At 34.4% G+C, this 72,089-nt stretch overlaps 3 protein-coding genes and 1 non-coding gene across 4 annotated transcripts in view; 2 read left to right on the top strand and 2 right to left on the bottom strand.

Annotated features, from left to right (window-relative positions):
• LOC144373295 (axin interactor, dorsalization-associated protein-like) overlaps positions 1-29,419 on the top strand; it is a 40,025-nt gene extending 10,606 nt beyond the window's left edge. The window contains exons 3-10 of the mRNA XM_078036390.1: positions 567-636; positions 3,292-3,343; positions 3,700-3,756; positions 10,990-11,053; positions 11,312-11,418; positions 26,603-26,725; positions 28,352-28,474; positions 29,283-29,419. Coding sequence (XP_077892516.1) covers positions 567-636; positions 3,292-3,343; positions 3,700-3,756; positions 10,990-11,053; positions 11,312-11,418; positions 26,603-26,725; positions 28,352-28,474; positions 29,283-29,404 — 718 coding nt within the window. The 3' untranslated portion in view covers positions 29,405-29,419. The remainder of the gene's footprint in view (positions 1-566; positions 637-3,291; positions 3,344-3,699; positions 3,757-10,989; positions 11,054-11,311; positions 11,419-26,602; positions 26,726-28,351; positions 28,475-29,282) is intronic.
• Positions 29,420-33,911: 4,492 nt separating this feature from the next.
• On the bottom strand, positions 33,912-35,884 carry LOC144373298 (transport and Golgi organization protein 1 homolog). Its single transcript, XM_078036392.1, has 2 exons — positions 35,725-35,884; positions 33,912-34,716 (listed from the first exon to the last, which is right to left on the bottom strand). Exons 1-2 carry the CDS (start codon positions 35,867-35,869, stop codon positions 34,439-34,441), a joined length of 423 nt encoding a protein of 140 aa, XP_077892518.1. The 5' UTR covers positions 35,870-35,884; the 3' UTR covers positions 33,912-34,438.
• Positions 35,885-39,332: 3,448 nt separating this feature from the next.
• LOC144373294 (transport and Golgi organization protein 1 homolog) lies at positions 39,333-71,579 on the bottom strand. Its single transcript, XM_078036389.1, has 13 exons — positions 71,477-71,579; positions 49,493-49,569; positions 49,175-49,252; positions 48,976-49,086; positions 47,832-47,903; positions 47,548-47,652; positions 46,782-46,904; positions 46,578-46,683; positions 45,523-45,578; positions 45,344-45,434; positions 45,034-45,172; positions 40,245-40,346; positions 39,333-39,370 (listed from the first exon to the last, which is right to left on the bottom strand). The coding sequence occupies exons 1-11, from the start codon at positions 71,577-71,579 to the stop codon at positions 45,048-45,050; spliced, it is 1,047 nt and encodes a 348-aa protein (XP_077892515.1). The 3' UTR covers positions 39,333-39,370; positions 40,245-40,346; positions 45,034-45,047.
• LOC144373309 (U6 spliceosomal RNA) lies at positions 66,026-66,132 on the top strand. Its single transcript, XR_013433036.1, has one exon. It is a non-coding gene; the product is annotated as a U6 spliceosomal RNA (small nuclear RNA).
• Positions 71,580-72,089: the final 510 nt, after the last annotated feature.

Here is a 72,089-nt window from a genome sequence, read left to right as displayed (position 1 = left end):
GATATGATGATAACTTGGCAAGCAGTATTTTCTGTTTTTGATTGGTGGATGGCTTTTCTTTATTTTCCATTAAAAATGTTTGAAAAGCATATTTTGATGGAGTTATTGTCATGGCTGTAATTTGGATTTGGGCAAATCTTATTGGGAAATTAATTATGACAGAATGATAACGTATCTATAGTTGATACTCTTATTGGTGCTCACTGGAAGTGTTAAAGTAGAATCTAGAAAAATATTTATTGGTTGTTTATAGAAGAAATTAGTGCATAATAAAGAAAGTTGAATTATGTGCTTTTTGAGATTCTTTGCAGCTTTAAGATTCTGAAATTTGTCCCAGTGAAATGGTATGAAAAGTATCTTATTGCATCATTATTTTGTACAAACTTTTTTTTTGTAAAAAGTTTGATTCTCAGGATAATGTAGATTTGCCTTGAAAATGTGGAATTACTTCAAAAACAGAACGAAGTATTATGTACTTTATTGTTTTTAAGAGATTTAATTTGTTTTACTTTGTTGCAGTTGAGATAGTTTGCTTTCAGTTCTTAAAAAAAAATGTTTTCTTACAGATTAGCAAGACATCTACAAAAAAAGGCCCAAGCTCAACACAACAATTCTGAATTCACAGAAGAGCAAAAGGTACCATCAAATAATATCTAGATATATTCAATTCCAAATGAAATTGCTCGAGTCCATTAAGCAGAAAAATAAACAAAAAACTGTTATATTTAAGTAAAAAAAATCAGATTGATCATGCTTTGCCTAACATTAAGTGAATATTTATACAGATATATAACTTATCACTTAATGAATTTCTTTTCTTAACTATTTAGGCCTTATTTAACTCTAACGGAAGTCATCCACACTTTAGTTGAAAAGCATGGGTAACCCAAAGACTGGAGTTTGTTCCGAGACACTTGGAAAAACAGAAGGATTGGGAATAAGTGCATTCCACCTCAATGCTTAACTCTGAATTTTCATAACTCTTTATGTATCACCTCTCAAAGCAAAAAAGAAAACACACAAAAAACCCCCCAAACCAAAAAACAAATGGAAAAAAAATTAGGTCAAGTCAAGAACTTGGCATACAGACCTGTCAGCTAAATAAACATATAAGATTGCAAAATGTTTCACTACTGTTCTTTCTTCCTTGAATTAAAATTTTTGTATGTCAAGTTGATTCCCTGATAGAGATTATGTAAAAGGGGATACTTTAAAGTAACTTATTCTAAAAGAAGAGAAGAAATGGGAGGAAACAACACCCATTTTCTCCTGGCTCAGAGTAAGTAGTGTTAAGTCAATTTTTAATCTTGTAGATAGTGAAAAATATGGGTTAGTCTTCATCTCTTTTTTTTGAATAAATTTTATTTTATTTTTATTTATTTATTTATTTATTATTGGTTGTTCAAAACATTACAAAGCTCTTGACATTTCATATTTCATACATTAGATTCAAGTGGGTTATGAACTCCCATTTTTACCCCAAATACAGATTGCAGAATCACATTGGTTACACAGCCACAATTTTACATAATGCCCTATTAGTAACTGTTGTATTCTGCTACCTTTCCTATCCTCTACTATCCCCCTTTTCCTCATCTCTTAAGAAAAGGCAGTGTGAAAACCCTGGTGACCTAATTTAGTCTTATTAATACTTTTCTTTTTTTGCACAAGGGGAAATGGGAGTAATTTTTTGCATAACTTTTTAATTAAACTTAAGCAAGTTTTTAATCCATAGGCCTGTGTTTATTGATTCTTAGTTACAGGAGTTTGGGGAGAAAAAGCCCCCAGAGGGTTAGCCGTATTTCTTGCCCAAATATATTTGTATTTTTAAAATATTTAAAATCTACTTAAAAAAATTATGTTACTACAATTTGAAAGGGTGTTTTTCGTTTTTCCTTAGTAAGTGCTAATATCCACAATAGATTTAAGAGACTTAGGATGTTAGTCCTGGAAAATAATTATCACAAAGGACATAGCTGATATGCTTAAGGAAAGGAACAAAGACTATACACTATCCCACTTCTGTAAGATTTGTGAAATCTATCTAGGAACTGATTAGGAAGTGATCAGCTGGCATCATTGAATTAAGACTTAAAATATCTAAATCTTGATGAATAGAATCTTAGATATCCAGGTACATAAATTAATAGTTAATGAAGTATGTTATGAATATGAAGACAATAAAAAATGTAAAAAAGTTTTAATGATCCCATATTTTAGTCACCTATTTGCCTTCAATTAGTTAGATTTCTCCAGCATTTGTTGCTCAGGAGTAGAACCTGTGAGCCACATGGCCTGAGATTAAAGTCTTTTGACCTCCTAAAACATTTTAAAATTACAAAACAAACAGGTTAATATCAAAAAATGAACCTTGTTAAGTGATGAGGAAAAAATTAACTTTTTCTTCATTTTCTTTATTATTCTGAGACTAGAGTTGTTGTTGATAATGCTATTGATTCTTTAATTTATAGCTGTCCAGCTTGTCTTTGGTTATAAAGACCCCCAGATCTTGTACTCCAAAAGATCCAGGAGGCTGCAGGACCTAGGGGAGAGAGCTGAGACCTAGAGTCAGAAGACTTAAGTCTTGCATCCTGGCTTTGGCTCTGGGCCTGGTTTTCCTTATATAAGAAATGAGAGATTAGAGAACTCTTAAGTGACTTTAAAAGGTCTTTCCTTCCTAAAACTCCAGTGACCTCTACCTGTGAAGTGGTCTGTACCTCCTCCTTTGCTGGAAGCCTGATTTCTGAGGAACATATTATTTATAATACCTGCCCAGGAGGCATTTCTGGCTGCCAGGTGTAACTGCAGACCATATCTAATTAAATTATATATAATTAAATTATATATAATTAAAATAATGTATAATTAAATTATATATAATTAAATCATATCTAGACCTATCACGAAACCAAACTTGATTTAGAATTGGTTGTGGCATATTAGTTTAGAAGAGAATATATACTCATCTCTCTCCCACTTCTCAGCCCTTTGTCTTCTGATTCTCTTCTCTAAAATCTGCAAGGTGCTAGAAAAGGAATAATAATTTATTTAAAGAAGTATAGATCTCTTTTGTAAATTTTTTAAATTGCAGATGGACACTATATCTTTGTTTTATTTATTTTTTTTATGTGGTACTGAGGATCGAGCCCAGTGCCTCACACATGTGAGGCAAGTGTTCAACCACTGAGCTAAAATCCCAGTCCCTATAGATCTCTTATAAATAAAAATTCTTGATTTTAGTAACTGACAGTTAAAATTATCTTGGGATTTATAGCATTTTTTTTCCTACAGAAAACCATAGGCAAAATTGCAACATGCTTGGAATTGCGAGGTGCAGCTTTACAGATAAATGGATTTTTTTAAAGGAATTATTCTAAATTGTTCTGATAAGATATTAGACATTCATGCCCAAAGCAATATTATCTCAGAAGGGTTTTATAACAATTGGAATTGATCAGTTGAACTCACACTTAAATGATTTAGTTCATACTTTGTAAACGGTAGAAATAAAAGATATGATTCTAATTTGTTCTGTTTCTATTAGCTTGAATATTCCAAAAATCAGTTTGGAACTTTTCATTTTCTACCTTTAAAACAAGAAATATATTTATTTTAAATATTTTATTCTTGCCATTTAAAAGACATAGGGTGCAGTGAAATCTTTGTAATGAAAAGATATAATATGCATATTTTAAATTTAGTCCACACAGTCCCAGGAAGAATTTAAACTGGAGGACCTGAAGAAGCTAGAACCAAGTAAGTTTTGTTTTATATTTTTTAGTGATATTCCTTTAGGAAGAGAGTTTTATCTGTTGTGAATATTAAGATTGTTTAGCAAAGAAAGTGATTGGATTTATTTCTCTTATTTTTTGGTGCTTTTAAAATTCCTACAATATTTGTATTTTTAATTACCATTTGGATTTAATCTTTATTATAGAATATATATGTTGTACTTCATCTAAATATCCAAATTAACCTTTAATTTGTCTTAATGGCTTTAATAAGATTATAATTATTTTGATAAACATTTTCAGTAGGGTCCAGTAGAGAATATAAGGTTACAGTCATTAATGCCCATTCACATTACATGTTATTGAAAACTACAGTCTGAATGTTGGGAATGCATTACAAAGTGTTTTTTTGTTGTCTTCATTTTTTTCCCTTCTTCAAAATTTTAAAAAGTAAACAATTCCTTCAGTTATCTTGTTGGTTAGGATATTTCCAAATAAAGCCTTTCTGCTGTTTCAAATGATTGCTCTCTTAGTCTGCAGTATGGGCAAAGGCACAGTGTGAATAACTGAATGAATGTAAGTTAATGTAGCCTTTTTAAAAAAACTTTTTTAGTTGTAGACAGATACAATACCTTTATTTTATTTATTTGTTTTTATGTGGTGTTGAGGATCGAATCCAGTACCTCACACATGCAAGGCAAATGCTCTGCCAACTGAACTATAACCCAGCTCCTGTACTCTTTTTTTATTGAGATAAGATTGCACATCTCAGTGCATTTATGTGACTAGGGAATAGTAGATTTTATTTATCCAACTAAGTAATATTTTTAAGTAGGGAATCATAAAATCAAAGCATTTTCAAACAGAAAGGAGTCTCAGACTTGTGATCACATTCTCTATTGAGGAAAGAAATGAAATGATTTGTTTGTCCTGTTTCACTTCAATCTCCAGTAACTGAGCAGGGCCTAAATCTCAGAACATTTGTCAGTGTATCTCAGTTCACACTAGTGCAATCCTTTTAATGTAAACATGCTTTGAGTAAGAGATAAAATATTAATTTAAGAACTAAAGAGAGCCTTGCACAGTGGCGCATGCCTGTAATCACAGCCGCTCGGGAGGCTGAGGCAGAAGGATATCAAATTCAAAGCCAACCCTAGCAAAGCAAGGCACTAAGCAACTTAGTGAGACCCTGTCTCTAAATAAAATACAAAATAGGGCTGGGGATGTGGCTCAGTGGTCAAGTGCCCCTGAGTTTAATCCCAGTACCCCCTGCCAAAAAAGAACTAAATAGAATGTTCCTATAAATTCCACAAACTGCCAATATCTAATTCATTATAGCAATTCTAACAAAGACATATATTATTGAGATAGCTGAAATGTGATTGTATTGCAGATCCAGGATAGAAAAAGGATTCTCAGAGTATACTGAAGGGGATCTGATTTTCTGTTGTTTGGGTTGGAAAAGAGAAGTTAACAACAACAACAGACAACAACAAAGGAATGCATAGCAGATTTGTTGTGATTCTGGTGGCTTTTCCACAGTTTTAGATGATCATATTTCATTTCTTCAGAACACCATTCTTCTGAATATGGCAATAATTCTGTCATTTTAATAGTTTTGGTTTCTTTATTTAATCCAGATCATAAAGTTTTGTTTTCTTTGTGGTTCTGGGGATCAAACCCATGACCTCACACATGCTAGGCAAGTATTTCACCACTGAGCTACATCTCCAGCCCTAGATCATAAGAGTTGGAGATGTTATAAGAGACACAACTTATATTCAGAAATAGTTCTTATGCCTATATCCAATGTATATAAGGATACTAATAAATGTAATATTTCTCACAAATTTTGGGTTTTTTTGTACCTAAAACTTTATTTCTCAAAAGCATTAATAAATACTTTGTATAAGATTGAGATATAATTTATATAAAGCACAATTCACCAATTTAACGTATCATTCAATTTTTTTAGTAAATTGGAAGAGTTATGCAGACATCACCACAATCAATTTTAGGACATTTTCATCACCACAAGATGAAACCCTATTCCCATGAGCAGTCATTCACTTCTTGCCATCCCCCTAAAATCCCTTCCAATTCCCAGCCCTATGAAACCATTAGTTTGATTTCTGTCTATAAATTGTCCTACTGTAGACATTTTATTTAAATGGACTCATATGATATATGATCTTTTATGACTGACTACATATAAGATTATTTTGAGAAAAACACATTGATGGCTTTAACTAAAAGATTGCAACAGTTGTTTATATGGTGGTTCTACTGAAAATTATGTTTGTGTGTGAGTGTGTGTGTGTGTGTGTGTGTGTGTGTGTGTGAGAGAGAGAGAGAGAGAGAGAGAGAGAGAGAGAGAGAGAGAGAGAGAGAGAGAGAGATGATGCAGGGGATTGAACTAAGGGCTTTGGGCATGTTAGACAAGTGCTTTACCATAAACTATGTCACCAGCCCTCAGTTTTTTATGATAAAAATTATTAGGATTTTGGCTTCTTATTCAGTCACTATTTCCTATTAGTTGTTTGTTTCCAAACAAAATTTAAGAATCTTATAGATACACAGAGTGGCCGTAAAGACTGTGGATGTTTATTTCATATATTTATTATCTCTTCTCTTCCTCTGAGCATACTCAAGTACTTCTATTGCCTCACAAGATCTTTCATTAATTGCCTTTTTTTTTAGAATAGCATCTATATGCTAAGCACTCGAATCCTCTCAGTAACATTCTGCTAAGGACAACACCGACACTAGCTTGTAAATCCCAGGAATGAGTTTTAGGGTCACCTGGATCGGTTCTTTCACTATGCTGTTAGTAATACCTGTAGTGGTGCTGTACTACATTATTCCTAAGTACAGCTCTCCAGTTCAAATTCCTAAGAAATTATTGACCCGTGTATTAGTCGAAGATCAGGTTAAAATCTATTACTTTTTTGGCTTTTTAAAAAAGATTTGAAATAGAAATGGAAAGAGCATTTTGGAGATTCACTTTATTATACTTTATATAATGTTTTTCATTTGTACTTTTCCCTTCTTGATAGTTATCTTTTTAGATGATTTTAATTTGCTGTTGCTTCTCAAAGAAACATAAGTGAGTATTCTGTATTTCAGTAGGGTAGACTCTGTAATTTGGAATTTATCCAAGCAGGGCACTTGTTGTGAGTAAATTATTGAGTTGGAATTAAATATTTTCTACAAATTGGTATTTAGTAATATTTCAGATTAAGTATACTTATTCAAGCTTTCTTTTTAAAACGTTAAGCCTCTTCTAAGGAAAATAGTGAATTCTAACTTTTAATATGTTGAACTTAACTGGTTTCCTTTCTTTTAAAAAAAGGTTTTTTTTTAAATTTAATGCGTGTGTGTTGTGCTGGGGATCGAACCCAGGGCATTTCCCATATAAAGCAAATCCTCTACCACTGAGCTACATCACTAGCTCTTGGCTGGTTTATTAGGCTGATGTATTCTTTACTTGAACACTTTGAAATCTTTTAAATTCTGCTGAAAATACTAAAACTATGATTGTGAAAGTCTGAGCCATTTTTTCTTATGTTAATTGCAGTAATGTACTGCTGCTTACTCAAGCATATCTCCCCACCACCACCCTGCAAAATTCCCTTCTGTTAAGCCACCCTTCAAGGCTTCACAGAAATCCCACCTCTCCCTGAAAGCTTTCTCTGCTTTCTCTATAGAGGCATAATTAAACTCTGCCTCCTCTCCTGTATAGAATCATTTTAACTATCCATTGTCAGATTCTCACATGTGTTATTTTCACTTGTATTTGTTTTAGTCCTCAAAGAGATTTGAATGAACTCTTCCCCCACCCCAGAGCCTATTGAATGCTTTAAGTGTAGTATGAACTTGGCAAGATTGTGTTGAGTTAAATAGATTTGAATGTTTTGAAGGAATCTTTTCCTATAATTTAAAAAATAACCTTTCAAAATTGAGGCAGCTGCCCATTTTCCTACCACAAAAATGAAACACGTCAGTCACCAAAAGCAAAATGCATTTTGATATTTGCCTGTGTGTCATCTTTTGAGGGTTAGCTTCAGGAGGTTGGTAGATCTGTGCTCCAAGAGAAAGGCTGGGAGTGCTGAATTTTCCATGGTGGAGTAGCATCAGATGTCTGCCATGTAGTGATCCAAAGTGTGTAAGTCCTACCAAATCAGCCAATGAATCTCCAACCCATGACATGCTTCATACTTATGATAATGTCTTTTGTAAAATTCAAGCTCCTCTTCAATTCCTCCTAAGACATCATTGCTAGTATTGGTAGAAAGAAAACTCTATGTAAAGTTTAAGCTATTTTAAAAGAAAAATAGAATCTGTTATTCCACAGTTGTTGAAAATGTAAACCTATAATACAGTTATAGAAAGTAAAACAGAATTTGTTTTAAAGCTATTTAAATTTGTTCTAAAGCTATTCACATAAATTAAATGTTTCATAGTACTTTAACTTGTAAAAATAATATAACAAAGCTATTATTCTAAAGCAAATACTTCCTCTTCAGAGCTTTGATACCAAAGAAATGAAAATACTATTTAATTATTCTGTTACAATACAAATGCAAGATAACCACTGAGCCACATCCCCAGCCCTATTTTGTATTTTATTTAGAGACAGGGTCTCACTGAGTTGCTTATGCCTCACTTTTGCTGAGGCTGGCTTTGAATTCTTAATCCTCCTAAGCCTCTGGGATTACAGGTGTGCACTACCACACTCAGCCAAGATATTCTTAATAACCAAGATATTTTTCAACTTTTTTGTTTGTTTTTGACATACTGGGGATTGAACCCAGGGGTGCTCTACCACTGAGCTATATTTCCAGTCCTTTTTATTTTTATTTTTAAAAACATTTTTAGTTGTAGATGGACACAATACCTTTATTTTATTTATTCATTTCATGTAGTGCTAAGGATTGAACCCATTGCCACATGTGCAAGGCAAGCACTCTACCACTGAACTACAACCCCAGCCCTTTTATTGTTTTATTTTTATTTTGAGACAGGGTCTCCCTACGTTGCTTAGGCAGATGAACTTCTAGTCCTCCTGACTCAGGCTTTTGGTACCTGGGATTACAGACACATGCCACCATAACAGGATCAGCTTTTAAAAATTATTGTTATATACATTTTAATGGTTGATTTTTTTGCTCATTTCATTAAACTCTTATTACAATATGATCATTTCTGTGTGTTTGTTTCTGGTATGAGTGAGACATGATCTTTTTGTTACCTGCTCCCCATTCTTGGTATCTATTCCATTGTTGTGTAAGTGATCAATATTTATTAATATTACTTATTAATATTGAGTTGATTTAATAGTTTAGTAACAATGATCATGCAGAAGTATAGAAAAGATGTTCTTGTATTAAAAAATAAACAGTACTTCTTAGTGAGATAAGAAATATTAGGATTCTAGTCAACTAGATCAAAAAGGTCATGGAGAGAGTGAATGTCCATTTTAGATTTTCCCTTGCCATTTTGTATAAATTTATTTAGGCTGTAATTCTCTCAATAGCCTGTAAAGGAAGTAGCATTCTCATTTTAGAACTGGGGAGATTAGAGTATTTATGTAAATGTTCAAGTTATTGTTGTAATTGTAGGGCTAGGTTTTGGTTTAAACCTTCTACTTTGATCTCCTGCTGCTTCCCCTTTGCTTGTCAGACTTAAGTTCCCACAGTCCTTTCTGTGCCTTGAATAAGGCAAACTGTTTCCTACTTGGAACCTTTGTTGTTGCTCCAGCCTGTTCTTTAATACCTGGGAAGCCTTATGCTAGAGCCACTTATGGATGATTCCTCTCATCTCAGGTCTTGGCTCAAATGTCTTATTACAGTTTAGTTTTGAAAGGCATCCTGTCTACCTTAGCTACTCTACCAGGTTCTCTCTGCTTTTACACAGCATCCTGCTTGTATCCTTCATACCACTAATCACATCTTACATTATCTTGTTTATTTGTTGGCATATTTATTGTCTGCTTTTCCTTAGTAAGGTCTAAGGTCCAAATATGAGTTCTTGATTACTGTGTATCTTTAGCACCTAAAACAGTGATTGGAACATTGTGAGTACTCGGTATGCATTTGTTGAGAAGAAGAAAGAGATAAAAGATGAAGAAGAGCTAAAGGGAGAGAGAATAAGAGTGAGTAATGAGAATCTGGGTACAAGTTTCCAACTTCTTTCTCACTGTATGATTGACTCCTATTGGAATAAGTTATGTAATTACAACCTGTTCTTTTTGAATTTCCTTATTTAGGAACCCAATATGCCATACTCCTTTTAACTGAAATCTGCAAGACTCCAAAATTAAAGTCTGAGTAATTAGAGTAAAAAACATGGGTTGCCCAATTAATAATGCTAAATATTCACCTTGAAATAATTGCAGGTAGTCACTAGGAACCCATAAATTGGGAAATGAAACAATAAATTTCATAAAATACTTTTCCAGATACAGATAGAATTGTAGAACATCTGTCTGTAGGCTTACATGCCAGAAAGTAATCAACCAGGACACAAGAGGTGATAGCATTATGTTGTTTGATGACTTCCCTGAGGAGAAAGTCTGCTGTGTGTATGTGTGTGTATGTGTATGTATGTGTACACACGTGTAAATATATATATATATGTATATATATACACAAACACACACACATATATATATATATATATGCATGTATATATGTGTGCACACATATACAATAAATTTCATCATAAAAGGAATATTGGAATTATAACCTTGCTGCTACAAACCTTACCAGTGTGATAAGTATTGAGGGAAATCTATTTAGGATAAAGAATAAGATGTGATTATCTATTTCTCTTTAATTAGTCATCTTCAGTATCAATCTTTTAATTAAAATACTTCAGGAGAAGAGGTATTCTCTTTCACTGGTACCCCATATCACCTAGGACCTTGTACATTGGAGAACTATTTTATGGTTCATTTTCTATGAGGGCTCTGAGACTTTCCTTGGAGATCTTACAGTACTCTGAAAATACTGGTACCTGCAGTCCACTATGGACATTTTTATTTTGCTAAGACACTCAGTAGTCAATTGCAGAGTCTTAAAATGATAGTGAAGCTCGGAATTTAAAATACATATATTAATGTGTGCTTAATACACTATAAAATATGATTAAAAGTATCAATTTAAGATATAACATATAAGACTAACTAATATATAAGACTTACATAACATGTAAGACTAAGATATAAGACTAATGTTTGTCTATGTCTTTATTCTAGTCCTAAAAAATATTCTCACATATAATAAAGAATTTCCATTTGATGTTCAGCCTAGCCCATTAAGGTAAATAAATAAGCATCCATATTTTGTCTTCTGATTTTATTATCTATTTTATGCCTGTTTTTCAAATATTTCTGTATTTTTTTCCCTATAAAATTTGGTATTGGTGATATGACTGGTAGCAATGAGATGATTGACATTGACATTTATATCAACATCAACCTAATAATCAGCATCTTATCTGGGAAGTTAGTGGCTATGAGGGTTAGCTGGTGTATTAAGTGGAGTAGCTCACTAATTTTTCTGTCCTTTTTTATATAGGAGAATTTTAGCCCCTGGTGAGGAAGAGCATTTGGAATTTGAAGAAGATGAAGAAGAAGGTGGTGCTGGAGCAGGGTCTCCTAATTCTTTTCCTGCTAGAGTGCCTGGTGGGTACAAAAAATGTACATTATATAATTCAAGGTCAGGTGTTTGGAACTTACTTTTGTACTTGTTAGTGGCGGGTAAAACATCTCCAGGTTTGCCAATCTTAAGCAAATTATCATGGCCATTCTGTTAGCGGTAGCTATCGGTTTATTGTGAAAGTATCTTACTATTTGTGTCAGGGATCCTCAAAACATCCCATGTTTAGTGATTGGCTAGGAATACCCACAGGACTCAGCATATAGCTGTACTCACAGTTGTATTCTGAGTCATTACAACAAGAAAACACAAGAACAAAATCAGCAAATGGTAAAGGCACACAGGCAAATTCCAGAGGAAACCAAACTTCTAAGAGTCCTCTCCCAGCAGAGTCAAATATGTACTTGATTCTCTCAACATTCTTTCACACCTGTGAAATGAAAAAATATTGTCTATTGGGGAAGCACTGTAGAGATTCAGTGCACAAGACACTTATTGGGGTTAGGATGAACCAAAACTACAGACTCCAGGAAGAAAGCAAGTGTTCAGCACAAACCATATTGTTTGCCTGGACGGTTTAGGCACAGTGATCTTCTTAACAGGGAATCATGGGAATCCTGCTGAAATCCAGGTTCCCAGATGCTAGCCATAGACCAACATTGTAAGTAGGCTTTCTAGAGTAACTGTTTGCTATGTTAATTCTTTTCTTTATATATCTAGCTGTTCTTTAAATAATCATATATGATTGTGAAACCTGGACCTGGAGGAATAGATATTAAACAGTTGCCCTTAACAGGGAAATAAAGAATACATAGCAAGTCCTTTTTATTTTTGGAAGATCTTGACAAGGTTGTAAAATACCCTAGTCAAGCACCCTGAGTAAATTATTTGCCTCTTCTACTTCTATACATTCTTCTGTTCTTATACAGTGCACAGTTTTTACTTCTGATGAATTAGTTCATTTTTGGAAGTGTAGAAATAGCACTGTACTATTGTGATGCATTTTTTTAAAAGACTCTATGCTTTATGGTATAATTAAATATAATATACATATCATCCAGAAAACTTCATAATTAAAGTCATATTCCAGTAATTTAAATACTCTTTGGTAGAAGACGTTTGAAATATAAACAGTATAGGCTTAGACCAATAAGATACCTGCGCTTTTGAGTCTAACATCTGCCAATCAGTAGTTAAGTGACTGTACTTAATTCTTTATAAAAGGAGATGTTGACAATGTCTAATTCATAGGGTTACAATGAAAATTAGGCACCACATACAAATCATTTGGCATTATACTTTTCATTTGCTGGGGTAGTGGTGGCTACTGTATTTTCATTATCACCTATAAATGATGCTAACAGTCCTACACCATAGGATTATTAGAAAAATTACAATCACTATAAAATGTTATTGTTAGTGTTTCTTTAGTACAAGGTAATTATTTCCAATCTGCTTGTCTTTATGAATAAAGAGCTATATTTTACTTGTTATATTTGTAGGAAATTCAAGATTGCTGAGATAATGAGGTAAATAAATTTGCTAAAATTTTTCTGCATTTTTTATTTCCTTTTCAAACCACATGCTGTAATTGAAATAGATTCCAGTTCTATAAATTTCTGGGTTTGGTTATTTGTTCACTAATTATACTTCTGTAGCAAACAAGATCCTTAAAGCAGATGATGTAAGTCATGAAATGGACAGGTCTTTATGGGGTTCAGGTTGCTGAGTTGAAAAGAAACTCTGTAAATTAAGTCTATTTGCTATGAAAGATTAAGCCCAAAGTAATTAGATTTTTTTATTCTGATATAGCATTTTGGTATTTTATTTCAGAGATACAGAAAGCTCACTAAACCTTTCTATTCCATGAATTATTTTCCTCAAAGTAAGAAAGAGTACATATAGTTCAATTGGCTATATTTGATTTTTGATCATATTTTCCAGGGCCTGTGTCATTATAAAATTGAAAATGTCATTGAAGGACAATTTGAACTTTAACTTAATTGTAGAATGGGAAAAAAATTGTTATACTGTGGACATCCAAGATTTCATTCGTGATAAGGCTGTTGTGTCTACATTATCATGGCAGGGTGCTTCTAAGAATTATAACATTTTTATTACCTTTATTTTATGTAATTTATATAATTGTAAGTTTGTTGTACTTTTTTTTTGGTACTGAGGATTTAACACAGGGGTACTTTACCAGTGAGCCACATCCTCAGCCCTTTTTATTTTTTATTTTGAGACAGGATTTCACTTAGTTGCTTAGGGCCTCACTTAGTTGCTGAGATTAGTCTTAAACTTGGGATCCTCCTGCCTCAGCCTCCCAAGTCACCTGGATTCCAGGCTTGTGCTATAGCATCTAGCTTATTGTGATCTTTTTAAAAAAAGATTTATTAAGGTGTCCCTTACATATATAAAAGGCATCTTTTTTAATGTACAGCTTTATAAGTTTTGACAAACACACATGGTAAACACTACTACTGTTAAGCTAATGAGATAAAGTATAATATATGAATATGGTATGATCAAGAGTAGTTTATTCCCATTTAAAATCAAAAATGGATTTTTATCCAACCTTTCTTGAAAAGAATAAAAAATTGTTGAACCTTTCTTTGACATTATTATCATTTTCAAAGCCTTCAATTCTCATAAGACAGTAACTTTTTTGTACTGCTTTAAACACTAACTGGCTTAAGTCCAAATAGTAGTTTAATTTTCTTAAGGTAATCTCAGTAGATTTCATTTAAATAGAGGATAAAAATTTATAACCTATTATTTATTACCTGAAAATTTATTTATCATGTTGAATATTAAAGCTTCTAAATGATAAACCAAAGTAATACAAATTTAAAAAAAATAGCTGGCCAGGATTATATGCTTATAATCCTAGCTACTTGAGAAATTGAGGCAGGAGGATTGCAAGTTTGAGGCCAGTGGGGGCAACTTAGAGAGACTTTGTCTCAAAATAGAAAGAACTAGGGATGTAGCTCAGTGGTAGGGTGCTTGCCTCACCTGTGTGAAGCCCTACATTCATTTCCCAGTACCACGTGCACAAATAGCCATGTCACAATTTTAGACAAAATTTAAAAAAAACGTTTCTGAGTGACCTAAACATAAGCCTAGCAATCTCAACATTATTCTAGATTTGTATTGGTTATTCATCTTTTATATAGTCTTAGATATGTACAAAAAATGTTTTTTTGAAACTCAAAATGAAGAGTGAATCTTACTTCTTTAATATCAAACCTGTACTTGTTTCTTTCCTGCATAAATATTCAATTCTGAGTTGAACTTGAGAGTTAAGCAAATATGTATTTCATTTTCAGCTAAAGTGCAGTTTTTTTCTTACCCATGCATATAGGAAGTTGAAAACTGCAACAAAATATTCATTGCTGTTCCATGAATATTAGGGCATCCTTATTTCACAGAATTTCAGAATATATTTAGGGTTAAACAGTAAATACCACCAAAGTGTGCAGATAGACTCTGGCTCTCCGAGCACATCCTTTCTCTCAAAGTCTCAAATTCTCAGACTGAGCCAAACAGTCAGAGCCAGAGTCCCTCATCCAGTCATGTACTTATATTGAAAGGAAAGGAAAATACCATTCAATGTTATCTGGTAGTTCTCCTAGCTGTTTTTCAATAGTTTTAAGGCTTGTTAATATTCTATTACTCTCAAGCAGTTTTGAAAGATTTCTTTTTTATAATTTGTTTCTACGTTTGTTTGTAGTACTGGGGATTGAAGTCAGGGATGCTCTACCACCTACCTACATCCCCAGCTCTTTGATTTATTTTTTTATTTTGAAACAGGGTTTTGCTAAGTTGCCCACGCTGGCCTCTCTTGCCTTAACTTGCCAAGTTGTTGGGATTACAGGCATGCAGCACTATGTCTGGCTCAGTTTGTTTTGTTTTGTTTGTTTTGTTTTTTAATCCATGAATCTTGTCACTTGAAGTCAAAAGGTTTTCTCCAGAGCTTTGCAGAAATTGGTTCATAGGAAATGTCTATTGAGTAGGCTCTTCATCAAGGCTCTAAGCAACATCTGGCCTGCTTTTTCTTTCTTTTTTTTAAAGAGAGAGTGAGAGAGGAGAGAGAGAGAATTTTAATATTTATTTTTCAGTTATTGGCGGACACAACATCTTTGTTTGTATGTGGTGCTGAGGATCGAACCCGGGCCGCAGGCATGCCAGGCGAGCGCGCTACCGCTTGAGCCACATCCCCAGCCCCAGGCCTGCTTTTTCTTGAAAGTCCTCTGGCCACTCAAATTTTTAACCCAAAACCAGTAGTAACTCTTCCTTGCATGCTAAATGGCATCTATGTATGAAGCATATACCCACTGATTCATCTTAGGTTTTGTGAGAGTATTTATTATTTTTTTCCAGATATGATGGTGACACTTAAGAATTCAGCCATTATCCAAATCACATATTTCTGAACACAGAAAAATACATATTTCTAGTAGCAGTCAATAAAGAAAATAAAAACAAGAATATACTCATATAACCTATATACAAACAACTTTAATAAAGTATAATTTTTGACAGACCTAGAAATATTATTGTTTGAATGCTAATGACCCCTAAGATTTTTATCAAACTTTTAATATAATTTCAAAGTGAATAAACTTCTTATGATTTTACTCTTTATCTTGAAAGGTTGGAGCAGTTCCTCAACTACTAATCAGTTACCAACCAAAAGAAATTGTGCATGTGTTTTCATATTTTCACACAATTTGTATGTGTGTACAAATTGCAGATGTGCAGTACAAATTGCAAAATTTTTCTCTTGCTAGATTTTTAAGACCCATTTCATGTTTTGTGCCATTTACAAAATGTTATGACCAAATAATGATTTGACAATACCATTATTTTAAATTATGTTAAAATTATCCCAAAATAATAGAAAATATTATTTTATATATATCCTTTTTATTGGATTTTAAAATTACAAAGAAATGTGCACTTAAAAATGTGTGTGACAGACTTTGAATTGGTAGTATCAAACATCTGAATTTAATTGCAAGTATGATAAATCTAAAACAAAGAAGACATAAATATATAATCACACACATATGATAATGCTTAGTTTACATTTTAGATATCAAGTCCATCTCTGTCCTAAAAGTATGGACAACAAATTTTGTACTCCTTATTCATGACATTTAATTCACCAAGCACCAAGGCAAAATGAAGACTGACTCACCTCTTATTGAAGTAAATGCCTGTGACAAACATTTGTACAATATCATGTAAAAAGCAAATTCAAATCAGTGTTTTAAAAAAAATATAATCTTTGGTAATTTTCCTCTTTTAATGTTCTTACCTAGACAATAATGTACTATTTTGGAACAAAGACTGTCATGCCATTTTTAATTTTGGACTAGAAATTGTCCTTATGGTATGATATGAGATATAAACAATAGAAAATTTTAAAAAGCAAAAATAAAAAGTTGAAAGAAAAGAATGACTTCCTCTTCTGCATGTGAGGACAGGGCCTTAAGGATCCCACTGACCTTCATATCCATGTCACTCCAGACTCATCCTCGGGTTGGTGGTCCTTTTATTGTCTGATTCTCCATGATCTCTATGGCTACACAGAGACTATTGAATGTGAGGCCATCCTACTTGATACTTAGACCTTCATTTTTCTCAGCACCCTCTTGGAACAAAGAAGTTATGGGCGGGGGGGGGGTGAGGGGCTTCAGATGTTCTCCCATTGTTTTTCTGTACCTGTTGCAGGTACAGTGGTGTTTCATTGCTCGGTCTGTGTCAGTGCTGTTGGGTGCCCAGCAGAGGCAGAGGCCTTACTTGCACAATTCCCTTTCCTCTCCACAGTGGCAGTTGCTGTAACATTCTTGGCTAGGTCAGATGCTTTTACACAGTTTTTAAAACATTCTTAAGCAAACTTGTCTATGTTTAACAAACAGCCATTTGGGGGATCCATAGCTACCTTCATAAATTGTTTTCCACAGATGAAGCACAATGAAATAGAGCAACTTAAGTTTTTACCCAAGTACCACCTGTTAATAAACAGTTTCCATCAACAAGATGGACTTTTTGGTATCCCCTATTACAGTAGTGTGGTAAAATGGTTCCAAAACTTCCAATTCATTGTCATTATTTTATCAGAGTTGTCTTTAGGTTTAGGCTTAGAATCTTCCTCTCACAGAAAATCACACTAAATTCAGTAATTCCTTCCAACTCTTTTTGACACCAGTGAGAGCATGCTTGCTCTGGTTGGTGCATAAGAGGTGGTTGGGGGCAGATAAGTCAGAAAAAGACGTGCTTTCTGTGTTCAGTACAACTTGGGGCTCACCAGCTACCAATGGCTTCCTTTGTCTTGCAGTAAAAACTGAAAGTGGAATTAAGCAAATGAACACAGTCCTGCTGCTCACTGCTATATGAGTGTTAAAGACCTATCATATTGCTCTCTGGGCTTCTCAGTCTCTGTCCATTCCTGTGAATGTGCACTGCTCAGTGTACAAAGTTCAAATGTTACTATTTTTTAATCAATCCCTTACTTGGGAGTTCTTAGTGACAGCTCAATAACATCCCTGGGATGTTATTGAAAACTTGGTTTGGACAGCTGTAGCCATTTAGAGTTTTCCATATTTAAAAGTATGAGGCACAAATAGTGGCCTCACAAAAATGTCTATATTCTAATCCTGGGAACCTGTGACTGTTATGTTTACATGGCAAAAGGAACTTTGCAGAAGCTTGAGATGGGGAGGTTCTCCTGCAGTTCCTTTTAAGGCTTTAGGGACAATTAAAATAAAAATGTTAAAATGAGACATGATGGTTAAAAGCATGGACTCTGTAGCCAAACTGCTGTGTGATTATGGATAATTTGTTTTTCTATGCCTCACTTTTCACCTCTGAAAAATAGAACTAAACTATTGTTGTGAGGATTAGATGAGAGGAGTAGGATAGTATGTGGCACAACACAAATACTCACAAGTGTTAGCTATTTCTTATTTACATAGCAGTTCCATGTGGAAGAACATTTCTTCTGATCTTTGCTCTAGATCTGAGAGCAGATGATCTAGCTGGAATAGCACAGTTTACACTGGATTGTGTGTAGTGATTTCTTTCTTATCCTTGTTAGTCTTAGAATTTTATGAATGTAGTTGACTTGTTCTCATATTACACTATGTAATTGGATATGTTAATTCTTCACTTAGAAATCTTCCTTTTAATGCATTGGCTCAATTTACAACTATCATGGTTCTATATTTGATGCAAAAACATGCACCCTTTTTCATCTACCTGGGAGCTATAGATGGTATGGTATTATTCTAGTATTTGATCTTCTTTTATGTTTATTATTTCTTCACTCATTGATATAGATTCTCTAGCCATTTGTTTACTAGAGCATGATAACCTCTAGAACTGGAAATTCATTCATTCATTCAATAAAATATTTCTTCAACAAAGATCTGTTTATTCCTTGTGCATACCACAAAAGGAACAGTTCCCACACCTTTCAGGATGCTTATTGTGTAGTCAGCAAGACAGAGCCAAAAGCACATGATTATGATTAGAGATGTGCACCAATGTCGTAGGTTGGCATAAAAGAAGGGCTGAGGGAGTTCAATAAATCTGGCCAGATTTAGGACTCACTGAGTATGTAGGAGTTGACCATGTAGAGAGAGCACATCATAGAGCATTCTGAAACACCTTAAATAGGCACCTTTCTATGTAATCTATGATCTTAATTACAGTCAGCTTCCTTCATTATGGAACACAATGTTTGACATTCTACCTTGAATTAAACAAGAAATTCAGACTTGAAATCACTGCCTCCATATTAAATTATCTGAAGCATAATGATTACATTAAACCTTACTGTGTAGTCTCAGGCAAAAAGATTGTTGGTAAGGAATGTAGCATCAGCCCTACCATTTCAACTGAAAGATCTAGATAATGACAGCTTATAAAATTGACTCACCCCAAAGTAACAACAAGTTTAATATCAACTTGGCAAAAAATAATCTTAACATCAAAAAGACTTTTTGAAAGTTGTAAAGCAATCATCTTTTGAATGTCAAAACAGGTAGTAAAGAGGTAATACATAAAAGAGGTAACATTCTTGGGGGTTTTTGGGGGTGGGGTGGGGTGGGTTCTTTTTTGTCTTTTTTAGAACTGGGGTTCGATTCCAGGATTTTGCAAATGCAAGGCAGACACTTTGCCACTGAGCTACATCCCAACCCAACATTCTTAATGTATAAAGAAAAATTTTAATTGTAATAACCAAAGCAGAATACATGAGAGGAACAGACAATATGAGCAAGCGCGTGAGCGTGCACACACACACACACACACACATACACACACACACACACATTTTAAAAATACCCGTTAAACATATAAAAAGATACTCAACTTTATTTTTAATAAAAACATAAATTAAAGCTACTGTTGGAGAGTCTTAGGGGAAATAGATACTTATTAATCACTGGTGGGAATAGAAAAATGGTACAGTTCCTTTGGAGGGGAATTGAGCATTCTCTAACAACATATAAGTACATATTTTTTCCTTAGCAATCCCATTCCTGAGAATTTACTCTGAAGATGCACCCCCAAAATACAGGAAAAAGAGGGGAAAACATATGCATATACACAAGATTCTCTGTTTAGGTGTTTTTTATAATGATAAAAAAATAGAAATAATGTAACTGCCAAATGAAGATTGACTGAATAAACATAGGATGCTGTGGAAAATAATTCAGAAAATCTCCCTGAACTAATGAGTGATTTTTCAAATTATTGTTAGCAGAATTTATCAAGGTAGTTCACATTAGCAGATTAAGGGGAAAGATTTCATAAAGTTGTCAACAATGCAGAAAAAGTTTTCAGTTAAATTTGAAATACAGCCTTGATTTTAAACAATTCTTGGCAAAGAACAGAAAAACATCCTTAACTTGATAAAACATGGCTACATGACATTTACAGCCCAAAATCATTTAATGATGAATTTGAACAAAACAAGATTATCTATTACTTCTTTTCATCAGCATTGTTTTGGAAGCCCTAGCTACTGCACTAGGACAAGAAAATGAAATATAAAAGAGGGGATGTTCTTTATTTGCATATTTATGAATATATAGAGAATATATGCAAAAACCTATTCATAACTCATTAATAAGATAATGCGGTTCCTGGATATAAAATCTGTACAGACAAATCAATTCTATCTCAAACAAGTAATAGTTGCTTAGAAAATGAACTATTATAATATTTATAGTAGCATTAAATAATATCAAGGACCTTATTATAAATTCAACAAAAGAAATATAAGAATTTTATGTAGAAAATAAACCTTTGTTGAAAAAATAAAAGAATATCAAAAGAAAATGAAACTGGAGCCATCTTGAAATTAGAGAAAAAGATGGAAGAGTGACTTAATAATTGTTATGGTTTGTGAGATGTTGAATTATATATTCTCTTTTACTTTTTTCATTTCTCTCAATTGAATTGTTTATGAGAATGCATTTTATAAAAACAGTGAAGTCATTATTCTTTTTTTCATTTGTTCATAATAGTTATTCTTGACATTAGATTCATTTGGACTAATTATAAATGCATGGAATATAATTTGCTCCAGTTCAGTCTCTTCACCCTCCTCATCCTCCCTCCCACTGTTCCCTTTCATTCACTTTACTGATCTATTTATTTACATTTTTTAAAATTAGTATCTTATAGATATTCAAAATGATGAGTTTCATTATAGTGTATTCACATATGTGCATTGGAAAGTTAGTTTGGGTTCATTCCACAGTTTTTCCCTACCCACTCCCCATTCCCTTCTTTTCCTTTTATTGATTTTATTTTTTTTAATACACGACAATGGACAATTCTTATTACACATATAGAGCACAATTTTTTTATCTTTGTATAAAGTATGTTCACGCCAATTCACGTTATTCATGTACTTGGTTTTTTTTGCATTACAATTCTTATTACACATATATACCACAATTTTTCGTATCTCTCTATATAAAGTAGGTTGACACCCAATTTGTGTCTTCAGACATGTTCTTTGGATAATGATGTCCATCACATTCATTAGGAGGCTAATCCCCTGCCTCCTTGCTTTCCCTCACTCCCCTCTTCCCTATCTAGAATCCATCTATTCATCCCATGCTCCTCCTCCCTACCCTATTATGAGTCAGCCTCCTTATATCAGAGAAAACATTTGGCATTTGTTTTTGGGGGATTGACTAACTTCACTTAGCATTATCTTCTCCAATGCCATCCATTTACCTGCAAATGCCATGATTTTATTCTCTTTTAAAAACGTTCATAGTGTATATATGCCACATTTTTTAAAATCCATTCATCCACTTAAGGGCATGTAGGTTGGCTCCACAGTTTAGCTATTGTGAATTGTGCTGCTATAAACATTGATGTGGCTGTGTCCCTGTAGTATGTTGTTTTTAAGTCCTTTGGGTATAGTCCAAGGAGAGGAATAGCTTGGTCAAATGGTGGTTCCATTCCCAGATTTTCAAAGAATCTCCATACTGCTTTCCAGATTGGCTGCACCAATTTGCAGTCCCACCAGCAATGTATGAGTGTGCCTTTTTCCCCACATCCTCTCCAATACTTATTGTTGTTTGTCTTCATAATAGCTGCCATTCTGACTGGAGTTGTATCTTAGTTTTGATTTGCATTTCTCTGATTGCTAGAGATGTTGAAAATTTTTTCATATATTTGTTGACTGATTGTATATCCTCTTCTGAGAAGTGTTTGTTCAAGTCCTTGGCCCATTTTTTGATTGGGTTACTTGTTTTTTCAGTGCTTAGCTTTTGAGTTCTTTATATACCCTAGAGATTAGTGCTCTATCTGATGTGTGAGGGGTAAAAATTTTCTCCCAGGATGTAGGCTCTCTGTTCACCTCACGGATTGTTTTCTTTTGCTGACAAAAAAACTTTTTAGTTTGAATCCATCCCATTTATTGATTCCTGGTTTTAATTCTTGTGCCATAGGGGTCTTATTAAGGAAGTTGTGGTCTAACCCACATGATGAAGTTTAGGGCCTACTTTTTTCTTCTATTAGACGAAGAGTCTCTGGCTTAATTCCTAGGTCCTTGATCCATTTTGAGTTAAGTTTTGTGTATGGTGAGAGTTATGAGTTTAATTTCATTTTATTGCATATGGATTTCCAGTTTTCCCAGCACCATTTGTTGAAAATGCTATCTTTTCTCCAGTGCATGTTTTTGGCACCTTTGTCTAAAATAAGATGATTGTAATTTTGTGGGTTAGTCTCTGTGTCCTCTATTCTGTACCATTGGCCTACCAGTCTTTTTTAGTGCTGAAACCATGCTGTTTTTGTTACTATTTCTGTGTAGTATAGTTTAAGGTCTCATATAGCAATACTCCCTGCTTCACTCTTCCTGCTAAGGATTTCTTTAGCTATTCTTGGTCTCTTATTTTTCCAGATGAATTTCATGATTGCTTTTTCTATTTCTATGGGGAATGCCATTGAGATTTTGATTGGAATTGCATTAAATCTATATAGCACTTTTGGTAGTATGGTAATTTTGATAATATTAATTCTGCCTATCCAAGAGCAAGGTCGATCTTTCCAGAAATAGTAAATGAATTCAGCAAAGGAGCAGGATATAAATCAATACCCATAAATCAAAGGCATTTCTGTATATCAGTGACAAAGCCTCTGAGAAGGAAATGAGGAAAACTACTCCATTCACAATAACCTCAAAAAAATGATACTTGAGAATCAATGAAAGAAGTCAAAGATCTATACAATGAAAACTACAGAACCCTAAAGAGAGAAATCAAAGAAGATCTTAGAAGATGGAAAGATCTACACATTCCCTTCTTAAAAGGAGAAAGGGAGGAGGAGGGAGAGAGAGAGGGGGAAGGTGGGCAGGGTCAGATCAGAATATGATAGCCCAAAGGGTGAGGTTTTGGCCTGCTGAGAACTTCTAACTGAAGGAGATTGGAATCCCAAAAGCAACCTCAGCAGCAAAGCCTCTGCTCTCCTCCTGCCCTCCTGTCCATTCATTCTTCTCTCCCAAAGCCAGAGATAAAACCTAGAAAGCACTCTCTCTCTCTTTCTCTTTCCTTCCCTCCCTGCTATTCCCTTACTGTCCCCCTACCCTCCCTTACCCCTCCCTTACAAACCCTCATTCCAGACAGGACCTGCCTTAGGTCCAGTAGGAAAGAAAGCTATACAGAGAGGCCAAGAAGAATCTGACCAGACAGGGCTTGCTGGGACCCTGGCAGCCTTTTACCATTAGCTCACACCCCCTTTTCCAGTCATTTCTACATGGCCATACATTCTTCATGGAACATAAACAAAAAAACAGGAGTTTTCCCTGGATCTGTAGGTCTTTATTTCTGAAGGCTTTTAGGTCAAATAAAATTCTATTAAATAATTGTTATGATTTTTAAAATGTAAAGATATATACTAGTTCATAAATTAGAAGAAGCAGTTTATAAAGATAGACTCTTTCTGAAACTCATCTGAATTTTTATTGCAGTTCCTGGACCTTTTATACAGCTGTAGAATTAAGATACTGTATTAGTGGTAAGAGGATAAACAGTCCGGTAAGACAGAATAGAAAACTCAGAAAGTGATTGCCACATGATTTATGATTGAGGTGGGACTGCAGATCAGTGGTGGAAAATGTCAGTCTTTTTAATGAGTAGTGCTGAGACAATTGAGTATTTATGTGAAATTGAATAAAATTAAAGCTCCTACTATACACCGTAGTCAATAATTCTATGTGACATATAGAATTAAGTGTGAATGGCAAAACTATGCTTTCAAGATAATACCTTTATGATTTTGGAGTGGGGTAAGTTTTCTTAAATATGACATAAAAAGCACTGATTGTAAAGGAAGATATTAAGAAATTTGAATATTACTAGCAGTAAGTATTTATCATAATCAGAAGACACCATGGCAGAGAAAAGTCATTCTTAACATTCAAAACTAACACTTGGTGTTAGAAGTTAGCAATGGTTGCTATCTTTTGGAAGAGTGAATTGGATAGGGTGGGGGGAAGGACACTCCCAGGAGGCTGATCATATCTTTCCTAGATCTGATACTAGTTATACAGGTGTATTCACTTTGTGGAAGTTCAGCAAACTGTACTAACAATTTGTGCATTTTAAAATGTATATGCTCTACTTCAACAAAAAGTCTTTATAAAGGAAAACTACTAAGAAGCTATTTGTAAAACATTTGTCCAGCAAAATAATAGAGACCTCCTACAGCTCAATAAGATAGACATCTCAATAGAAAATCGAGCAAAATAATTGAACACACTTCAGAAAAGAGGAAATCATACATTTGATTTATTCTAAAAGGTGCTCAACCTTATTAATCTTCAGAGGAATGCAAATTAAAATGATTGATCTCTTTATACCAAAATTGGCTAACATGAAGAATCTGAGAAAACAGTACCTAGTGAGGATGTGGAGCAATGGGAACACTACTGCACTTGGGCTAGGAATAAAAGTTGGCACAACCACCTTGGGAAATGGATTGTCATTACATAATAGGTATGGAGGTAACATGCCAGGTGACTTAGTGATTCCCCTGTTTCAGAAATGGGTACTTATGGGCACTAGAAGATGTTAGAAGAGTATTTATAATAGCCTGTTAACTATATCCAAACACTTGAAGTAATTCAAATGTCTATCAACACAAGAATGTGTACATAAACTGTAGCATATTTATACAGCCATGTACTACATAATAGAATGAACTTTTCTGCAGAAAAATTCATATATGATATACATACATATGAATATGTATGTATATATATAAATATAAATGTATACATATTCACATTTTTCATAAAATTTCAGAAGTGTTTCTTAACTTTCTGAAGTTCATCCCAGATGTCCAGGTACAAGCACCTCTTCTAAAAGTACCCTCATTTGTCAATCAAAGAAGATGCATAAAAGGTATTATGTATATATTTAATGATATCAGCCTGAGCCCATTTAGGTTTGTTAATGCAACAGTGGAATGCAGCCTCCAGGCCTTCCTATTATTGCATTTGTCTGTATTGTCTTCATATTTGTTTAAATTAGAAAGTAATACATTTTTAACAGCACTGTTGAGGTACAATTTGCATTTCATAACTATTTCCCTTCTGTAAGTATAAAATTCATCGATTTTTGACACCTCTATAGAGTTTTGCATCTGCCATCACTATACAAGTTCAGAACATTCCCATCACCTCCCAAAATTTCCTCAAGCCACATTTGCCATCAATCAAATGTGTATTTTCAAATGTAGTGTGTTGATTACTTCATGTATTTCAAATAACTCATCATTAAAAGTAGCATAACAAATTGTTGAATAGAAACTTGAAAAACATCAACCAAAATCTTTTGTTAAGTGTATTTTGAGGTTCTGTATACATACTTGATTAAAATCAGCTTATTTGCATCTGTTCTCTATTGGTAGTTTCAAAAAAGGGAACATACTGAACAGTTGATTTCTTCCTTCATATGTTCTTGGTGGGTGAATGTTGTCATGTTGTTCTGGGTGGGTTTTAGTTTTAAAAATTTTAGTTGGTTTTGGAAAAAATGTTCAGTTATACAAATGGCCATTTTATATGTCAGTCTGTATAGTACTAATTTCTGAGGGAATAAATCATACAAAATAGAATGAAGAATAGAAGTTAGACTATATAGTTAAATTAAAACATAAATATCAAATTGTAAATTATTTTCTTTATTAGGAGTAACTAAAGAGAAGAATGTATTGATCAACTGTGATATTAAATGTCTCAGACTTTAGAACAGTATAACAAGTATTTTAAAAGCTTTTCTTGTCTTTGTTCTACCACTTCATATTAAGATGCTGAATATAATATAGAAGTACATATTGAATATAAATATTATGTGAGCATATTATACTATTAGGTATCATTGGGCTTCCTCAAGTGATGTTTTTAACATACTTTTATTATACATACTATATACTATTATTATAGAAATTATTATTTCTGCTTAAAGGTGATTGTATGGTTGGGAAATGCAGATATATTATGTGTAAATTTAAATATTTTTCTAAAAATGTATAACATCAGATGTTCATGAATTTTGGAAATAAAAATACATAATGCCTAGCTAGTTCCTAAGAGGTAGGCTATATCTTCTGTTTGTCAAAGTATTTACTCTGCATTATTGGTGGAGCTAACTTTTATTGAGGTTTCTCTGTTGCCAGGTACTTTATTACCAAGGTTGCCATCAGAACCGGGAATGACATTACTCACTATCAGGATTGAGAAAATTGGTCTGAAAGACGCTGGACAGTGCATCGATCCCTATATTACAGTTAGTGTAAAGGGTAAATAACTGGCAAATTGCATTATGTTTTTTCTCATATGGGACAAAGTTTTTGACAGGGGATGATCTTGTATATGTGACAACTTACTTTAATGCATTCTATAATGAGGCAAAATCCTAGAAGAGATCATAACAGAACATAGTTCGAAAGACTTACAAAAAATATTTCCTACTTATACACTCACTTTTGCTTTTGAGTTTGTATAGATTTTTGCTCTTCAGATTCCATCTAACGTGCAGACTAAACATACACATTGTCCTTAAAAGCAGCTACAGCCTTCAGGATGTAGATTAACAATAGCACCCCTCACCTTCTCCTACCCAGTCTATATTCATTTCTCTCCACAAAGCCCAATGTCCTGTTTTCCCATCTCTCCTGCTTCAACCCCTTCTTCTTCCTGTGCTACTGAGGTATCTACTTAGGTGAGTCCTACAGAGGCAGATGAAAATAAGGGGACAGGGAAGTAGGGTGCGTCCATAACATCCATGCCCTGAAAGCAATCCCGTGGGATGATGATGTGATTAAGGAATAAATTATACCATTTTACAGAAATAACTATAGTTAGTACAAACGGCTTATTTTAATCTATAGTTTTGCACCAAAGGAACAGATTGGTGCTGAAATTAAATGGAGGAACTTTTATCAATTGACCACAAAGAAAAACATTTATTTAAAGAACAGAATCCACAGCACTAATACTGGTACACTTTTAAATTCCGATGTTACCTGTTATCAAATATATAGTATACTGGAAAATATTTACATTGTTTGATAGGCCATTTGTAAAACTGCATACTCATTCAGAAAGTATACTTAAAACACAAAAATATTTAATGATGTTGTAAATGTTAAATTACCTTTGCATATGTTAAACTGAAATATTTTTATGTAAATATTTTTTAATTATTAAATGTACTAAATTGTTTTTGAGCTTTTTGAGACACATAAATGAATAACACATAAACACTGAGGAGTTATTAAATGAGTCCATGTTGCATTTGACTAAACTGAGATTTTAAAAACCAGAAAATTAAAACTATATATAACGTACCATCTGGTTGTTGTAAATTCAGGGTATGTTGTAAACAGTATAACCAGAATTTAGATAATATATATGAAAAATTATTCATTAACAAAAGGGTTTTTGTTGGCTGTTCTCATCCATTTTTGGTTCTTAACAGGGAAATTATGATAATGTTAGGTTTAAAGGCTTTTCTAAATAAGTCATACTTGATCAAAGTTAGAAATTGGTGGCAGAGCTCCATTGTGGCAAATTAAATACTCCAGATTTTTTTTTGCATAGAAAAATATAGTGGGCTATTCCCTAAGAAAAACATGTTTGTTCTTTTTACCACTTCACTATGAAGATCAAGTTTTGTCCACTTGGCCATGTAAAGGCTTCCTTGTCCCCTTCATGAGGTCTCTTATCCAGTCTATATTCATTTCTCTCCACATACCCCATGAACTTCAACAACTGTCACATACTTGCTCACACCAAATAGGAATCTCTTAACCTGAGAATCTCCTCTCAGCTCTTTCCATGCCTCTTTAGGAACTGTAACATTTGCAGTTTCTATATATTCCGTCTGTATATGTGAATGCTCATAAGCAGAAAATTTTCTCCAGATCTGAATGGCATAGATTTAACTCCTGTGCAAGATACTCCTGTGGCTTCAAGAAAAGAAGATACATATGTTCATTTTAATGTGGACATTGAGCTCCAGAAGTATATTGAAAAATTAACCAAAGGTTTGTAATTATCAGTTACTGACTTCTTAAGGACACAGTACTTATCTGGGTTTGTGTTCATAGTGTACTTAACACAAGATCTTATGTCACATAGTTATGAATATTGACTTAAAGTCAAATCAATTTTTTTAAAATATGAGAATTAGCAGTTGCATTATCTAGTTGTGTAATAATGTGGTTAAATATTATTTGATAGGGAAGTTTTTCTCATAATACAGAGTTAAGGAAGCAGGTTCCCTAATAATTACCTTAAGACCTTTTAGGAACCTAATGATTACTTTCTAACAGTTAAATTATTTTTTTTCTTTCAATAAGATGCATTGGGTAAAAAGATAGTATAACTGGCAGTTAGTTTGTAAGAATATGGAAAGGACAATCTGGGCGTGGTTGTTTCAGGAGGGAGAGAAATGATATAAGGTAGAATTTTTTTTAAAGGAACTCTTAAATTTCTATTCTATCTAATATAGGTGCTTATTGAAACCATTTTTATAGGTACTGCTGATACTTAAGTAACTTCTGTTTTTCTTGTGGTATTTAATATTTTATATTCTTTGGTAGTTTATGATTCTACCTGTGTACATAACTTACATTCTTGCTATACAATTTTGTTGTACTTTGTAGAAATAAATGATATGGAGAAATGTCACTCAGACATGCTAGTACCAGAGCTTGGAGTGACAGCCACAGTGAGTTATCAACAGTTGTGTCATCAGACTGTTTGACACGTTACTTTGTAAAATCATAGGCTTCTGGTGACACATAAGAAATGTGTGGTCTCTGGCTTATGTTGTTTGTTTTAATTCCTTAGGTGCAGCTATCTTCTTTGAATTCAAACACTACAAGCTTACAAAAAGGTTTACCAGCACCAAATGTTTTGCTTTCATGGAGATGGATGAGATTAAACCTGGGCCAACTGTAATAGAACTGTAAGTGATATACATATAGGATTCATACTGTTCTAATGGTTACTAGTTCATGTTTCTTCTTAGTCCCTCTTATCGAGAATGTAACATTGGAGTAGATCAATCATCAAAGTATTTTAAATCTATTGTGGTTACAGATACAAGAAACCCACTGACTTTAAAAGAAATTGCAGTTATTGACCAAGAAACCACTTTATCTTCATCTACATCAAACTTTGCACAAGGAATGATTCTGACATGAGTAATGTCTAATTTCTGTGATTTTACCACTCAGTAGAAACCATCATAGCTCTGTGTAGCATATTCATCCTTCAGGAGGCAGGAAGTGAGCCGTACCTATAGGCCAGTGAGTCCATTGCAAAGCTGTACCACAGAACTAAAGTCCAGCACCTCATTGTTATGACTCCTTTGGATACAGGTTTATTGTAGATTTTGAAACTTGTTTTTACTTTCCTATTAATTGTGCAATTAATAGTCTATTTCCTAATTTACCACTGTTCCTACCCTGCTTCCTGGAACAATACTGCTGTGGTAGGTATGCTCATCTTCAAACTTAATACAGCAATAAGAATGTTCTAGGATTTACACATTTGCTCACTTTTGCTCCAATATGGTCTTTTGATTTGAATTAACTTCAAACTTTTGAATTGAAGTGGGTAGGATAGTACCAGATTGCTTTGAAAGGAAATTGGATTAGTTATGGTCTGTCTTATAGGCTGTCCTTAGAGCTGGCCTAAATTCACCCTCATCTGATAGTTCTACTTAGAAATAGTGTGCCTTGATCAGATCAATATCCTATATGGGAGTGTTCCCCAGATTGTAGCTGTGATTTTTTTTCCAGATGACCAGATTGTTTTTCTGAAAGTGAGCACATTTTTAGTCATGTTGATTAGTTGTTCTACATCACATTGCTATTGTTTCTAGGGTTAACATTAATGATTCTAGGGTTAACATTAAAACCATCTCTCTCAGAATAATTACAAATTTTGGGGTGGGTTTACGTCTTCTAAATCATGTCATCTAAAAAATTGAGTCAGATGCTAATGAGATACTTTAGGAACAACTGCTGTTTTTCTGACAACTGATTGTGAAACCTTAAAACCTGCATACCTTGTCTTTATAAAGTGATGAGTATGTGTTGAGAGCCACAGCCAAAGGGGCCCCAGCAAACTTCCAGCTGCCAGCAAGCTTCAGACTGCCAGCTGATGATTGGCTCACAGTGGCCCCAGCAACATCTAGCTGATTGGCTCCTCTGCGGTGATGGTGATGTTCATTGGGCTGTTTCCCTGCCCTTCAGACTGCCAGCTGATGATTGGCTCACAGCGGCCCCAGCAACATCTAGCTTATTGGCTCCTCCACGGAGCTGCTCATTGGGTGACTTCTTTGGCTCTGCCCATGCAACCTAGCCAATCGGCCTCAAGAGCAGGAGGATTGTGGGAGGCTGAGAGGCTGGTGTGGGGGTGAGAGGCTTGTGGAAGCCGGTGGTGGCAGTTGGGCTCTGAGGGTTTTTTCCCTGAGGAGCTGTTTTGTTTGGCGTTTGTAGTTCTAAAAATAAAGTTAGTTTCTTTTTGACAAGTGGCTCCTGATTTGTGCCAAGCCAGACTTCGGCAAGTATGAAAAATCTGGAAAGATATTTTATTTTTTTTAATATAGGTAGATATGACTGCCATTTATTTCCTATTTAGATATATTGACATTCATATAAAAATATGCAGGTCATTAGCCTATTATAATTTCACTATTTACATTACTTTTAACTTGATGAGACATAAATAAAACTTTCATAGTACACAAGGTGCATATTTGATACACAGAACATAAAAGATTTGTGAGGAGCTTTTTTGTGGGTTACATGTAGAACCCACATATTTTAATATTCACTATTTTAAATGAACAATGCATGAAGGGAATGCAATACTTGGCCTATTTTTAAACTAGTGTAAACCCTAATCATACCATCCATTTGCTTTTTAAAACAAATAACAGTTGTTTTAGCCCTTGTACTTCAAGAGATCTAGTCTTTAATTCTTCAGTTGTCTGTTAGGTCAGTTTTGTTTACTAGACTCATAAAACTATATGAGCCTGAAAGAATTATCAACCAAATTTAATCTTTTCTTTCATCTGGATTGGGTTAATTTCACAAGTGCAAACATAGTTCAGTCTACAGTAGTTCTAGGAAATGAAGAATTTGCCTTAATAAAATGTTCACTCAACTGAAACTCTGAGAAGTCAAAATTTCCAGACTGTAAACTTCTCAAGAGAAGGGCCTCATCTTCTCCATGTCATGTAAACTTTCCAAGGTGCTTGGCAGCAGTCTGTACCCTGTGGAGTACTCAGTACCTTTTTGTTTGATGTTACTGATGTTTGATGTTGCTCCCTTAAAATCTGCTATTAAAATGTAGCAAAACGGATACATTGTTCTTTCTGTTCTCTCATACTATAAAACATGTATATCAAAGTGATAATTTAAAAAAAACAAACCTTTTTTTTTTTTTTGGTTGTAGATGGACACAGTACCTTTATATTTATATGTGGTGATGAGGATCAAACCCAGTGCCTCACATGCAACCCCAGCCCCTCAAAGTGATAATTTATATGAAGAAACATTTAGCATCCTTCACATAAGAATGCTTTTTTTAACCTCTATTTATGTGGTGCTGAGGATTAAACCCAGGGCCTTGCCTGTGCTAGGCAAGTACTCTACCACTGAGCCACAACCCCAGCTTCCACCAAAGAATGGGGTTATATGAAAAAAAAAGAGGATGCTTTGTATGAATGTCTTTCATCAGCATTAAACAAACTTAAATTGAACATTGTCATCAGCTTAGCTTTAATTCAGACCTGAATGACCAAACCTCCCCCCCCCAAAAAAAAGGTGATTTTATCTTGAAGCAGTTAACACAAAGCAATCTGTATCTCACAAATTAGTTGTTTAAATTTACTTTCTAGTGTGGGAGGAGATGAGTTACTGGACAATAATTACAACTATAGCAATAATACTTTCAGGTTGAAACACTACTGCTTCACAAATGAAATGATTTTAGTAACTAAATTCAAACACAACTTGCTGGAGAGGACTTCTAAAACTTTTGAGATACAAAATTATACTTGAATCAAGGGACAGTATTCTCTACACAACCTGTATATGGGCAGCTACCTTGGGCTTTGCTACAGAAGTGGTACAATCAATCAGATGGATGTAAGGAGAGGCAACTATGGGTGGGTTCAGAACTGCTCAGATAAACTACGTAGAACGCATTATAACTTACTAATAGAATAAATACAAAAAAGGCTTTAGAGGGAAAACTACTGTTGCTTTGAATAAAATAATAAATCTGCCTTTTCTTGAAAATCTATCTTCCTACCTGACATCACCTTTATTTAAATGCTATTTTAAAATTAGAAGTTAAGTAACTTCAGCATTGCCTTGTGTCCTGTAGAGATTGAAAGATACATTCAAAATGTGTTTGTGACTTAAATTTTATTTTACATGGTTAAAAATGGCATAAGCTATTATATGGTTTTCCTCTTACACACAGCTGCTGCTTCTAATATTAAATGGAGGTTATGTAGATAGAATTTGAGTCCTTTAGGAAGAATTCATTTTTATTCTGAGTTATCTTCAGTAGTTTAGAGATTTTGTTTCACAGAGATTTTGTTTCACACTGAAGCTTTTGCCCCTATTTTGAGAATACTTAGGGGACATAAAAAAACAATGATATGTTATGTTCTAGGTTTCAACAATCCTATTACTTTCTAGAATTTAAAATAATGGAAGAATATGGTCTAGCAGTAAACAAAAGTATCAGGCTTTTATAATTTTATTTAAATCTTAAACCTCTTAAAATGTACTGTTAAAATTGCCGTAATTAAAATTACAGTTCTGGAGAGCTAGTTCTTAGAAACATTGTTTTAAAGACAGTAGTTACAGATCCAGGACTTGCTTTAATTGTTTTTTAAATAAAATATGTTTGAGTATCTATCAAAAAAAAGAATTTAATTCAGCCCGTAGTTGCTGAGTAAAGACATTATAAGCCTTAGAGTTTCATTCATTCTTAGAGGATTATACTTTTCTAATTTTTTTATCATATTCCTTGAAAATCAGTGGGAAGGTATGAAAAAGAGAAGAGTGTGTTGTGTACATTTTTAAAAAGAAATTTCCTTATTTTTTATAGACACAACATACCACCTTATATTTTACTGTTACAATGCAATAATGGCAAAAGCAGTAACTCTTGCTACTAATGTAAACTCATTCTCAGAAAAGCATTCTCACATGGACAGTGGTTAGAAAAAAGTACATGAATGTGCTACAAAAATAGAGCCACAAGACTTCTCACAAGTAAAAGAAATCCTCTGTAGAAGTCCACAGTTGACCAAGGTCCAGCCTCCTTAACAGTGAGCAACAGGGAATATGCTGCCAAGTCACTATCTTCAGTTCTGAGAGTGCGTTTACATGCTTCCCCAATGGCACAAAATCTCATGACGATCCAATGAATCAACAGACACTTGGGAAATATTAATAAACAATTTTTATGAACTATTACAACAAAGAACTTCAGCAAGAAGGAAAATGATGTTTATGATCTTTGAGTAAACATTTTTAGCCCAACAGTCTCTGCGACCAGATATTGAAAGAGAAAAAATATCAAGCTTATAAAACACCATTTCTCTGTTATCAACTGGAATACACTAATAATAGGATAATGGAAATACATGTTCTTAAAGCATTTCCACAGGAAATGTCCATAATTATGACATTCTAAATCATTTAGCAATTGTATATGCTACATTAACTAAAACAAAGGCATTCCTTATTGCACATTTTTAAATTGGAAGGATACTCTAGCTTAAGTGGGGGATATTTAGGGGGAAAATATTTTGGCTCAAAATGTATACTGCACCAAGGCAGCTTCATTCTGAAAACATAAACCATTTAAAATAAACTTTTATATTTTGAAGCCAATAATCCTTTAACTCTGACTAAGTGTCAGAGGTTAATTTTATGGGCCCTGTTTTTAAGGCCTGTGAACAGCCCTCACTACTCTTGAGAATTAGGTGGAGTTTCATCTTTAAAGCCTGAAGGCATTAAGTCTTTTGCACCAGGTGGTGGCCCATAGTCTTGGGGACCATGAGTTGGAGGTGGTAATGGGGCACCAGGAATGAAGTACTCTCTTGGGCCAAATGAGCCTAAAGGTCTAAATGGTGCTGGTGCAGGTCCTGGAAAAAAATCACGAGGGTCAAAAGGCAAATCCCATTTTCCAGGTGTAACACCTGGTGCATATTCTCTGAAGCCTATTGGTGGACGCATACCAGGACCTGGAAAATAAAAAGGAAGTTATGTAAATACCAGAAATTTCTGAACTAGGGTGATTTCAAGTATGTTAATATAGTCTTTAATTTCTCCCAAGCCTAGAACATCAGCTGGTGAACATTCTGACTTGCCAGATGAGGCAAACTGAGATGGAACAAGTTTAGGTTATAGCCTTTGACCAACCAGCCATGAAGCAACCTATTAAGGATTTAACATGGCTCTACCTAGCTCCAGGCTTGTCTTTTTTCTTTCCCTACTATATAATTGCAGAATTATTTCTATCTCACAAGAGCTCCATTTATATTTGGAAGTATTACCATGACAAGATGATAGATTATGAAATAAGAACTTTACTACATCAAAGAAATTTTGATAAAAGGAAATCTCACTATCTATTACTGTATCCATTAAAAATTCATGAAGTATTTCAGCATGGACTTTACACATGCCATCAGAATCAAGGTGCACGCATGCCCTCCTGGAAAAGGCCTTCCACAGCCACCTAATTAAACCAGGAACATTTATTAGGTAACTGTTAAATCCTCTTTAACACTTCCCTCTGACTTTTTTCAAGGTAAGGAGGGTTTGACTTTTCCTTTTCTATATTCTATAACCTACTGCTTATGCTTCCATTATGGGTGATTACAAACTTTATGTTATAGGATTTTCATATCTGTGACAAAATTTTAAGTTATGGCATGTGTCTCATCCACCTTTCCATCTATTGCAGTGCATATCAACAGATTTTCAACAAACATCTGCAGAAGTAATATTTCTGGCTTTTCTGTATATAGCCCCTTATCCTTGTCTATGAGAGATAGCTATTGCCTATCTCAGTATAAGATTATGTAGTGTCCCATATGTCCCAGAAAACTGGAGGAAAAGTTAAAATGTACTCAGCTTTATCCTTTCATTGTTAAGATCTGAGATAGCAACCAACTGTTTTAGCAAGCAATAGAAGTGGAAGATGAATGTGATTTATAAGTCAATCACTACTGTTCAGATCATCATACCAAATGGTGGAGGAATTGGCCGAGGCCCAAAAGGCCCACTGAGCTGAAGTGGCGGTCCATACCAAATGGGAGGTGGTGGAGGCCGTCCCATCGGGGGTCCCATGAAGGGTACCCCTGAGAAAGGAGGGGGCCCTTTCATAGTCATATGAACCTGCAATTTAAGATTTGAAAGCAGTTAAAAGTTTTAAAATTCCTATGTATTAAGACAAAGTACCAATACCTATAAAAGCTAAAACCCAAAACCTGTCCAGAGAACACCATCAGTGCAACAAAACTCTACCCACCCCTCCTGTGTATTCCCACTGACAGCTTACAGAAGTTGGAAGGATGCCACAAGAGGGAGCAGTTTGTTACTGATTATATCTGCACAGGAAAGGGAAAGGCAAGAGGACTGGCAGGGGTTATTAACAGAGGTGATTTCTGACCAGTATGTCATGCTGTATTCACTACAATCTATTTCAAAGGGAGTCCCCCCATCCCCATCACTTCCCTTTCATCACAATAGCTCATTACTTCCATATTAAGAATGAACAGAATAAAATGAAAAATCCATTCTCTACTCATGTAATAATAGCTACTATTCTACTATATCTTCAGTAAGTCTTTCATATATTATTCAACCTCTGAGATCTTTAAGTAGACTGTCTTGTTTTAAATAAGAGGGAACAAAAGCAAATGGGATATCATAATTTGTTGAAGGCCACACTGCATATTAAAGAACTCAATCCCAGGTTTGCCTCCAAGCCATGCTTTTTCCACCTCTACTCCTCTCTAACAATGGGTCTTTGCTCTCTTTTAAATCTTCTACTACAAAGGGGTTTGGGGTCTTATCTAAGCTGCCCTTAGATTTCTCCAGAGATGTATATTCCTGGAATATATATACACTGGAACTTGAGAAGTATTTTCCATCACAGTGCTATATACACAAATTAGGAAGACAAGCCTTTAATATTTACTTTCATTTACTGTACACCATTTGAGATATTGATTTATCATTTCCTATGAGTAGTGGGTTTGAAACTAAACAATTAAAAATTTATTTTATTATAGAGCTGCAGAAGACCTACTAGATATAATAGCAACACAGTTACAAGAGAATACACTTATGTGAACAAATGAGACCATTTCTTGGGACTGGCTCAAGAGGTCATTTCAGATGATCATTGTTTCACAGAAAATCTGATACCAATCTAATTCAAATCACTCAAAATAGGGTTTGCACAAATGGAGGAATTCTTAAATAACATTCTTCCAAACAAAAATAAAAATGATGAATTATATAATTTATAATGAATTTACTTTGCCTTAGAACATTCAACACAAAACACCATATAAAGTTAGAGTGATAACTTTTCACATTCTGTAGTTCATTATAGTTGTACACACTTAAGCAACATTCCCAAGTTAAAGAGAAAAGTAAGCTCAATATTGCATGCAGTTTAAAGCAAACAAGATCAGTGTCATGCTCTGAATATCCTTCCCATAAATGCACAGAATAAAACCCAATTCAGTTCTCAACCTCTAAGTACTTACTCCAACTGGATGCTCAGTCAAAGAAGTAAGGGTGGAGACTGAGGGGGTCTCAGGTTCTTGGGGAACAGTTTGCTTTTTAAAAAACAAATGGGATAGTACAAATAGAACACAAAGAAGGATAAAGCAAAGAGCAAGTACTGTAGGAAAGCTACATGTTCCTGCATGACCACATGATTCACAGTAACTACAGAACTTACCTTGCCCTCATTCGTCACCTTAGCTGGAGAAGAACTTCTGGAGCTGCTGTTCATGTGAGCTGGACCACATCCTGAGTCTGTTAGAGATCAAAGAATGGATTCAGACTATTCTAACATGAAAAGAATAAAAATACTCCATCCACAATTACAGATTCTTTGAAATTACTTGGTCCCTTTACCAGAGGCAACGGGTTTCCCAGATGCCTCAGAAGACCAGTACGAGGTAAAGGTCCATCCATTGACCTTGGGAAAGAAAGATCAGAGCCCTTGTATGTATTTTTCAGAAGAAATAAACCACTGGTGGACAGGTCAGGGTTCAACAATAACTAGAAAGCAACATGAAAAATGGGTTGCCCAGGGGTTGGTGTCATAGCTCAATTGTAGAGTGTTTGCCTAGCATGTGTGAGGAACTGGGTTTGATTCTCAGCACACATTTAAAAAATAAATAAAGATATCATGTCCATCTACAATTAAAAATATTTTTTAAATGGGTTGCCCAATACGTAAATCACAATTTATGAAGAGACTTAAGTAAAATAAAGAACTGCCTTGGGTTGATAGAACAGGAGATTAATAAGTACTGGTCCTAAACTTTAAGCTATAGACTTAAAGTATGTGTAGGCTGGCTTTTCTTTAGTCTGTATAACCTGACTTCCAATCTTACCAAGACTACAGTCCTATTTAGAATTTGAAATAAGATTCAATATTTCATGTTGGAAATATGTATGCTACATAAAGTTTAAGGCTACTTTTATAATATTTGGGAAAGGAACACCATAGAGATTTAATTTAAAGATAAAGGTTTACACTTCGCAGTGTAAAATTTAAAAGAAAAAAACAATACAGGGACCTCCAGGAAAAAAAAATGTTTTCTATTCTAGAACAGATTTTCCAGAAAACATTCACTAAGATAAAGTAAGAAATTATCTTCTATATATTGTACAGGCCCAAATTCAATGTTTTCATTAGAATATTCAAAAGGGGAAAAAAAACCATGAAGTAGTTTACTATAAAGCAACATGTGAATGCTCACCAAATCCGTTTCTAGGCATATCTTTTTGATTAAGAGTAGCAGAAGGAGGTCTCCCAGCTGGCTCTGCTGTCAGTGGAGGGGAACATTCTCCACCACTCATGGGGGATGGACCAAAAGAGCCATTATGGCTCAGTGGACCTAAAGACCTTACTACTTTAAGGCAGCCTTCTCCCTGACACCAACCCTCACCTCCTGCTTTAGCAAATCATTCAGATTATTTCATAACCATTACACACAGAAATAAAAAGTAATTTACATACATTCTGCACCAAGAAATAAAATAGCTCCTTTTACAAAGTGCCCCCTACCTCTCTGAGGAGGATTTTGTAAATCTGGTCTTCCCAGCATAGGTTTTACAATCCCGGGTTCATCTTGACGCACTGCGATCTTTTGGGTCATTTCCAATAGTCTTGAATATTGAGAAAGAATGGACTGAATTATGAAACAGCAATCTATTCCTTCATAGATAATATCTAGCATAACCTTAAAACACTATAAAACATATAGGAAGATACCAAAATCACATACTTCTGTCTCAAATTAGCAACTTCCATTTTCTCTTCAGCTATAGCTCTTTCTGCAGAACGAGCTTTGAGCTATTAAAGAGAAAATATTCAAATTCAGTTGCAGTAGGCTATGCACAAAATAAAGAAAAGGGGGAAAAAATCTTACCCAATTATCATGAGCTTTCTTCTCATGCATAGCAATCTGAAAAAGACAATACATTAAAAATATGTTTTTAGGGACTCATTATAATAGCCTATAATTGTCTGTATTAGATATCAAGAAATTCTGCAACTACAGGACAGTATTAATTACTACCTGGTTTTTAAACGAGTGCTTGGTTTTCTGTAATGCTTCTTCCATCTCTTCAATTCTCCGCCTAAGAATTACAACAATTGAATAACATTTGAAACATTTCTGACCATTTTCCCTTTATTCCATCAGCTATACTTTTAAAGACTTTATCATACATAAGAAAAACATTTCTATAGTTATATGAATCCAGTGTGATCAAAACTAATACTACAGGCCAGGTGCAATGCCACATGCCAGTAATCCCAATGATTGGGAAGCTGAGGCAGGAGGATCACAAGTTCGAGGTAAGTCTCAGCAATTAAGTGGGAACCTATGCAACTGAGACCCTGTCTCAAAGTAAAAAAAAAAAAAAAAAGGTCTAAGGATGTAGCTTAGTAGTAAAGCACCAAAAATAAATAAATAAATAAATAAATAAATAAAATAAAATAAAGACCCAATACTAATAACTTCTTTATCATTTAATTGCTAGAGATTCTGAATGATAAATTATAATTTCCTTAACTGTTCATCAGTGTTTTCTCAAGTAATTCTGCTAGAAATATCTTCCTCCTTAAAACTTTTTTTCTTTTTTTCAAATTATATCCATAAAAGATTTCCAAGGTCTATCAAATGCCACACTTTTGTGGGTCTTGATACATCACACAGCAAACTGATTTCTTAAAGAATTACTACAACATACAAAACCCCCAGAACTGTTTGCATTGACCAAGTTCCCTATGGTCTTGCCCATTGGGTATAAGTAAATTTTTGTTAACATTTTTCATTTGTAAAGTTGAAATTTATTTTTTCTCCTGTGTGAATTGAATGTATTCATATCCTCTCATTATTTATACTTCCATGCTATTTTCTTCTATCTACATAATGTAAAAAAAGATTAAAAAAGAAAGCCACCACTAGTTTATTAGACATTGACACCCTCCTTTAGAAACTGAACTCACTTGTAATTTTTAACTTCCTGTACAGCGGAAACCACCTTTTCATCTGCAGCTGACAGCTGCTGCTCTTTTTCTAGTCTCTCATATTCTTCTTGGCTCACTTTCCTAAAATAAAGCCAGTTATCAAATCAAAAGTTTCTCTCTGTGAATATCACTTCCCACAATTCTATAAAATGCTTAGGCACATAAAATAGGAATTCAAACCTGCAATTTCGTAAATCAAACTCTGGCAAATCACTTACATTTTCTAATTTTTCCTCTTAATTCTCTATTTACCAGTAAATAAAATAAATTTGAAAACAACATGTGCCCCAAGGGCAAGTCTCCTGTGTGTAAGATAATAAAAACTCACTTTACTTCAATGTGGAAGATCAGGACTGATAAACCTAACATAATTAAACATATTAGGATAAAGCAAGGGATAATTCTTTTCTCGTTTCTGCCATGGGTAGGACACTAAGTATATCTTTGTCATGGAGGAACTCTTTTCTCAATCCAAGACTGGTACCATAATAAAGATATAGTCAATCAAAGAAAAAATCTTCTAGAATATGTCTTTTAGCTATGCAATTAGCCACAGAACATTTTTCACACTTTAGATATATATTTCAAAAGAATTGCAATTAAGCAAAAAGACAAATCTGAGTTTTGATAATGTCTGTCAACCAGAAAAAGAAGCCAAACTGACCCACGATCAGAGTATTATCTACTGACAAGTTTTAACTCTGATCATGAAACTCAAGATGTTCATCTACTGAGACAAAGGTAGCCACATTTAATGATTTTAAAAATACTATTTTCTGCTATCCTTGTACTACTTTAGCCATAGTTCCAATTCAAAAGATAATTAACTTGAAACTTAATTTTCCATAAATCAGAAGAACTATAGTAAAAAAGGATTATTGATACCAAATAGAAAAAGGGGATTATATATTCTTATATAGCTTCTCATTTTATTCTTCAGCCAGTATTTTATGAGTGGCTATAATATACTAGTTACCTTGTAAGATGCTAAAGAATAAAAGAGCTCACTGTTTCAGGTATAAATGACGCCTAAAGGAATATAATAATTTTCCCCACTGGCTTAAGAAGGAATATGGAGAAAACTGAATCTTGAAGGACAGAGAGAATTTTGTTTCCAATTACCAAAGAGTTAGTCTGAGAGCACTAAGAACAATCAAAACATCTTTATAAGAATATAAAATTGTGTTTGAAAGGATACAAGCTAAAAAGGCAGTGAAGATATATGTATGTGGCCAAGATCCATTAGAAAAAGGAATCTCAGAATTACAAGTAAAGCTGGCACTTTAAGGTACTTTTCTCCTAGGTTTACCCACATATTGAAGATAACACAAAGATATAATGAGTCTGAACTAAGCCTTCATCAAATTCCTGGGCTTAGAGGAAAAAAGAAGTGTTTGGGGCTACAAATAAAGGGACCCTTAATAAAAGCCCTAGCCTTTGAGTTTAGATTAGAAAGTACTGCACACTTAAGTGATGAACAGGCAAAAAATCCAAAAGGAACAATACTGAAACATTGAAAAGACAAGTCATTTTTGAATTATCTTAATTGCTGACTAAGTTTGAAGTGACAATCTTACTCAAGTAACCTCAACACTTTTCTATAAGAAGATAACTTCATCTTAGTCCTCAAATTTCATGTATAATTATCACAACAATGTTAGCCAATCAAAACTGACCAGACACTCCATAAGACAAAATTCTGTGAGAAAAAATCCCACAGAAAAGGAAACCACCTAATGGGGTTAACCGCACATGTTTTAAAATCACTGTGCTTTATATAGTCAAAAAAGTAAAGTCAAGATTATGAATTTCAGGTCTGGGAATATAGTTTAGTTGGTAGAGTGCTGCCTTGCATGCACAAGGCTCTGAGTTCAAACCCCAGCACCACAAAAGAGGAAAAAAAAGATTATGAATTTTGTCAAAGGATTAGAAACTATAAAACCAAGAAATAGTTGGGTGTGGTGACCTACATACAGTCGAAGATACTTGGAGGCAGAGGCAGAATGATGAGATTAAAGATAGCTTGGAAAGCAGTAAGACACTAGTCCCTTATGAGAAAGAGCAAGGAGTCTGGGGAGGTAGCTCAATAGTAGAGCACATGGCTCAAGGTCCTGGGTTTGAGCTGTAGTACTGAAATAGGACTGGGGTTGTGGCTCAGTGGTGAAGCACGTGCCCCACATGTGTGGGGCACTGGGATCAGTCCTCAACACCACATAAAATAAATAAAATATTGTGTCAGGCTGGGGATGTGGCTCAAGCAGTAAGGCGCTCGTCTGGCATGTGTGCAGCCCGGGTTCAATCCTCAGCACCACATACAAACAAAGATGTTGTGTCCGCCAAAAACTAAAAAATAAATATTAAAATTATCTTTCTCTCTCTCTTAAAAAAATCCTATAAAAAATAAAATAAAATATTATGTCCATCTACGACTAAAATAATATTTTAAACCCTGAACTTTTTAAAATCCTAAACTCAATGAATGATTTTAACATCAGATTTGGGAAGTAAAATAAATCCTACCGCTTTTAAGACAGGTCAGAAGAAAATATCCAGAAGAAGTAAATCCAGAATGTAAGAGGCAGGGGAAATCAAATTCTAATATGCATTATTATAATCAGAAGAGAGAATGAGGTAAAATCAACATTTAGAAAAAGACTCAAAAATTCAAGAAATGTTTAATGGTCCCAAGCAACATAACTGCAAGAGGAAAAAGTGGGTGGGGTGGGGAAAACTACACCTAGGCACTTCCCAATACAACTGTTAAAAAAAGAGAGAAATGACTACAGGAACTAGGGGAGGGAGATAAGACCAAACAACAATGATAATGGACTCCTTAAAGAAAAAAATTAAAACAGATGGTAATTAATTGGATATTTTCAAATTGCTAAAACTAAGTAACAGTCAAAATTCAGTAGTCAAAAGAAAGATCCTTTAAAAATGGAAACTGGTTTTAACTCTAATCATGAAGTTCATGTCAACCTAATACAGATTATAAAGGTAGCAATATTTAGTGGATAAAATACTATTCTCTGTTTATCCTTGTACTACTTTGATACACTAATCAAATCTATCATTAAAGGACAATGTTCAAATAGAATGAAAATAATTTCAAATAAGAAACCAACAGTGTAGAATGCAGAACTACAGAAACTTTAAATATGTGTATAAATTGAATGAATGTCTTGTGGAGTTCACAGTATATGAAGTACTAACATACGATGCCACAACAGTTATCTGATTCAGGAGCTACTTAAAGCCCATAAAAACAAGTAATAAACCTATTAATCTATGTCAGGTTTTTATTAAATCCAGAATACATACCAAGGCCTTTAAATTATGAGAAGATGAATAAAATTATAATTATAATTATATAATTATAATTCCATTATAATTTATGATTACATCAAGCTTATACAGGTGATGAGGAAAATAATTAAAAATATTTAAACTATTAAAAAGATACAAGGAAGAAAAAAAGAACAGGTCATCAAATAGAAAGCAAATTCTTCATAAACCACAGGCACATATTGACATGGACAGACTTATATTTTAGAAAGTCCACTCAAGCGGCTATAGAGAAAATTACTAAGAATTTGAAATAAATTATATAAAAATATAAATAATGGAGAATGAAGACAGATGACCTAGGTTAGAAACAGAAAAGATGACACAGGCATGAACTAACATAGTACCTGGGGATGAGAAAAAAAGAGTACAAACCACAGATGATGACTGAATGAATTTTGGAGGAGTTGAGGAAAATAGTGCTACAATTTAACTGCATTACAAAGAAAATTAATTGCCATTTAGGTCATTCATATTACTAGTAGGGACAGAGAAAACAAGTGTTCTTTTGAAAAAAAAAGTGATAAAATGAGAAATGTTTCTTTGAAACAGGCCAGGCATTTAGAACTGGCCTGAACAAAAATTTGAGATTCTAAAAAGGTCGCTTGGAGATCACAGAATTTTAGAAAAGTTAATGGAAAGGTTTCAATATTTAATGCATTAATTAGGCAACAGAAGTCAAAATACCTAAAAATAGTTAGGTCTATAAGAAGGTCTGTGTATATATATATCTTGTTAATAAATCAGGTGCAAACAAATAAAATCTGACACAAAAAAAACTATTTTTAGAGAATTCAAGTATTTTTGTGGATTAAAAACTTCAAATGAACTTCCAAAAAATAACTAGCTCCACACTGAGAAGATTAATATATAAATATATACTACAAACAAGTACTTCTGTAATCGTAACTCCTAAAATCCTTGCCACAGTTCAATTTTTAGTGTGAACATCTGAGATACTCAAGTCCAAAACTTGTACCATCAATAAGTAAATATTATTCCTTTTTGAAGTTTTTATTCTACTAAAACATGTTATTCCAAAACACTCAGTATTTTTAAAGGTCCAGAGTTAGAGATACAAGTTCAAAATATTAGAATTACATAACTGATCACAATGAAAGGAAATTAAAATAAATAGTGGGATCATAGAAAGGGTCTAGATCTTTGAGAGGTATTTCCACATCAGTGACTGTTAATACCAGTTTACCACTTCTTGCCTTCATATGAATTTGACAATTGATTACGATGTCCTCACAGCCTTAGTTTATGGTTCCAACTACCTCAGGACTCTTAAGACTGATGATGGAAAGAAAAATGCAACTTATAGGAAACAAAACACAAAGGAAAAAAGACAAATCTCTACTAGATAAAATTATCTGTTAGTTCACACAATGATAACAATAACAAACAATGGAAATCTTACTTTTTTAGTGCCATCTAATTTTGCTGGTAGAGTTCATTTAAAATCTCCACTTTCTGCTTAAGAGTTTTGCATTCCTCTTCCAGTCCAACTTTAGAAGACCGTAGTGAATTGCAGTCACTTTCTAATTTCTTTATTTGGTCTGTAAAGGATAAAACAGCTTATCTCTATATGTGTACAAGGACTTAAGAACTTGTTTGAGGGAGTAGTGCCAAGAAAAGTAAAAAGCATGAAAGCAAGAAGCCATTCTTTATCTTTCCAATAAATTTTTAAGTCTTTCCAACATGGCAATTTCTTCTCAAGAAGAACCCACCTTCTAGATTACATTTTGTGGACATCGAGGCTCTTAGCTTAAGTTGTAAAAGTTTTAGATCCTCTTCAACTACTGATATTGTAGTTTTTGTCTAAAAATTGCAGAAAAGAGAGGTATTCTTAAAAGTGAGGCACAGGAAGAATTCACAGGTACTATGGGACTCTTAGAAAGAACTATACCTGAGAGACATCCATCATCTGCTTAATTTGATCTTTGATCTTCTCGTTCCAATCACCTAAAAAACAAAAGACTTTAGCTTTTTCTTTCCTTACTTTAACTCTATATTCTCCTAACTTCCCTAAACTAAAGAATGATTGTGTTCAAACACTGGAAGAAAAAAATCAATTAAATAATTATACTGATTAGACTAATGACTTTTAAGAGAATTGCAAGCTTAGATTTAAAAAAAAAGAGAGAGGTGAATTTCAGACTGGGGTTGTGGCTCAGTGGTAGAGTGCTCACCTAGCATGTGTGAGGCACTGAGTTTGATCCTCAGCATAAAAATAAATAAAAGTACTGTGTCTGTCTTAAAAAAAGGTGAATTTCTAGTTTGCACAACTAAAATGTTATCTATGCTATTCTTGTAAGATAAAAGCTTTTCTTCTCTCTCAGATCTATCTTCACCTGGGCAATAAGTGTCTTGTTTAGAAAGATTCAATCCTCTATTTTCTCCCTGAATCTACTACCAGGTGTGGTTTGAAATACTTGCTATGTAAGCAATATCCAACTTGGGAGAAAACATCTGGAAATATTTTCCTCATCAGTAAATACTGTTACACTCCCTCTCTAGCTTTCTGATAGTCTCTAGCCTCTGTTCTCACAGCCTTAGTTATGGTTCCAACTGCCTCTGGACTGACTGTGGACCTTAAAACCACAGAGCCATAGAGATGATGAGTATCAAAATCAAGTATCATCTGCATAAGTTAAGAAATAAATTTCTCTTACTGTAGAATGTTCAATACTTAGAGGTATAGGATATGACTATTGTAGCTGCAGTGTACTTACTAGTTTTCAATAGGATAGAAAAAGTCAGTGTTCTTCACATGCCTATTGCTACATTATACCCCAACAACCCACCTCTGCCAATGCAACAGACATATCTATAGATCCAGTGATATGTGTCTACAACCCTGAAGCTTAAGAAAAAATTAAGCCAGCTGAAAAGTGGCATCTGTATACTTAATTAAAGACAGGAAAGCAAAAAAGGATTCAACCTCCCTGAGACTGATCTTACCTGCTAACTCTCCATTGGTTAATTCATCTGACTCATCTCGACTTTGATCCTCAGATTCAGATTCACATTGAAACCGATTCAACTGTGTAATGTGATTAGTCAAAGCCTAGAAAAGAAGCAAAAGGTTGGAAGACTCTCGATTTTAATTCAGAAGATTTCAGGAGAATTCATGAGATGAAACATGTATTTGGAGTATAAACTTACATTAATAGTATCATCTTTTTGACTAAGAGCTACTTGTAAATCTTTCTGGGTCTTCTCAAATGATTTCATTTGTTCACTGAGCTCAGCGTGTGATGTACTCCAGTCTTTTACTTCCTGCTGCAACTGAAAAGTCAAAACACATGAATTCCTATGGGTTAGGGAGGGGTTTCTGCACTGGATATATCAAGACTACAAGACTTAGACAAAGAAATAGAGAGCCATACTCCTCGGTGGCCTGCCTCAATCGAGGGGGTTGAGACCTTGGTTAAGGAAGAGGGCAGAGTGGCCCCAACTCTCACAGCTGCAGTAAGAACATCAGAGCTATCAGGAAGTTGAGCCTGTTTATTGCATTCCCCAGAAAATTGCTGCCAATTCAAATAATTTATCTCCAGGAGGAATGGCTGGGCACATATGACTGTCTCCTAAATTTAGATTCCTTATCATGTAATCTTCCCTTGGCCGGTGAATCAGTAACTATTCAAAAGAGGATCATAAAATACTTAATTTTCTGGTTTAAAAAGTTTCTTTGAGGCTATGCAAGTTAATAACTGATTGACATTTGATAAGAAAAGCAATAATCCAAAAATCCAAAACAGATGGAGACCATATATATGCACTCAATTTGGGGAGCATTGTTTAAACTTTGCATATCTAGAAAAGGTCCTACATGAAAATTCCTTACCTCAGAAACAGATCCAAGAAAGATACAAGATAATGATATTCACTTCTCTAGTTTACATTATGTATGACATCAAATTTTCTTTACCTGCTCTTTCTCCTTCTTAAGCATGGTATTTTCTTTCTGAAGCTGACAGCATTTCAACTTCACCTTCTCTTCACGAAGCTTAGCTTCAGTAAGGAGAATTTGAAGCTAATGAAAAACACTACAGTTAGTGAATTAATTCCAAAGAAGAAACAAAGTTATACTTTCCCAAACAAGACATCATATAGTTCTCATTTTTTGCACATTTTAGCACACCTCAAATTTTTGGTCCGCAACAAAACTAAGATGTAGTACTAATATCCGTTAGCAATAGTTGGCAGCTTTACCTCTGAAAGTTCAGAAGTATTTACTGAAATGACATCTTTAAGCTTCTCTATAGATTTCTTATTTTCCATTATCTGCCAGGTGAAAACAGAACACAAAATATGCATTAGGATTTCAGTAGAAATACTGATATATGTGTGTGTGTGTGTGTGTGTGTGTGTGTGTGTGTGTGTGTGTATGTACACATACATATATATACTAAAAAAGATAAACACAACAAAATTTTTGTCAAGCCATCCCATTACATTTCAGGTAAATGCAGGGGATCCAGCTTTGGACTAAGCAAAAAATCAAGAACTGAAAGAGATGAGGGAAAATGAAGTCATCAATATTTCATGGCATCCACAACCTTACTGTTTATGAAATAACCAGAAAAAAGTTCAAAGTATAGAAAATCATAATGCAATAAGTAAATAAAATGTTTTAAAGCATAGAAAATTAACTAATTAATTACTGTTTCAAGTAAACCAGTTCAAATTAGTAATTTTTTTTCTAGTGATAGAGAAAAAATTTCCCAAGATCATTTTTAAAATTTTCTTATCTGAAGTAAAAAATGATAAAATTTAAGGAAGAATAGACTAATCTCACATACAGAAGAATTCCAAAAAAATTATAAAGATACTTGCTCCTTAAGGAAGTGGACATAAATCTGCAATCTTTGTTTGCAATGCCTGGGATTGAATCCTGGGCCTCATGCATGCTAGGCAAGTGCTCTACCATGAGCTGCATCCTGAGCTTGTAACTCTTCATACTTTAACTGTGGGCTGTGCATGGTAACTTCCAAAGAATACAATATGAAAAGGATTGGAAAGAATTTTTACAGTGGAGAAATCTGATAAATACTACCTCAGCTAGGTGATCAAGCTTACTTGGGGGTAGGATATTTCAGAACACACTCTCTACCATCTTTTGCAACTTTTATGTAATTACAGAAACTTATAGAAATTGAAAATGAAATATGTAAGTAAAAAATTTTTAAGTTGTTGTATCAGTACTTAAAAGTTCCACAAAATGGGCAGAAGTGGGTTCAACTTCCTTGACTCCTAATCTTACTTTAGTTAACAGCTGGACTAAGTTCAACTTAACCAATTTTACAAAATATTTCAAAAGCCAAATTGCAGTAATACTTAGCAGCAAAACTCTTACCAAGTCCTGATTCTTAGCTTTCTGTTCTCTCTCAGATTCTAACATAACATGAAGACTTTTAGCTCCCTCATCCAGAAGTTCTTTAGCTTTTTCAAGAAGCTTCATTTTATCCTGGAAAAAAAAAGGTGTCAAGATTACTCACTCATTACATTTACTTTTGAGTTTAGAATGTAATTCCCCCCAAAGAAGGGATTTTTACCTTATAATTAGTTGCTTCATCAGAAAGAATCATATTTTGTTTCATGGTCTCTTGGACCTGTTTCTTTGATTCCTTCATCTATGTAAATAAAGCATTCAGAATTAAGATACACAAATTATAGTGCTACCATACAAGTTACTTCCAAACAAGTGACCCTTTCCAGAAGAAAGCAGTACTTAATACATATGACTGTTTAGAATTTGAATGATTTGTAGGAAATAATGAAACAAAAATTTTAAAATATGATTTTTAAATTAAAACAGGTAGGAATGATTCAAGCTAGAACCAAGGGAGAAAGAAACAAAAAAATAATTATACCTTCTGTTCATAATTTGACAATTTCTGCATTAGTTCTTCATTTTCTTTCATGAAATTGTTCACCTTTTGGAAATTTGCTGTTCATTGACTAAAAGGGGGAAATACACAAGATTATTACAATCACTAAATGAAATTCAATTACTCAATCTACTAAAAGCAAAGACATGTTATATGGTACTATGAGGAAATACTTCTTAGCATAACTATTATGCTTTTAAAAAGCAATCTATGCTTATTAGCAATAAGAGTATAAAAATTATTAGAATTTAAGAAAAATATAAGAACAATGATATTTTGCTGGGTGCAGTGGTGCACACCTGTAATCCCAGTGGCTCAGGAGGCTGAGCTAGAAGGATTCCAAGTTCAAAGCCAGCCTCAGCAAGAGCCAGACACTAAGCAACTAAGTGAGACTTGGTCTCTAAATATAGGGGGTTGGCGATGTGGCTCAGTAGAGTGCCCCAGAGTTCAATCCCAGGAACCCCTCCCATCCAAAATGATATTTCAATTTAAGTTTATTTCACAGATGGGAAATACAGTAAAGTGTTGTAGCTTGATATTCCCCCCTTCTCAAAACACTTTCTTTTCCGAAAATGGAATCATTTAATTCTTTGCAAAGAAAAACAGAAATGAAAACATACTGATTCACATTACCATTCTTCAAATTATCTACTCAATTACTTAATGCATGATTAAATCATTAAAATAGAAATACTCTTCAAATGTAATACATCTGCATTACATCAATATTCAAAGTTAATCTGCCCCAAATTAAAACTTATCATCATCTCCCTATCCACAATTTGTTCCTCCTCTTTATCTCCTATCTCAGAGTTGGAACCATCATCATCTACTCTATTATCCATGCTAGCAACCTAGGAATAGTAAAATTTTCAGGAGGTAAAAAAGATAATAGACATTAAAAGTCACTGTATCTACTTCTAACATACATGAAACACACATCAAACACCAATACAAAGGGTTATTACAAGTTTAATAAACCTAAAAATTTACCTTGATATACTCTATCTTTTACCTAGAAGAGAGAAAAAAGATTAAATTTGATGTCAAACATCTGCTCAATAGAAACAGCATTCCTAAAACAACAGTCAGAATCATAACCAAGTGAGAATTTAATAACATTCTGGTTCAGGATAATAATTTATAGGATTAAAAATAAGTAAAGGTTAACAAGCCTTTTAAATTTAATTGGTAGTGATATTTCATAAATAGACTCTGACATAAAAACACTAAGATATGTACCTTATTTCACAGCAAAGATGTGTGTATGTGTGTGTGTGTGTGTGTGTGTGTGTGTGTGTGTGTGTATACTGAAAATCATTTACTTGACAATTCTAAATAACCAGGATAAAGTCTAGAAACAATGACTATTCAAAAGAAATCTGAGGAAACAATATTAAATGCATAATCTTTGTACTAAGATATGCCACTTTCACTCACCAGAAAACATCTTAGAACTCCAATTTAAATTTGGCTATTGGCTGAATTTAGAAACTAAGAGGCTACATCATCTTATTTCTGCAAACCACTAAATATATAGCAAGAAATCTGAAAGGAAAGACTGCTTGAAGAAAATGCACAAGCAATAAGAGAAATGACAATTAACATATTCTGGAAAGGACAAAAACAATCGTTTCCAAAAAACAGCAATAAACTACCTGATAATAAAACCTAAGCAGAAATTTTTTTAAAACATCACTAAATTTCTTTGTAACTTAGCATATTACTTGTCCTTTCAAATGTTATAAATGGTGATGGGATATTCAGATGTGTCCACGGATCATCCAGGAGATCTTCGTAACAGGAAATTGCATTCAGAAAACTCCAACACAGAAAAAAATGAACATTTCTTTAATGTCATAGCCTTGCTAACCTTTTACTCAAAATGACAACAGAGGAAAATGGGAAGTAGCATAAAAGCAGTCATCTAAGGTAGGGAGACTAAAGTTTTAAAGTCAAATGCTGAAACTGAGGAGCAACAAGCTAGGAACCACATCCCACATAACCTAGTGAAAAGAGAAACAGGTACCAGGGTTCTTGAAATGAAAGAAACAAGAGAGAGAAATATAAAATGTTTTCCCTTCTCTTTATCCTTCTATTTCCTTTTTACTTTTAGCTGAGAAAAAGTTCATTGAGATTAGAAAATTCCTCACAGGAATCCAGGCAAACAATTCTTCTATTTAAGAAGGGAATACTTTTTAAGAGATTTTACACTCAATTGTACAAGGAGAGGAAACTTATCTTAACAATGATATGTCTGAAATAATTAAGAAATCAGAAAAAGAACACTCAGATTTGAAAAGATTTGTATCCAATGCTTTTGGCCTCTTTAACTGTTAGGCTTTTCATATGCAAAGTCCATTTACCTAAAATAATTTTCTTCCAATTATGTTAAATAACTATGAAACAGAATGACCTACAGTACAAACATAAGTATGTATAAGCGCATATATATACCTACAGTACAAACATAAGTATGTATAAGCGCATATATATATACACATATATATATACACATATATACACACACACACACACACACACACACACACACTTATACATATATGTACACACATACACAGAGATAGACTAATTCTGCTCAGGAAAAAAAAAACCTTAATGAACAAAACATTTAATGGATTTTTGGACAACACATAATCTATACTTCCAAATAAAAAGGTATTTTCTGTACATATGATCAAATCATAAAATCTGGGAAAAATTTATATAAAAGACTGGAAAAATTATATCATCTCCTTTTTCTCACTTTACTGTATTTCTTTGCAGCATTTCCCCCTGTTTGTATGTTTATATTAACATACAGTTCATCGACATTTAAATCTTAGTTTCTGCTTTTTTTCCCACTTCACATTTAATTGTGAGCATTTTCTGTACCTCAAAGCTTTGAAATAAATAAATCTGCCTACTATTCCACTAATCGAACATACAATAACCCCTAAATGAATTATGTTGTGCTAAGTCTTCAATCTAATACACTGTTCCATTGAAAAACATTACCAAAATCTTCAAAGCATAGTTATTTCTTTAAGATAGATTACTAGACATATATGCTACATAAAAGGATATTTATCTAACCTATCCCATCTTTTATCCCACTTTTAAGACTTCTGATACATATGAAACTACTGGTCAGGATGGCTGTAAGAATTACCAGTTCTACCAACTGCACCCACACTAAATTATTTTATAATGTTAGTTTGACTTAAACCACTATTTTGTGTTTTAGCAATTGAAAAAGAAAAAAAGGGGGGGCAGTGACTATATAAAATAATCCTTGTGCTTATGTGCTAAGGTATAAGTAAGTTAATTTACTCACAAGAGCAGTTCTCCAAGAGAAAATGACAAAGGATACAATCCCAAAGAAAACAGCGAATACTACAGGCTTCCATGGTAGTCCATAAAAATCAGGCCCAGGTTGAGTATCATCAGGCAATGTAGTAAACAGCTTAAACAGACAAATTAGAAGAAATGGGAAACCTTAAATTTATAACAAAACAGTCACAAAGAATCATGGCAATTCTAAACCAACTTCCTCATCAGAAATCCACCTCCTCAATATTTTCCAATAGCTTCTTCAAGAGAGAGGATACTGGCAGTCTCATATTTTTTGTTCGCTTCCAGTGTTTTCAAGTATAATGAATCTAAATACTTTTTAAAAATATTTATTTATGTATCTTTAGTTTTAGGGTGGACACATTGTTTTGTTTTTATATGGTGCTGAGGATCGAACCCAGTGCCTCATGTATGCTAGGCAAGCGCTCTACTGAACCACAACCCCAGCCCGAATCTAAATACTTTAAATTGAGCATACATTTCCAGTTTGTAACAGGCCCTATATCATCACATAGTCTAACACCTGGCTAGAATCCCTCTGGATCATTCTTTTCTCTTAGATAACCTGGTTTTTATAATTTAAAATATTCATTTAAGACAAAACTTAAATACATGAAAGAACTAATTAATTTTATGGCAACAAATAAAAACAATGACGATATATGTATAAGATTTTAAATCTTACTTCCATTCCACTCTTATATACAGATACGTGACATATAATTTCAGACAACTCTTGAAAACTGGCTTGGATAAACTTCTCTGAATTTAACATCCTTCTATAAAATTCAGAGCCTAATTTTAAATGGTTGCTCAAAGGCAGTGCAGTAAACACCTGCCAACTCTTCCCTGTTTTCACCGCCCTCTACACGTAATACGAGATAACTGTCACTTGGGCCCAATTCCCCAGCAGTCTCCTTAGGGAAAAGACCTGTAGTAACATTAGCTGTTTGGATTGTTGGCTGCATTTCAGAACATACCATGAGGTTGTCACCTTTATTCCGTCAAAAAAAAAGTGCAAGTGGGGAGAGCTCAAGTACACTCTCACCAGCCTCGCTTAACCATACAGTCACGTCCTGCCTGCCTTGGGCCTGACACACTCCATTTCTCCGTCACCACGACAGTCAGTGCACCCACTCCGCCAGAACTCAGCCACCCGACAGGGGTCCCAGGAGCTCTGGGTCCCCCAGGGAAACAGTGACAGAAGGCACAGTGGCAGGTACTGAGTCCATGGTGTAGGGACGGCTGAGTGGAAGCGACGCTTCCCTGCAGAACAGCACAGGACCCTCTCTTTCACCGTTTCCTACTTCAGTAGGACCCAGCGCAGGGGGCGGGTACTGGGAGTGAACTTTGCCTTCCTCCACCACAGGCGCTTTCCGCCCAAGGCACGTAAAACCAGTCATCAGAGGAAGCCCCTGGGTGGACTGCAGTGAGCAGACAGAGGATGCTGAGGGGCGTGGCGGGGAGCGGGAAGAACCAACTGCGGAGCCCAGCGGGGGACAGCGCCAGTAGAGCCAAGTGGAAGAGTCCAAATGAAAGGACTCCAGAAGGAAAGAGGCTCACCTGTCCCCGGAACTTGGAGAGGACCGGCGATTTAGAAGGCCCTGGAGGAAGCCAGGGAAACTAGCAGAAGGGGATTATAGGCAGAGACTAGGAAAAAGGAGAAAGTCAGGCCTCCCAGCCCCTCCCAGAGCAAAACCCTTTTGTCAACGTGTTGAGACACCAGGTACCTACCTGCCCCCAAAAGTGCAGACAGAAGAGGAGAAGCTTCTCCTGCTCCCTTCTAAAGGACTACTGCTCGGACTGGGCTTTCCTTCCCTGCTCACTCTAGTCCTGTTACTTTCTCCAATTGTGGATGACACTCTTTTTAAAAAAGCCTAACCCTAAGGAATCATGTCATTATCACCCCACGCTGGTGGCTTCATTTCTGGATGCCACATTTTAGGGTTGCATGACTTGTGGAAAAGAACAGAATCATGAATAGCCCGAAAAGCACGTGCTAAAAATTGAAGAAACTGGGGACATTTAACTTGGGGAGGAAATGAACATCTGTGGATCTTTAAAAATCTGTCGTCAAGTTGAATATAGTCAATTCAAAAGAACAAGAATAAGCAGGAAAGCACTGAAAAAGAAGAGCAATGAAGGGTACAGGGAGGGCAGACTATATAATTAATTCATGTACCCTCGTCCAAGCCCAGGAATACATAGAGATTGTGGGACAGAATAGAGAATCCAGAAACAGAACCAACTGGACATTTGGGGTACAATAAAAGTTAGTTTGGGGAAAATAGACTTTCTAATAAGTAGCGTTACCACATGGAAAATTATAAAATTGGATTTTTCTCTACTTATTCAAAAGATAAACTACAAATGGATAAGAAACATGAATGTAAAATAGAAAATAAACAAGTACTAGAAAATATTAAGTGAAATTTTCTATGTATTATGAGTGGGCAAAACCTGCCTCATTGAAAAAATCTTTCCTGGCTGTATCTAAACCTGCTACACACACACACACACACACACACACACACACACACACACACGCAGTTTGACAATGACAAACTGAGAAAAAATATTTGCAACATATTATTGTCCAAAGAATCATGTTCCTGAAATATAAAGAACATTATAAATAAAATGGCCAGCAAACCTATACAAAAATGGGCTGAAGAAATAAACAGATCTCAGGAAAAGAAATGCAAATAGCTATAACATATGGAAACATGCTCTGCTTAGCTCATAATGAACAAAATACAAATTAAACCACACCAAGACACCATTTCTCACTTGCATTGGCAAGATCCAAACGTTTGACAACATACTCAGTAGGTGAGAGAATGTGGGGGAATACAAATTCTCAGACACTGCTAATAAGTATACAAAATGATACAACCCTTATGAATGAGATTTGGCAACATCTCCCAAAACTGCTTATATATTTACCTATTAACTCAACAATCCCACTTTTTTTTTTTTAACTTTTTCAGTGCTGGGGAAGGGTATCTTGGGCAAGTGCTCTACTGCTGAGCTATAGTCCACCAGCCCTAATTTCTAAAGATACTGGGAATACAACAACAAATGTTTAAAACTTGTATTTACCAAACTATGTTATTCAAGCATTAATTATAACAATACAAGATGGTCACAAAAGGCTGAAATAACCGTCATCAATGAAAGTTGTTGAATAAACCAAAGAAGAAAGAAAATAATTTTAAATACTGCTAAGAGCTGGTTTCCGGAATACATTTTTTAAAAATGAAGTAGAGAAAAATATTTATAGAATACTATTTGTATCTTAGAAAGTGAAAAAAGATGAATATATTATTTCTTATAGCTTTGAGGTAAAACTGACATGCAATAAATTACATGTATTTAAAGTGTGCAATTTGATGAATTTTAACATGAAATTATGAAATCACCATTATAATCAAGATAATATACACATCCTTTACTTCCAAAAATATTCTCATTCTCTAGGTAATTTTGCCCTTTGTCACCCCTCTTTCTTGCCCCCCACTTTCCCATTCCTCCAGCAAAATGTCTTATCTTAATAGATTGCTTTGTTTTCCTCAAGTTTTATGTGTATGGGATAATATATTATATTTTCTATGGCTTCTCTTATTCAGCATAATTTGAGATTCATCTACATCAGTTTATCTATCATCTATTTTTATTGCTGAGTAGCATTTCATTACATGTACATACCACAATTTTTCTATCATCTATTGATAGACATTTGGATTTTTTTCCAGTTTGGGGCTTTTACAAATAAAATAGCCAAGAACACTGATATAAAATTCCTCCTATTGCTATATAACTTATCTTTTCTTTGGAAAAGAATGGTTGGATATGACTGGTGTATGTTTACCTTTTTAAGAAGGTGATTCTACCACTTTATATCCCCACCAGATGTGTACCCATCCAGTTCCTCCATCTCTTCTCCAACCACTCAGCACAATTGTCTTTAATATTAGATATTTAATAAGTGTGTAGTGGTAACTCTTATGCTTCAAAATTGCATTTCCCTGATAATTATGTCAAGCATTTTTAATGTATTTACTATCTGTTTATCTTCTTTGATGAAGTGTTATTTTACAGGACTATATTTTTTTCTAATGCGTTCTAAGAGTTCTTCATATATCCTTGATGCAAGTCTTGATAAATGCTTTACAGTAATTTCCTCCCAGCTTGTGTTTTGTCTATTTCATTGACTTCAAAGTGTATTTTGAATTACAGAGGTTTTAGTTTGATGAATCCCACATTGTCAAATCCTTTTTAATGCTTTTGTTGTCAAATTTAAGAAATCTTTGCCAAACCTAAGTTCAACAAAAATTTTTCTCTTATTTTTTTCCTAGAGGTTTTGTAGTTTTGAGTTTAATATTTAAGTCTGTGAGTTAATTCTGGTGTCTAATGCAAGGCATGGATCAATATTTTGCATATAAATATGCAGTAATTTCAGTACCATTTGCTGAAAAAACTTTCCATTCTCTACTTGTCTTTCCATCTTTGTCAATGACTGTTGCCATATATATTGTGTATCTATCTCTGAATTCTTGGCTCTGTTTCAATATGTTTTGTCTGCAATCCTGATTACTGTAGGTTTAGAATATTTTTTTTTCCTCTTCGTATGGTACTAGGGATTGAACACAGGACCTTGCATATGCTAGGCAAGTCCTCTACCACTGAGCTACATCCCCAGCCCTAGATTAAGTCTTGAAGCCACGTTGCAATCAGCTAGTCATTTTCTACAAAACTCTGCAGGGATTTTGATTGGAATAATGTTGACTCTGGTGATTAAACTGGGATGAATGGACACCTTAGTCTTCTGACTCATAAATTAGGTATATCTCTCCATTTAGGTTCTCTTTAAATTCTATCAGCAATATTTTATAGTTTTTAATATATACATTTTAGTTTTTGCCACGTTTATGTTTAAATACTTCATATTTTTATTCTATTGTACATGGAAATCTTTAAAATTTCAATTTCTAATTATTCATTGTTAATATATAGAAAATATAATTGCTTTTAGATGTAAATTTTATCTGACAACCTTACAATAGCTTTTTTCTAGATCATACCAGATTGTATCTATATATATTCATGTTATCTGAAAAGAAAGAGAATTTTATTTCTTCCTTTCCAATCTGAGTGCATTTTATTTCTTTTTCTTGCCTTAGTATACTAGCTATTTCCTTACTGCACCCCAGTACAATGCTGAATAGATGTAATGAGAGTAGACATCTCTGTTTGGTTTCTGATCTTGGGGAAAAGTATTCAATTATCAACCATTAAGTATGAGGTTAGCTGCATTTTTTCAGAGGATGTTTTAAGCTCCCTTCTATTCCTAGTTTGTTGTTTGTTTATCTACATCAATAATCAATGCTGAGGGGCTGGGGTTGATACTCAGTGGTAGAGCACTTGCCTAGCATGTGTGAGGCAATGGGTTCAAATCTCAGCACCGCATATAAATAAGTGAATAAAATAAAAGTTAATCAACATCTAAAAAATTTTTTTAATTAATAATCAGGGCTGATTTTTTTTTTACATGTCGATGCGATTTATTGTCACCTACTTGTACATGCACACAAAATAACAATATAATTTGGCCAATATTACTCCCCAACATTTCCCCCCTCTGCTATATTTTTTAAATGCTTGTTTTGTATCTCTCGAGCTAAACATAAAGATTGTGCTTTTAGGTACATCAATGTGGTAAATTTAATTGATTTTCAAATGTTAAATAAATTTTGGATTCTTGACATAAATCCCCATCATCCGTCTAGTTTTTGTCTATGATGTATTTTCCTTTTACATATTGTTGTATTTGACTTAAATTTTTGTTTAGAATTTCTGTACAGATTCATTGGAGATCCCATGAGAGGTATGTGGTTTTCTTATTATATCTTTGTCTTGGTTTGGTGTAGTGATAACACTGGATTCATAGGAGAACTATTTCCTTGCTTTAATATTCTACAAGGGTTTAGTATTACTACTACTATTAGGAATTAGTATCATTTCTTCCTTACAGGTTTAATTGGATCACCAATAAAGCTATCTTGGTCTTATATTTTTTTCTTTGAAGAAAGGTTTTTACCTATACCTTCAATTTCTTTAATAGTCAACAAGGTTTATGAAATTGTCTATTTTTCTTGAGTGAACTTTTGCAATTTGTGGCTTAAATAAAATTTCTTCATTTCATCTAAATTGTCAAGTTAATTAACATAAACTGTTCATAATATCCCCATTATCAGTCTAGTATCTGTGAAATCTGTAGTGATATCCCTTCTCTGATTGCGAATATTGGTAACCCGTGTCTCCTCTTTTATTTCCCTCACTAGATGTTGATCAATTTTATTCATCTTAAAGAACTAGCTTTGGGTTTCATTGATTTTCTCTTATTTTCCTTTTTTTAAAATTTTACTGACTTATGGTCTTTATTATATCTTTTTTTCTTGCTTACTTGGAGATTAACTTATTTTTCCTTTTCTAGTTTCTCATAGTAGGAACTAAGTCAATGACTGGAGACTTATTTTTTAATAAAGCTATCTTGGGCCTGGTAGTGCTATAAGTTTTCCAATAACACTTTAGTGACATTGCACAAATGGATATATTGTTTTCAGTTTTATTCAACTCAAAATATGAATTTCTTCTCTGATTTATTTGACTCAAAAATTATTTAGCAGTGGGGGCTAAGGTTGTAGCTCAGTGGTAAAGTGCTTGCCTCACATGTGTGAGGCACTGGGTTCGATCCCCAACACCACATAAAAAGAAATGTACTGTGTTGTTCATTTATACCAATATATATATATATATATATATATATATATATATATATATATATATATATATATATATATATATATATGATAGATAGATACAGATATACATATAGATATAGATAGATAGCAGATAGCAGCCTGGCACTTAAGTTTTCAAATATTTGAGAATTTTCCAGATTTTTCCATTATTGATTTCTCATTTTATTGTGTTCAGAGAATAAGCTTTGCCTGACTTTGAATACTTTTATATTTACTGATAATTTTTTTAAGATCCAGAATATAGTTTATCTTGGTAAATGTTCCATGTGCACCAAGCTCCTTGGGGGTTTTCTATAAATGTCAATTAATTTCAAATGGATGGATTGATTATGTCATTCACACTTTCTACAACCTTACTTTTATTTTTCGTTTTCTGCCAATTACTGAGGAGAGGATATTGAAATCTCTAAATGTAATCTATAGGATTCATCATTTTCCTCATAATTCTATCAATTTTGATACTTCATGTATTTTGAAGGTCTAATATTAAAAGTACAAGCATTTAGGTTTATTATATAATCTTGACTGATTCGTTTATCATTAGGAAATAACTTTCTTTAGTCCTGATGATATATTTTGCCCCACAACCTCTTTTGGTTTAATGTAGCTACTCCAGATTTCCTTTGACTAGTGTTTAACATGAGATACCTTTTTCAATCATTTTAATTTTGACTTATTTGTGTCTTTCTATTTACAGTGTTATTCCCTTAGACATCTATTTGGGTCTTGCTTCTTTAGGCAATATGACAATCTCTGTTTTTAACTGATGTATTTAGATACTTTCCACTTAATAGGATTACTGCCGTGCATAGGTGTAAGCTTAATATAATCTTCTATTTGTTCCTTCTGTTCTTTGTTCTTTTTCTTTTCTTTCTGTCTTCTTTTGCAGAAATACCACTATCGGTATTTTTAGTGATTCCTCTATTGGCTTATTAAGCTATAACTCTGTTTTCTAATCTTAGTGCTTCAGGGTTTAGAACATACATCTTTAATTTGTCACAATCTACCTTCAGATGATACTATATTACTTCACATATTCAATAAGAACATTACAATAGTTACTACCCTTCTGAGATTTATACTGTTGTCATGTATTTTACTTTACATGTTTTCTAAGTCCCATACTACACTGATATTTGTCTTTAAACAGTCAATGACTTTTTAAAATGTTCAAATAAGAAAAATTATTTTAAATATTTATGCACACAGTCACCATTTTCAGTGTTCTTTACTCCTTTATTCCATTATTTCCATCTGCTGTCTTGGTGCAAGTGTAGGTGAATTCTTTCAGCTTGTATGTCAGTACAAGTCTTCATTTTAGAAAGATATTTCACTGGGCATGATATTATCGGCCAACATTATTACTCTTCAAATATATTAAAGGTATCACTCCACTATATTCTCTTATGCCTAATTTCTGACAAGAAATCTGATGTCATCCTTAGTTCTTCTCTACATAAATGTCTTCTCTAACTGCTAAGATTGCTCTTTATCACTGGTTTTGAGCAATTTATTTATGATATAATATACCTTGATATAGCTTTATTCATGCTTTTTGTACTGTAGTCCCATTTAATATCTTGGATCTGCAGATGTACAGTTTTCACAAATTTTTGGCCATCATTTCTTAAAATATTTTTCTGAATACCTCTCATAGCTCAACTTGAAACTGTCCCACAGCTCACTGATGCTCTGTTTCACTTTTCTTTAACAGAAGAAATTTTCCCTGTTTCATTTGGGGTACTTCTCCTGCTATGTCCTCAAGTTCACTAATAATTTCATCACAATGCTTATTCTGGCATTAATCCCATCCACTGTGTTTATCATATATTTTCAACTCTAGAAGTCTGATTTTCTTAAAATATATCTTCTATATCTCTTTTTACCTTTTTAACACACGAAATATAGTAGTAATGACTTTTTAAAAAATGCCATTACCTCATTCTAACATCTCCGATAGTTCTCAGTTGGCTTTGATTGGATGATTCTTCTCCTCATCATTGTGGATTGTATTTTTCTTGCTTCTTTGCATGCCTGGTAAGCTTTGATTCGATGCCATACATTACGAATTACTATTCTTAATATTTCGTATACAATTAAATTACTGGAAACAATTTGATTCTCTTGGGTCTGAATATTTGTTAGGTATGACATAAATTGTAATAGTCAGTCCGAGGTAACACCCTTCTGATTATTCTACCCAACTTCCTTAGATAGTTTTTTCCAGGTGCTATTCTGGTCCCTGTGTTAAGACCTATTCCTTCTAATCACTTAAGATGGTTTCTCTGACTTGCTAAGCAGTTTCATCACACTTATGTGCAGATCAATACCCTGCTGAACACTCAGAGAGCCGTTCACAGATTTCCAGAATTGTCTCTCAATGTAGCAACCTTCTTTTGGTACTCCACCCTGTGAATTCTAGTCACTTTGGTTTTCCTGGAATCTCAGCACCATCTCTCAATTCATGGTATCCTCTGGTTCTGCCTGACTTCCCCTTCTTTGTCATGGCTTGGGAATCTTAACATAGTAAAAGCTGGGGCAACTAAAGAGCTCATAGCATTTGTTCTTTATGTTTCCAGAATCATTCTTTGTTGCTTGATCTTCAATGTTACTGGATCTTAAAATTTTATATGTTTGTGGGGTTTTTTTCATATTTATTTTAGTTGTTTCAGTTGGGAAGGTGAAGCCAGTACCTATATAAAGCTATCATAGCTAGATGTAAAAATCATTTGCTTTTCTTTTTCTTTTTATGGTGCTGGGGATTGAACACATGGCCTCCTGTGTGGTAGGCAAGTGCTCTACCACTGAGCTGCATATCCCTTTTCTCATTTGCTTATTTTTTTAATAGCAGAATGCATAATGAAATAAATTTTAAAAGTTAACTATAAAAGAGAGTAATATCAGGGTAGACAGAACTGGGACAAAAGCTAGAGTTCTTTCAAAATCAGGCGGGAGAATCACAAGTTCAAAGCTAGCCTCAGCAACTTAGCAAGTCCCTACACAACTTAGTGAGAACTATCTCTAAATAAAAAATAAAGAGCCTAGGTATGTGGCTCAGTGGATAGGAGCCCTGGGTTCAATCACCAGTACCAGAAAACAGAAACAACTTATTTTCACAAATTAACTTTGGCTCTTCTAAATATTTAAATAATTGTAAAATAAATAAAAAAATCTTTAAAAATTAACACCTAAATATTGAAAGCAAAAATGAAACAACCTGTGATATCATGTTGGTGACAAACCACATAAATGAATTATTTCAAACATACCTTAGTGGGATATAGCTTAAAGACAAGAGAATTTCATTTCATTTCAGGAATACATTCCTGAAAGTATTTTAAACAACATAAATATAGTCGTGTGTTGCTTAATAATGGGAATAAATTCTGAGAAACACATCTTAGGCAATTTCAGTGTGTAAACATCATTGAGTATACTTATACAAACCTAGAAAATATAGCCATTTCCACACGTAGGTATTCATATATGGTATATCATCGCTTTGGGGATAAAAACCTATAAGATATTATTATACTGAATTCTGTAGACAATTGTAACATTGTAAATGTTTATATATCTAAACATATCAAAACACAAAAAAGATTAAAAATACTAGGTGTCAAGAATTTTTTAGCTCCATTATTATGCACTAATGACCAAAACGTCATTAAGTGGCACAAGACTGTAAACAATTATATTTATGTCATTGAAAACTGGAACTCCAACATCAGAGAAAGAAAACACAAATCTAAGATAGATGAAGTGAAGTAAAATCTCTCTAACATCCTGAATTTTCATGGGAATTATCTAAATGACATGATCAAAAATCCCCACATATTTCTGAGCTTTGTTCACTAAAATGGCTTACAAATGACAGTCAATTTGAGCAATAAGCAATCCTAGTACTTGGAATGGTCGCCTCTAAATATCATTTCCTATTGAAAGAAACCAAAGTTCTTTTAGAGAAATAGTTCCTTCAAGGTCTGGATAGGAAATGTTTAAGATGAACTTGGAACATCTCATAGTTCAAAAGCAAGGGAAACAGGTAACAATGACCACTAGGTGGTGGCAAAGGGTCCCAGGAGCCAAGATAAAGAGGCTTCTACAAGGCAAAAGGGGGAGAAATTGAGCATCAGATAAGAACAATTACTATTCCTAACTGGATTAAACACACCAAATATTTTTAAATGCATGACATCATATTGACTCTTAAATAAAAGTTAAAAAGATTTCAAAAGCCACTTTGGGTATCATTTGATAATGCTAGAATAATACCTTACTATTCTGAAAAGTGTTTAAATGAAGAAAAGGAATCAAATGTTTATCTCCTGCCTTAACTATACAAACTGAATATCTGTGTAAAGAATAATCAATCATAGCCAGGCGCTGTGGCACACACTTGCAATCCCAGTAGCTTGGGAGGCTGAGGAGGGAAGATAGCAAGTTCAAAGTCAGCCTCAGCAAAAGTGAATTGCTAAAGCAACTCAGTGAGACCCTGTATATAAATAAAATACAAAATAGGGCTGAGGATATGGCTCACTAGCCAAGTGCCCCTGAGTTTAATCCCCAGTACCAAAAAAAAGAAAGAATAATCAATCATAAATTTTTATTTGTATAGGCATCCCAGCCTTTAAATGAAGAAAGAAAAATCCCAGCAACTCAGACCATTGCTATTTTGCAACCTGTAATATATTAGCAAATCTCACCAAGGTCACTGTTGACTAGTAGTCAACATCAAAGGAGAGGACATGCAGATGTCAATGCAATATTTCCTATTAAATTTTCATAAGAAACAGAATTGAACCTAAACCTGACTACCAATTTCCAAGAAATATAAAGCAACAGAGAGAGACTGAGGTTGTTAGCTCAGCACTTGCCTAGAATGCATGGAGCCCGAGGTTCAATCCCCAGCACCACCAAAAAAAAGGGCAATAGAGAAAACAGGTTAAATTGTTGTACCAGGGGGATGTCATTTATTCACCCAAACTACAATATATCCTAGAAGTCCCACAAACATATTTTTTTCAATTATTGCAAAAAGTTACAACAAAAGGAGAAATCAATAGAGAGTAACTTATATGACACTTGTTCTCCCACTGAAAGCAACCAGAAAGTTGGAATACATATATTGGTACCAGGGATTGAACTCAGGAGCACTTGATCACTGAGCCACATCCCCAGTCTCAGCCCCATTTTGTATTTTATTTAGAGACAGGGTCTCACTGAGTTACTTAGCACCTCACTTTTGGCTTTGAACTTGTGATCCTCCTGTCTCAGCCTCCCGAGCCACTAGGATTAAGGCATGTGCCATCATGCCCAGTCAAAAAAGATTTTTAAAGAGCTATTTTTCAGATAGAAAGCCACAAGGAACATGCAACTGTCACCCCTAAGAGCAGGAGAACAAATAGGTGAGCATTCTACCTGGAGGCACCCTCTAGACCTCAGTTTGAAAAGGGGAACACAAATGGGGCACAACAGTCTCACTGAGGAGAGAGAGACCAGAGTTCCAGGAGATTAAGCAGCCAAAAATATGTAGAGAAAACTACCAGAAACATGGGAGCCACAAAGAAAAAGAGTTCCAGAAATCTGCATGGAGGTGGTCTTCAGTTTGGGGCTACATTCTAAGCAGTACCTGTGAGGGCCAAGAACAACTATAAGCTAACCAATTCCACAGTTGGCACTGAGCTGGGAGAAGTCTGGATTCCAGCTAGCCAGAGAGAGTTGACATACAAAAACAGTATGGTCAACAAGCTCATGAAGAAGTATTTGATCCTGGCATCATGGCACATATCTGTAATCCCAGCAATCAATCCCAGGTTGAGGCAGGAAGATCCCAAGTGTGAGGCTGGCAACTTATCAAGGGCCTAAGGAAGTTAGTGAGACCCTATCTCAAAAGAAAAAAAAAGTTCACTCAATATCATTAATTATCAGGAAATAAACTCACAAAGACATACCCACTAAAATGGCCCAAGTGCTAGTGAAGATGAAGTCAAGTGGAAGTCTCCTAAATTGCTGGTGGAAGTATAAAATGATTGTGGTCATTTTTTAGCATGGCTTGACAGTATCACATAAGACAAAAACATACATTAAATGTAGGAGGCAATTGCACTCCTAGATATGAGTCCACTTATAGTGGCATATATATGAAACAGTACTGTAGGAAAAATGAATCTATAGTTTAAAAAAAAAGTTATCAATGGTTGCCTGGAACAGGTGGTGAAGGCACTCACTGGGAAGGATCCCAAGGAAACCCCTTTTCTAGTGAAAAAAAAAACTGTTCTATATCTTTATTATGGTAGTTTTTACATGGGTATCTACATTTGTTAAAACTCAGAGTGTGCTTGCTTTGGCAGCACATATACTAAAATTGGAACAATACAGAAAAAATCAGCATAGTCCCCGAGCAAGGATGACACCCACATTTGTGAAGTATTCCATAGTTTTGTGGAACCAACCCTTCAGCAGATGAATGGATAAAGAAACTGTGGTACATATATGAAATGGAATATTACTTATAGCATTAAAAGAGAAAAAAATTATGGCATCTGCGGGTGAATGGGAATATCAGGTTAAGGGAAGTAAGCCAATCCCCAAAACCAAAAGCTGTATGTTCTCTCTGAAAGTGGATGCTGACCCATAATGGGGGTGAGGTGGGTGGTAAGGGGCATGGAAAGAATGGAGGAACTTTGGGCAAAGGGGAGGTAGGACAGGTGAGGGGGCAGAGGGATAGGAAAGATGGTGGAATGAGATGAACCACATTACCCGAGGTACATGTAGGACTACACGTGTTGTGTACAACTAGGAAAAGTTTTGTTCCATTTATATACAATGAATTGAAATGCATTCTGCTATCATGTATAACCAATGAGAACAAATTTTAAAAACTCACTGATATTGGCTATCAAGGAATTACTGTTAAGTTGTGTGATGGCCCGTGGGTTCATTATACTATTCTCTATGCTTTTCTTTAAAGCTTTTCTAATTAAATTTATTTTTTAACTAGTACATAGAAACAAACATTATAATTATTGAAGTAGGTAACATGACATTTTGATGCATGTATACACTATGTAACGTTTAAATCAGTTAAATATATCTACCTCCTCAAACATCATTTCTTTATGGTAAAACTTTCACAATCTTTTCTTCTAGTATTCTAAAATATACAGTATGTTATGGTTACCTATAGTTCCCTACTATTCTCTCTGCTCTTATTTGAAAGTTTCCATAATAAAAATACTAAAAATAATTTTTAAATTAAGATATAACTTCAAATATTTAAAGGATTTCTATGTAGAAAAGAATTCAATTTTATAGAGGAAATCATGTGGAGGAAAATTTGGAGTCAATACAAGGATGAACTAGACAACAGAAGAACATATAGCCTTGTAAGAGAGTGACTCATGCTAGGAAATACTGGTGTACAGGCCTCATAACTATTCGTCAGGGCCACAGTAAAGAAAATAACAGCAATGAGTGAGAAACTAGACTAACAGCCTTCCAAGGTTTCTTCTAACACTAAGATTCTGCTAAGATTCCATTGATCAATGAATCTGATTGGTGCACATCTCCCAAACACATCAGAGCCTATTACTCTCCAGTCCTATCAGATATCATACTACTTGTTTAAGATTTTACATTGACTTGTTCATAATTTTTGCATATATTTGTTAAGTCCTTTTCTTAAGGCTTTCAAAAATCACAATCATACCTTACACCTGTTAGACTCTTTTAGTCCTCACACAATGTCCTGTACATACTGGGCCATCAAAATGCCTTTTTGAAATCTCCTTTCAAATCAGTCTCCTAACATTGTGCCTCTTCTTTGCCACTCACGTCTATGTCTTACCTATCACCGTACAATCACTGACCATACCTGCACCACATTCATGTCCCCTGACCTAGACCTAGAGGAGGGCTCTGTGCATACCTAAAAAATATGAATAAAGAAATCCTTCCCATATCATGAGGCTGTTAACTTTCCAAGTGATGCTGATTCATTCTGATAATCAAATTATGACTGTAGAAGACTGCTTTAATCACTGGAAATATAATTATTCTAACTGCCTGGCTCGTACATACCCCTTACCCAGGTGGCTGCCACCATCATGAACAAACATGGAGCCAATTGAAAAATGATTTGTTTCTCCCCACCACATCTTTTCCACCCTGGTAGTCTTTCCTCCCCAAGTATTCATTGTCTTTATATCACCTTCTGACTGTCTACATGAGAATTAGGGCGTGTGTAGGGGTAAAACCCTTCAAAATGCCAGACACCTCACCAGACATTTTACCTTGTCAAATCATTTAATTCTTATGATTGGAGTAAGCATTATCTACATTTTTCAGATGAGGAAAACTTTTTTCAAAAGTTTAGTTATTTGCCCAAATGTCTAAATGATAACCTTGGGATTTGAAACCAGATCTACCTGGCTTCAAAATCTACACATTTTACAAGGAAAACAACAACATCATCTTTCTTACACAAGCCTTGAAATAACACAACCTACAGGAAACAACTTCAGTTGAGGAGGATTACTGTCACAATGGCACTAGGACCATCTTATCCTCCAACCTCTAAAAGCTTTCTCATTCCTATAATTAAACTCTAAAAGTCAAATATCAACAAATACCAATAGGGGGGAGGTAAGTCCTAAAATGCTTAGATAAGCTTCTAGACAGATTAAATGTCTTGTTTGGATCATGATTTTCTTTAGAAAGATCAGCCTTAAGTGACTCTTTCTAAGAAACAGATCTAACCTAATTCCTTTCATTCTTAAAACTTTCTAAGGATCCCCACTATTAATGGTCTAATGCTACTTTGGCTCATGACTTCCTTTAAGATTTGCTGGCCTCTCCAACAGGCCCATCCCCCTCCAACTTCACACTTTACAACACCAACTATTCACATTCTCCTGCCCTCCCCAAATATCCTTTCTTCATATTTCCATTTCTCTGAACACATTTCTTCTGACTGCCAGCTTCCCCCACCACCCCAGCGTGTCTAATCAACAACAAACCACATGTCAGACTCCTGTTTGCCTTTTGCCTGTGCTTCAATCACATCTCAACCACTTTCTGACCTTACTGATCACCCTTCCAACCATAATAAATGCATTTATGGACAATAATGTTCTACCATCGAATAAATACCTCTCTTTCTGCCATTATCTTACTGTGTTTCAAGTGAATGCTGTTATCTCCCTGCCAGAATGAAAGGTTCTGAGGGGAAGAACCAAGTTTTTACAGGTGTGCAAATGTCTAGCCTTGGTAGACAGCAAATCTTCCTCATGTGCTAAACCAAGTAGCCATTAAAGCCACACCCCTATGGCTTTTGTTTCAGGAGCTATCTACTCAAAGGGTCAAGAGTCATTTTCATAAAGACATTTTAAGTTTTTCACTTCATGACCAGAAGCCACTTAAAAACTAATAAATAATCAACATTCTAATTGAAGAAACTATGTCAAACTTACCATCTTAGACAAATAAAGCAAGAATGAATATAACAAGAAAAGTATGTTGTCCAAAAGGGTGGCATCTGCTGGCTCTTCGACCTTTATCTCTAGTTGGTTTTCTGTATCAGCAGCATCAACAGGAGTACCTTCTGTTATAAGTAGCTCTAAAATTGAAAGGGGAAATTGCTATTTTATTTTATGCTATAGAATAAGAATTGTCTCTCTTCAGTTTCAATATTCATCGAGTGTTTCACTAAATATATGAGTCACAGTGCCTGGAATATGTGGCTCTCCTAAAGACAATTAACACAACAGAGAAGAAAACTTCAAAATCCTAATTAGAACTGTCAAACCCTTCAATTATAAAATGAACAATCTCCAGTCTACTCTCCACTACTTCCATGGCCATACAACTGCTACCAGAACAATATTTACTCAAGGAAAATTTTTAAAACCAGAGATATATAGACAGGGTCACATTCAAAAAACATGGATTTAGTGCTGGTGAAACTTTGTGTTTAAAATTTTAGGAAAGCTGAAAGAGAGGGAGTCTTGGTTTGCAGATTTGCAGGTGGAATGGGCCAAGGCTTAACACAGTATCTGGCACCTGGCAGAGATACTCAACAATTATTTATTGAATGGACAGATGACAACTATTTAAAAAGAACACAGTAGTACCAAGAGAGACTAAAGGGAATTGGGTACAGACCTGCATTGAGGCTCTGTGAATGAGGTAGAATTCCAGTTAGACCTGAGAGCTTGTAGGGGTGGAATTTCAGTATGAGTTACATGAGCCTGGGGTATGTTTGATTAAACAGCAGGAGTCCAGCATGCAGTTATTAAGAAGTTGGACCAGTTGCCTCTAAGGTCTTTCTCAACCCTGAGATTCTATTCACTACTATTTTTTTAGCTTTTGCCTAATTTTTTTTTTAGTTTTTGATGGACTTTTATTTTATTTATTTGTATGCAGTGCTGAGAATCAAACTCAGTGCCTCATATGTTAGACAAGTGCTCTACCACTGAGCTACAACCCCAGGCCCTCCATTCACTATTGGTCTATGAATTTGACTGCTGGTGAAGTCTGCCCCATTGGCTCAGCATCTCAGCACCTGAGACACATTAAATGACATTTGGGAAGATTTTACCTATTAAAGGTCATTGACATCATTTTGTGGTGGAACTTAAAAGGCCAGGGAAATAATTCATTCTTAATTTTGTAAGTCAAGTTTTCCCTATTCTTGAAAGTTTTGGAGCATGAAAATAACAAATCGTAATGGTGCGTGATTCATTTTCATAACCTTATAGAGTTAAAGACAGTTCAGAAGTCAGTAGTGTTCATATATGGATGCAATGTCTTCTGGAAAATGGGAGAACTCATATGTTATTCCTTCTCAAATTAACTGAATCCCCCCTTGCTATGAGTTCTCCTACACTCTGTGTGTGCAGATGGTGGGGGGAGGTTCAGATCAGTGCTGCCAAGCCCTGCACTGGTGCAGGATAATGCTTATAGCTATGCTTACAGACCAGAACCTTTAAAAACACAAAATACAGTAATTATGGCTTCATAGCACCATACTGGATGGATTAAAATAAACAATTAGTCATCATCTAATTTACTGATAAAATGAGAGTGAGCAACACAAAAGTAGAATGCTGTTGATGCCATTATTGGGGATTTTTTTGAAAAATTGTTTCTCATCTCCCACTGGATACTGTGCACTATGATGAAGTATTCGTAAGTGTCAATCTAAAATCGATTGCAGTTCTGTACTGTTTGCTGTAAGTATATAGTATAAAGATCTGGACCATTGACTGCATTTGAAAAAGTTTAATTACCATGTCCAGGAAGCAAGTCAAAACAGGACTTGAGCTATATTATATTCCATTTAGAAGAAAATGGAAGAAAAACACAGAATTTATGAGACTATGAACAGTGATTATTCAAGCTAACTTGTACTAGGCCAGACTTTCCTGGAAGGCCTGCTAAACACAGATTGTGGGTCCCACCCCTAGAGTTTCTGGTGCTGTTGGTCTGGTTGAAAACTACAGTTTTAGAGCATAAGGCCTTTGAAGAAAAATATTTTAGTTGTAAATGGTTTACACAAGCTAGTCATACCTAAACATTTGCTTTTAGGTGAGTTACAGTCTCTGGCCTATTTTTGATTTCTAGTCATCTTTATTCTTGCTTTTCTCTCACTTAAGATATTTTTTTTTGAACTCACATGTACCTATATCACTCTCTGCTCTATTTCGTACCTTTGGCAACAAATATCCTTGAAAGCCTTCATTATGGTAATGCCTCTACTTTGTAGAGAAAAATTGGCAAGCTTTACCTGGGTCTGCTTTCTCAGTATTTGGGATCTGAGACACTTCTGAAACACCCATGTCCTCAGTCACAGGTTGATTCAAGAGGCTGGGCTCTTCAGGATGGTTCATATTAAAATGATGACGCAGGAGGTTTGGCTCTTCATGAAGATTTCTATTAAGACGATTTGTGTTCTCTTTAGGAAAATCATCTTCATGGGGTGGCTGCATCTCTACAAGGGAGAAGAATGCATTGAGCCAGATGGATGACACTATCTACCCCCACTTAAGCCCAATGATCAGCACTCCCCCTCAGCACACAGTTCCAGATACCACAACACTGCCCTCCATGTCCTGGCATGAGCCCATGAGAACAACTGGGCAAGGATACGGGAGGGTTAATTGTTTTCATCCCATTTAAAGGATGACTGAACTATACAGTCAAATTTATAAAGAAGCCTCATCTGCCAGAGGACTTTCCTCCTTTCCCATTTCCATATCACCTCGTTCCTTGTCCATCATGTCTACCCTTTTGGCTGTGGTTTCAGTTTTCTTTAAAATCTTCCAAATTATACTCATTTCTTGTTTGTTTTCTTTGGTTTCTAGATGAGGATTGATTTCTTTTTTCAAAAGTTTATAAGC

The sequence above is a fragment of the Ictidomys tridecemlineatus genome, unplaced genomic scaffold, assembly GCF_052094955.1.
Source record: "Ictidomys tridecemlineatus isolate mIctTri1 unplaced genomic scaffold, mIctTri1.hap1 Scaffold_35, whole genome shotgun sequence".
Taxonomy (NCBI): Eukaryota; Metazoa; Chordata; class Mammalia; order Rodentia; family Sciuridae; genus Ictidomys; species Ictidomys tridecemlineatus.
Note: the sequence above shows the minus strand (reverse complement) of the source record. Positions and strands in the feature narration are given on the sequence as shown.

Excerpts from the sequence above, each read along its gene's own strand:
- LOC144373294 (XM_078036389.1), bottom strand. The coding sequence starts at position 71,579 with ATGAACCATCCTGAAGAGCCCAGCCTCTTGAATCAACCTGTGACTGAG. Across the intron at positions 47,904-48,975 it reads AAGCTAAGAATCAGGACTTG|ATAATGGAAAATAAGAAATC; the intron begins GTAAGAGTTTTG and ends TTCACCTGGCAG. Across the intron at positions 45,435-45,522 it reads AGATGATGGATGTCTCTCAG|ACAAAAACTACAATATCAGT; the intron begins GTATAGTTCTTT and ends TGCAATTTTTAG.
- LOC144373298 (XM_078036392.1), bottom strand. The coding sequence starts at position 35,869 with ATGACTATGAAAGGGCCCCCTCCTTTCTCAGGGGTACCCTTCATGGGA. Across the intron at positions 34,717-35,724 it reads GCCAATTCCTCCACCATTTG|GTCCTGGTATGCGTCCACCA; the intron begins GTATGATGATCT and ends TTTATTTTCCAG.